Source organism: Sus scrofa, chromosome 3, assembly GCF_000003025.6.
Source record: "Sus scrofa isolate TJ Tabasco breed Duroc chromosome 3, Sscrofa11.1, whole genome shotgun sequence".
Taxonomy (NCBI): Eukaryota; Metazoa; Chordata; class Mammalia; order Artiodactyla; family Suidae; genus Sus; species Sus scrofa.
Window position 1 is genome coordinate 108,136,218 of NC_010445.4, and position 68,158 is coordinate 108,204,375.

At 46.2% G+C, this 68,158-nt stretch overlaps 1 protein-coding gene across 1 annotated transcript; it reads left to right on the forward strand.

Moving 5' to 3' along the window:
* On the forward strand, window positions 15,836–55,174 carry CAPN14 (calpain 14). The gene is made up of 22 exons (XM_021088409.1): window positions 15,836–15,931; window positions 24,841–25,196; window positions 27,810–27,879; window positions 28,972–29,090; window positions 29,226–29,362; window positions 29,768–29,942; window positions 30,522–30,587; window positions 32,583–32,668; window positions 35,387–35,461; window positions 36,479–36,642; window positions 37,632–37,795; window positions 38,279–38,467; window positions 40,904–41,091; window positions 43,203–43,239; window positions 43,732–43,792; window positions 45,449–45,505; window positions 48,112–48,176; window positions 49,409–49,477; window positions 50,370–50,448; window positions 51,013–51,129; window positions 51,461–51,516; window positions 53,804–55,174. Exons 2-22 carry the CDS (start codon window positions 24,972–24,974, stop codon window positions 53,828–53,830), a joined length of 2,226 nt encoding a protein of 741 aa, XP_020944068.1. The 5' UTR covers window positions 15,836–15,931; window positions 24,841–24,971; the 3' UTR covers window positions 53,831–55,174.

Consider the following 68,158-nt stretch of genomic DNA (forward strand, 5'->3'; position numbering starts at 1 on the left):
GCTCCCATATACTCCTTTTCCGCAGATGAAGTAACCAAGTAGGCTGACTGCTAATGCCATAGCGATTGGGGGAGGGGCTGGAGAAGCAAAGGAGGCTGGAGGCCAAGAGAAAACTATTAGGAAACTATTAAAAAAATTTAAGAGTTGGGGTAATCAGAATGGGGAAAAGGTCCTGGTTGAGAGAGTTTTTTGGCGGGTGTGTGGCATAGAATTGACAGATCTTGGTAAGCAATAATAAGGGTAAGACAGGGTCTAGGATAATTCTGAATTTCCTACATAGGGAACAAGATGGTTGGAGGCACTGGTCCACCAGTTAGGGAAATCAGGAAGGGAGCAGACTTAGCTCTGAAGTCTAAAATATGTGGTCAAGGTGCCAGAGGGAACCCCAAGTGGAGGAGCATGGTGAGCTGCAAAGATTCAGGTGGAGATTGTCAGAGGTGGGTGCTGGCTAGAATCTCCTTGAACCTCAGAGTTGATCACTTCTTAACCTCTCTGGACCTCTGCACCTCAGTGTTTATGTTGGCACTGGCATATGAGCATAAGACAACTTTCTTCATATTTAACAACTCTTGTGTGTGCCTTGGGAATGGAGCAGTCAGAACAGATGTCTGCCTTCCTAGTGAAGCAGGACCTAAGGTCCTTTTCTGGGTAGAGATACAAAAGAGAATGAAAGGATAATAAAACCCACAAAAGAGCATTCAAAATATTTAATTAATGCCTGTACATTAATAAGGACAAATTCCAACAGAAAAAAATGTGCAAAAGACACAAAAACTTCTTTTTGGAAAGAGGCTGTGAGCATGTCCTATAAATATAAGAAAAGGCGTTAAACCTCACTAGTAGTGCCTAGAAGTTGGAGAGGCCTGGGTCTGTCCAGGGGGAGAAGCCAGCATGGCCAGGGTGCTGGGAGGAAGTCAGAGGGTTCCTTTGTGGAAACACTTCAATATCTTAGTAACTAGTATGGCCATGATGTTGTGTACCGCTAAATGCTAGCCCTGAATATCTAATTTATTGACTGCATGCCGACACATCTAACTCTAGCACTCAATCATGAAGAGCTGGGAAATCTATCTTAAAAAAAAAAGAATCAAGGAATAATGCAGCATTGTTATATACCGGCAATAAAGATTTATAAAAGGGAATTTTGTTAAAAAAATTCCATTTACCAAAAAAAAAAAAACAACCTAGAAATAAATATGACAAAAATGTGCAAGATTTTTAGTTGAAAGATGATAAAACTTAATGGAAAGACATTTAAAAAGTTCTAAATAAATGGGAGAGACACACCATGTTCAATTATGGAAAGTTTTTGTGTTACAAAGATGTGAATTCTTTACAGCATAATTTCTAGATTCAAGAATTGATAGAATTTAAATTAAAATCTGAACAGGTTTTCCATGGAAGTTAACAAGGAGATTCTAAAATGTATATAGGACAATAAATAGTCCAAGAATAGCTAAGGTATATCCCACAAGAAGAAAGGAGAGGAGAGGGAGGAACTGGAGAAAGGGGAGGAGAGGAGAAAAAAAAGACAATAATGGAGTTCCTGTCGTGGCACAGCGGAAACCAATCCGACTGGGAACCATGAGGTTGCCGGTTCGATCCCTGGCCTCGCCCAGTGGGTTAAGGATCCAGCGTTGGTGTGAGCTGTGGTGTAGGTTGCAGACATGGCTCGGATCGGGCGTTGCTGTGGCTGTGGCTGTGGCGTAGGCCAGCGGCTGCAGATGTGATTAGACCTCTAGCCTGGGAATCTCCATATGATGCAGGAGCAGCCCTAAAAAGACAAAAAAAGACCAAAAAAAAAAAAAAAAAAAAGGCAATAACAACAGCAGTAGCAACAACCAGGTGAAGGGAACTTGCTCTTGTGGTCGTCATTATCAAGTTGCAGTGCTTAAGGTGTTGAGGTTTTAGCACAGAGAGAGATCAAGAAAACAGCGGCCCCAGTAAAATAGCCAAGAAACCTGGCTGGAAACCAGGAAACCTGATACCGACAGAAGTTGCAATCAAGATCACATATGTATTACTACAAAGTCAGCAAGAATTCCTTCAACAAGACATCAAAAGTACAAATTGCAAATGAAAAGATTAACACATTTGGCGATCTTAAACACAAGTCAGTATTAACTAAAGGTACAAAAGAGAGTGAAAAGATATTTGCAATACATAAAAGCAACCAAAGAGCATCCAAAAGATATAATTGGATCTTATACATCTAATTATCATTATACAGCTAATTATCAGATGTATAATGACTGTACATCTATAAGAAAAAGACCAACATTCCAACAGAAAAATATATTGGCAAAAGGCGAAAAAATTCCTTTTACAAAGTGGCTGCATGACTCCTATCCTGGGAATGCAAGGAAAGATGTTGAACCTCCTTGGTTGTGAGAGAACTGCCAAACCACAATTAGCTAGCACTTCACACCCACCAAAATGGCCCAAAGGAAAAATGTTGGAAGCTATCAAGTGGTGGTGAGAATGTGGAGCAACGCCGATTGGCATAAACGTTTTAGGAAACCACGAGGTGTTGCCTGGAGAGGCTTAAGTGTGTGTGCCCTCCCCACACCATTGTACCCCAAAGCCTGTGCAGGAGGAGATAAGTATGATAGTAGCGTTGTTTGTAACAGCAAAATATCATAAACAACATAGCTTTCTTCACCAAGAAAGTGGATAAATTCATATAGCAAAGTGTTCCTATAGTAAAATAAAGTTCCAATAATAAAATAAATACTGTGCAAGTGAGAAAATGAGGGAACGAGATCTGATGCCCAAACACAGTGCTGAGTAAATAAAGACTGAGGTAGCCTATGAGGCAGAGCATAATAACCATTGCCTTTCTGAAGTTTTTTTTTTTTTTTTAATGACACTTTAGTGCTTTTTTTTTAACCTTTTATTTATTTATTTTTTCTACTGTACAGCATGGTGACCCAGTTACACATACGTGTATGCATTCTTTTTTCTCCCATTATCATGCTGCATCATGAGTGACTAGCCATAGTTCCCAGTGCTACACAGCAGGATCTCATTGCTTATCCCTTCCAAAGGCAATAGTCTGCATCTATTAACCCCAAGCTCCCAATCCATCCCACTCCCTCCCCCTTGGCAACCACAAGTGTGTTCTCCAAGTCCATGAGTTTCTTTTCTGTGGAAAGGTTCATTTGTACGTATATTAGATTCCAGATATCAGTGATTTCATGTGATATTTGTCTTCCTCTTTTCTGCTTTTCCAAAGTTTTAAATCATGCAAGAAACTCTCCCTGCTGTTCATGATGCGAGAAGTTTTTAAAAAGTAAGGGAATAGAAAACAATCAGCACAGCAGTGTCCTCTGGGATCTAGGAAGGGAAATGGGTACACAGGCGGCTTCAACTGTATTTGTAGCATTTTATTTCTCAAATTTGGAAATGAGTACTTGGATATTTATTATTCTCCTTATCCTTTAGAAAAAAATATCTGGTCCTTGGATATATAAAATTAGATTTTTTTTTCATAGTAATGTTTCAAGACAAACCCTTTCTTCCTTCCTTCCTACATTCCTTCCTTCTTTCTCTCTCTCTCTTTCTTTCCCTTCTTTTTCTTTCTTTTTACGGTCTCACCTGTGGAAATTCCCTGGGCACGGGTCGAATTGGAACTGCAGCTGCAGCCCAGCAGCCTATGCTACAGCCATAGCAACACAGGATCTGAACCACATCTGCGACCTACGCTGCAGCTTGTAGCAATGCCGGCTCCTTAATCCACTGAGTGAGCCTGGGAATTAAACGCACATCCTCACAGAGACACTATTGGGTCCTTAACCTGCTGAGCCACAGTGGGAACTCCAGAACAAATTCTTTATATCTGGCTTCTTAATCACAAGTTTTCTTTTATTAAACGCACTTTAAAATAATATAATGAACCCCTAGAGAACCCATTATCCAATTCAAGAACTGGAAAAATTGGCAGTACTTTGCATCTATCTATGTGTTCACCCCTTATCCTGTCCCCCGCCTTGCCACCCCCAGAGCCAGCCACTATCTGGAATTTATTCCCTTGGTTTTTAAATATAATAATCATTAATATCATTGATATTGTTTAGGTTTTGTGCTTTGGAATTTTATAAAAAAGAGTATCCTGCTGTGCATAGTCCCCTGGCACTTAGTTTTTCTCCTTCTTAGCATTCTGTCGGCAGCATTTGTTTTCAGCCCCCTCTGGCTCCTAGGAGACTCTCTCCCATAGGTACCTCTCCTAAGCCCAGTGCATGGCTCCCATATTCTGTTACCCTGGGGGTTCCCAGGCAGACAACCTGTAGTAGAGAGAGTCCCTGTCCCCCCACGTCCTTACTGAGCTTGGAAAAGTGGCTTCGCTCTCCCAGCCTCAGCTCCATTGTCAGAGTATTTTTTTCAGGATGAATGGAGACAATGCATGTCACATGCTCAGTGAGGGCTTGGTCTATTGAAAGCGCTAATGTACATTGTTAGCTCTTAATATAATAATGGCTGTTATTTTTATCCACGACTCGGGCACTGCCCCGTGGTGATCTGGACCTATCAAATAAGCTAGCACATCATTTAGTCAGTGAGTAACTCTTTTTGATTCACTTGTATCTTAACTGGACAGCTTGTTGGCTCCAAGAAATGCGATTGGTAACAGTGGAATTTGTGACATTTTGCTATAGGCCCTGGCGAATGACACTATGAAATTGGGCTTTTTCCTTCTCTTCCCCTTTGTCTTCCCTTTCTCGCTGAGCCCACCAAAGTCTGACCAGAAGTAGAGGGAGAAGAAGATGGAAACTGCTGTGGCAATCTGGAATATAACAAAACAAAACAAACTCGAGCCCTGGCTCTAACCTGGGGAGGGCAGAGAAGTCAGAATGGCAGTTCAAGTGGGGCTCAGTGTCCACAAACAACCCTAGCATGCCTTGGGCCCTCCTGGGGTTTACCCATTTTGTTGAACTCTGTGGAAAGGGAAAGTGTATCAGCTCAGCCACTTCCTCTGGTTGAGAATTAGGCTAAGCACTTTAACTTCTTTTTCTGACAATGTCTGCTTCTGTGAAACCAGGCCTAAGAATGACACTTCACAATGCTGTTGTGGGGATAAACTGACACAGTGTAGGTCAATGACAGTTTTATAATCTCTAGGGAAATAGCAACCTACCTATATCTATAATTTTATACATATACATATATCTCTAGATTAGATATATGTATCCAATACATATCTAGATTAGATGGATATATATGTATCCATATATATCTAGATTAGATAGATGGATAGAGATATGTATATATACGAAACTATAGATATAGGTAGGTAGATATTTACATATTTAAATATAGTATACAAATATATTTACATGTTTACATACAGAATACATATATTTACATATAGTAAAATCTACACATTTACATAAGTATACCTATATATTTACATATTTACATACAGTAATTTACTTCCCCTTTGAATGAATGAAAACTGAAGGCATAGAAGGAAAGGGAAGTCTGGAATAAAAATAAGGAGATTAGGAAATTGTTCTCAGGGTGTTCATAAACAGAAAAGGAGATGAAGTAATAGCTTTAGTCCAGTTATCCCATTGTCCCCGAGCAGCTTTCCCCATCTATCCCATTACTGCCACAACTACTCGATTGCTGGGACATGTGTCCCTCATACATAGCGGCTCTCATGGGCAGGAAAATAGTTTGATCCCTACCTGTATCAGGATGAATTCACCTGAAAAGTCCAGCATTGCAAGGAGCAAAGCCCACACCTTGGGAAGCAGTGGCGAAAGCCTGGTTTTATTATCTGCTTGATGAACCCCTACAGCTCAGTTTTCTCTCTGAGAACCTCGTCTCCAAAGGCAGGACCCTTGTAATTTATAAGATGTGAGCTATAGTGAGGAAATCTTCCCTCATCACCCTTATTATCAGTCTCTACTTTCATAGCACTTATGTTTCCAGAGGGTGGGCATTGCCCTGCAGCATCTGGTCCTCAGAGCAATCCTGAAGGTCACACACAGAGAGGCTGAAAGCTTTGCCCACATAGGCATCCCTGTGGAGTTCGCTATCATCCTCCTCCTTTCCCTCAAGCCACAAATGAGGTGAGGCAGCTTACAAAGATCTCCCAAATTCACAAAAATATTTTAAGCCTTGAGGCTGTAAATAGGAGGGGAATGGGCAGGTGGCTGGTGCCCATGTCAGGGAAGAGGAGCTCACCCAGTGCTCCTTACAGGTGAGCAGCACGTGGGGCTCGAGCTTCCTGATGAAAGCAAAACCAGAAGCAAGGACTTGGTTCCAAGCCCAGATAGAGCCATTTGTCCCTGAAAGCAGGATCTTGATTATCCCACTTAACCACCTCTCTTGGGTAATAAAAATGTCAAAACAGTGAAACGTCAAAAAGCAGAGGAATCCAGAGAGACCCTAGAATCTGTACAAGTCCTGAGCATCTTTCCTAGGTGATAAATTTTGCCTGTCTTCCCACTAGGGGAGCTAGAGGAAGCTTCTTGAGCAAGAAGGCTGAGATTTCATCTGCTAAAATCCAACTAGATGCAAACTATTGCATTTGGAGTGGATAAGCAATGAGATCCTGCTGTATAGCACAGGAAACTACATCCAATCACTTATGATAGAACATGATGGAGGATAATGTGAGAAAAAGAATGTATATATGTGTATAACTGGGACACTTTGCTGTACATCTGAAATTGACAGAGCATATACATCAACTATAGTAAAAAATGTTAAAGAATCCAACTAGAGGTTCTCATATTAAGTGAAGTAAGTCAGATAAAGACAAACACCATATGATATCACTTATATGCGAAGTCTAAAATAGGGCACAGACGAACTTAGAAGGTGTTCCCCTCCTCAGGAATTGGAGTAGTTGCTCAAAATTATCCTGTAGTTCGAAACTACAATGTCATTTACCATTGCATCAAAGAGAATAAAATACCTATGGATAAACCTACCTAGAGGCCCAATACGTGTACTCTGAAAACTGTAAGACAGTGGTGGAGGAAATCGAAGATTGTTTCCTTAGTTTCTCTTCCTGATCTTTCATTGCTAGTGTATAAGAATGCAAGAGATTTCTGTGTATTAATTTTGTATCCTGCAACTTTACAGAATTCATTGATGAGCTCTGATAGTTTTCTGGTGGCATCTTTATGATTTTCTATGTATAGTATGCAAACATGTCATCTGAAGACAATGAAAGTTTTACTTCTCCTTTTTCCATTTGGATTCTCTTTATTTCTTTTTCTTCTCTGATTGTTGTGGCCAGGACTTCTAAAACTATGTTGAATAAAAATGGTGAGAGTTGAGGAACTGAAATTTTAATAGTTGTATTTGGAGGGCTGTTCCCTGCAAAGGCCAAAAATATAGGACGACAGTCTGCTACTGTGATATTACTCACTTGTAAGATTTTGGTTACCATCTGTAGGCCAACAGTTCTAAACATCTCTATCTCCAGTCTGAGCCTCCCCTGGATATCCTGTAGACAGCTCAGGCATTAAGATTTTTCCAGGAGTTAAGACCTCTCAGTAAGCATTAAATGCAATCATTAAGAAAAAAAAAAAAAAAAAAAAAAAAAAAGGCGTTCCCGTCGTGGCGCAGTGGTTAACGAATCCGACTAGGAACCATGAGGTTGCGGGTTTGCTCCCTGGCCTTGCTCAGTGGGTTAAGGATCCAGCATTGCTGTGAGCTGTGGTGTAGGTTGCAGACTCGGCTCGGATCCTACGTTGCTGTGGCTCTGGAGTAGGCCTGCGGCTACAGCTCCAATTCGACCCCTAGCCTGGGAAACTCCATGTGCCGTGGGAGCAGCCCTAGAAAAGACAAATAAATAAAATAAAATAAAAAAATAATAATAATTCTAATTATTATTTTAACACAACTTACTGGGTGCTTATTATGAACCAGCCACCGGGTAAAAAGTTTTGCATTCAGAACAAAATGAATAGTTGAATTTTCCCACCAATCTTACCAAGTATATATTATCCCTATTTTGTAGATGATAAAATTGAGAGGTAAGTGTCTCAAGGTTTTCTAGCCAGTAAGTGGTTGGAGTCGGGTTTAAACCCCAGGTTTCTCTGGTTTTAAGTGTAAGCCCCTCCTAGGACACAAACTCCAAAACTCCAGAGAGGGCAGATATAGGTAAAACACATCATGCATTAGGAGACTCAGACTTGAGGGTAACCAGATGACTAATGTTTTCAAAACTGCTGCCTTATTTCCCAAAGCCCAGACTCTCAGGCTTATCTGAGATTAGGTTCTTCAGGTAAAAGGATGTTTGATCTTTCATGTTTTGAAAGGTACACACAGACTGTAGGAGGGAACTATATTTCAGCATAAATCTCTGCCAATGTTCTGTTGAAAACTTTAGCCCACACATTCCATAAAAGCATGTTGTTTTCTGGATATAGAGAAACCCTGATTTTAAGAGAATGCAAGGTTGAGGATGGCTGGTAGACATAATTGTCAAGAGGATTTCCTTTGGTTGGAGACCCAGAAGCCTTGGTACTAGAGACAATGCTTTAGTCGATTGAGCAGAGCGAAACTCTCAGGAATGGAATTACTATACTGGCAACTCTTCTGGAGTCATCACCCTGGCTGGGCAGCTGATGGCTTTGGAACTTTTTTTACCTCCTCTCTTGGATTTTCTGGGCATTGGGCATCATGTCTTAGGCATTTTTGTACTCTGAGATTAGTCATGGTTTATTCACCATCTGAGTGTTTTTCCTGACAGAAATCTTGCCACCGCCTCTTAGAAGGAAAGATGGAAACCACACACTGTTCTCCCCAGCAGTCAATTTTCCCTTCCATCAGCATCATAATGGCAAACAAACGTTCTGCCAATAAAGATAGTCAGGGTCACAAGTCAAAGAAAACCCACACCAACAGAGAAGTAGAGATAAAACTGTGAGATACTCAGGAGAAAATGTCAGGAACAAAGTAAAGTTCAGGAAGGATGGTACTTTGGACCTTCAATAGTTGTATATCGATTTGGACAACCTTAACAATGCCAAGCATACAATTAAGAATAGAGGCAGGAAATAAGACATGTACACTCTGAGACTTTGAAAGAAAAAAGTCTAGACAACATTTTTACCTGTCAGGGAACCAGACCAGGAGCTAAAAAAGAAACAAAAAAGCCAATTATACTGTAGACCTTTTTGTTTTGTTTGTTTTTTCTCTTTGGATCATCTTTGTTTGGAAGAATAATCCATAGCATCACTGTATGCTTTTGGGGGGGGGGTTCCAGAAAGGTCCATCATGCCAAGAGAATCTTCCCTAGGGGCTTATTGTCAATAGATGAAATTCTGTGTTTCAAGGTCCATGTTTTGTAGTTGAATCATTGGCACTTGACAGTTAAACCATCATCAGTTATGAGCATCTTTTCATGAAATAGGTAATCAGATTCTGTCCAATGGTCATGGAAAAGAGCATGTTTTTAAAAAAGTGGCCAGAGTACTAGATGGATGGATGTTTCTTGAACTTGCTAGAGAAATGCCAAAGTGCACTGCCCATCCAACTGAAATGCTGTGTACCATGTATGATAATATACATCCTAGATATACGTGTCTCCGGTATTACCCCAGTGTGTCTCCACATGCTCCACAGACCTGCTCCCCTGGGCCAATATTAGGTCGGAGGAGGTGGAGTGGAGGAGACAATAACCATAATGAAGGGATATGGAGGGGGCTCCTGCTCCAACTCCATTTAACACCCATCTACCCCAAGTTTAGCGACCAATTCTACCCAAAGACTGGGGAAATATCTAGGGCCCGATTTAGATATTTTATGGGCCTTTGACTCTGTTTCAGCATTGCTACTCTTTTCTTGTCTTCTTCTCTATGATAAGCAATTGCCTTACATCCTAAACCACAAAGAGCTCCTTGTCCCAGACCTTCTTCCCTATGAGATAGAAGTCAGCTGGGAGTTCCCGTCATGGCGCAGTGGTTAAGGAATCCGACTAGGAACCATGAGGTTTCGGGTTCGATCCCTGCCCTTGCTCAGTGGGTTAACGATCCGGCGTTGCCGTGAGCTGTGGTGTAGGTTGCAGACGCGGCTCAGATCCCGCGTTGCTGTGGCTCTGGCGTAGGCCGGTGGCTACGGCTCCGATTCAGCCCCTAGCCTGGGAACCTCCATATGCCGCTGGAGCGGCCCAAGAAATAGCAACAATAACAACAACAACAACAACAACAAAAGACAAAAGACAAAAAAAAAAAAAAAAAAAGAAGTCAGCCTTACATCTGCAGCCCTTCTAGGAATCCAGCTGCGCTCTGTAGCCAGGTCATCAGAGCTGTTTTGGACCCTCTCTGATGCTGCCTGCCTATCTGGGACTGGACCTTGGTGTATATCTGCACTGTTTCACCCTCATTCAACCCAGATCATCCTGCCCTGATACCTGCCCTGATTCCCTTGGTCTGCACGACTCTCCCAAGCCCTTCCCAGATATGGCACACTCGGATCGTTTGAATTCATTCAGGTTATGGGTTAGGAATAAATGTCCTTGAAATTCTAATTAACTCTTTGACAACTTAGGGAAACAGTCCCCTGCTGAAAAAATACCTTGTCTGTTTTTATTTCCAAACTTTATAGTGAGTTTCTTAAAGAATATTTTCCTATGATATTCTGAAAATATTCTGAGTGTGAAGAAATTAATAACTTGGGGCTTAGAATTTACCTTGGAATTTTGGAGATGACTTTTAATTTATGAGCTAGCCCACAAAGCCTCTTCTTATTATCTGGGTTTTTGGATAAATTACTAATGCTTCAAAGTTATATAGGAAACCACCAGTTTTTCCTTTTCCATTCTGCCATTCATAAACCAAATCCCTTCTCTTTTCCTTGTTGGATCCTAATTTTAAAGATATATAACCAACTGAACAAAGGTCAAGTGGGGAAGAAGCATAAGATAATAGTAGAACCTGTCAATTTATTTTATGAAGCTTTGATGCTGCCACAACCACTAGGACCTTAAATCCCTGTCTGTAGGGCTGCCAGAAGTAACCCTTGCCAGAACTATAATATATCATGATTTTCTTGTTTTACCCTTATAGTCTATGAAAAAGGGAGTCGAAGCAGGGATTGATTAGCTCTTAACCACAAGTGTTTAGTAGCTTTTCCCATTTATAATTGTGTTGAACACATTAACAATTTTCCTTTTTTTTGGTTTTAGGGCCACACCCATGGCATATGGGAGTTCCCAGGCTAGGGGTTGAATCAGAGCTGCAGCTTCCAACCACAGCCACAACCACAGCAATGCCAGATCCAAGCCACATCTATGACCTACACCACAACTCACGGCAACACCAGATCCTTAACCCACTGAATGAGGCCAGGGATCGAACCTTCATAGATACTAGTTGGGCTCATTACCACTGAGCCATGATGCGAACTCCTTCCTTGTGTGTTTTTAATGTGAGTTTAATTAAATAACATAAATGACCCAGGTGAGTAAGAATGAACACTTTTGAACAGGTATTTACTATACTGGGCCCCTTAACTTATTCCCCCCAGAACTTTTCACTAATTTCACTGCCTAAGATTCTAAGAATCAAGGATTCATTTGGGTGAGAGGTTTTCTATTTTCAAAAAATGCAAATACCTATGTTACCATAAGGTTTTGTGAGCCATTCACACGTTAGTGAGAACTAGTTCAATCAGATTGCTTTACGGTGCTCTAAAAGTTTGGAGGAAAAGGAAGAAGATACTTTAGAGAATGCAGTTAAGTCTTTGGGAAGGTGGAGCTTGTATTCCTTGACAGAAGAGTACCAGGAAGTGGGGGTTACTCATACCAGGAAGTAGGGTAAGAAGAGACACACTTGCCCTCCTTTGAACGTTTGCGCAAGGCAGATCCCAAACAGAGTTGTAGAATGTCATAACAGAAAGCCAAGAGGTGACGGAACACAACTTTGTTGTTTTATTTTTTAAAAAACGCTTTCACTTGTATTAGCACTGATAAGAATAATTCCATTCTTCAGTCTTTTAAATCTTACTCCATCATCATTTTCTTTCTTTCTTTTTTTTTTTTTTAAAGATTTTTATTTTTTCCATTGGAGTTGATTTAACTTTGCTGTTTTATATACATGATTGGGTCCCAGAGAGAGGTGGAGGCTTACCCAGCTTCCCATAGCCAGCGTAGAACCAAGACCTGAATCATATTTCTTTTTTTATTTTTTATTTAAAAAGTTTTTTTTATTACTCAAATGAATTCATCACATCTGTAGTTGTATAATGATCATAACAATCCAATTTCACAGGATTTCCATCCCACGGAAATTGGAGCTTACACCTCCAATGCTCTGCTGCACAGCACAGGCAAGGAAGCACTTCCCTCCTCCCTCAGATTTGCCTCTAGGACCTGGAAACTCCAGGAGTTTCCATAGGCCACCAAAACCCTCCTGGGAACGTTCCTGCTCCTCAAGGCTTGTTCCACAGGAAAGCAAATTCATGATTTGAAGTTGACAAATTTGTCAACCCCTCTGGGTCCATAGTCCACTTCTGGGTCTGGGACTGGCTGCTGTGTGGAGGTAGAAGGACTCTTCCCCAGTTGGACCAGACTTCACTACCTTCTTCTAAGGAACATAAGTATGTCCTGGGTGAGAATGGAAGCCAGGAGTGGGGGCGGGGGAGGGGTCACAGGGCCTCTGAAATACCAAAATCATACACACCACTGGTGTGAGAGGCCAGTGATCCTCCCTGGCTGTTTCCTTCACTCAGGACCATAATTCTCAAGAGTTGTCAAAGGAGGAACTAGCCACTGGGCCTCACCCTCTGCATCTGGTGGGGGTGGGCTCTGTTCATCCTCTGCACAATTTATGATAAGCCTGATGAAGACTGTCATGAAAGCAGCTGTGACATAGTGTTGCCCAGCACTGCACAGGTATGGTGTGATGTACCCAAGGAGGGGTCAGCCCATGCTGAGTCCCCGGAGCAATGGGGGGTATAAGAGGGAAGGTGAGGGGATGAAAATGAAAATGTTATGTCTGGGAGACAGCTTGGAGGTCAAGGATAAGAGCAGTCTGCTCCACATGTGTAGATGGAACTCTGCCTTTGTTATAAAACATTTTCACATACCTGACTTGATGGGAGCCTTAAGTTGGAGATGAACTGATTTTTCTGAAAGGAAAATTGACCTTTCCTTAACCAAACAGGATTTTATTCCTCAGTCTTTTGATTCGCAAAGTCACTGCTCTTGTCACCCATGACACCTTCAGACCAAATAGCATAAGTAGGGGTGGCTGTTTAAATAGGAGGCGAGGCCAAGGGTTCAAAGAGCTTTGAACTCAGGAGGAAAGCTTTGGATTTGACTCAACAGTAACAGAGAGAGAGAGAGTTCCTTTCTCTTTTTTCATCCTTCTTTCCAAAAATTTTATTATACTTGAGTTACAATGTTCTGTCCATTTCTCCTATATGGCAAAGTGACCCAGTCATACACATATATACATTCTTTTTCTCTTATTGTCTTCTATCATGTTCTATCCCAAGTGATTGGATATAGTTCCCTGTGATGTACAGTAGGACCTCATTGCTTATGCATTCTAAATGTAAGAGTTTGCATCTACTTCCAGTCCATCACATTCCCTCCCCCTCCCCCTTTGCAACCACAAGTCTGTACACTATATCTGGGAGTCTGTTTCTGTATTGTAGGTAGGTTCATTTGCGCCCTATTTTAGACTCCACATGTAAGTGGTATCGTATAGTATTGTCTTTCTCTCTCTGACTTACTTAGCATGAGAATCTCCAGCTGCATCCATGCTGCTGCAAATGGCATTATTTTGCTCTTTATGGCTGAGTAGTATTTCATTGTTCATATGTACCACTTCTTAATCCATTCATCTGTTGATGGACAGTTGGTGTGTTTCCATGTCTTGGTTATTGTGAATAATGCTACAGTGAACATAGGGGTTGCACGTATCTTTTTGAATGAAAGTTTTGTCCAGATATATGCCCAGGAGTAGGAGGGCTGAATCATATGATAGTTCTATGTTTAGTTTTCTGAGGAACTTCCACATTGTTTTCCACAGTGGTTGAACCAGTTTCCATTTCCAACAGTGTAGGCGTTCACTTGTCTCCACATGCTTTTTAGCATTTGTTATTCGTGGACTTGTTAATGATGGCCATTCTGACTGGTGTGAGGTGGTACCTCATTGTAATTTTGATTTGCATTGAAAGACAGTTTCTTGATCAATATGATGAAAAGTTAGTGGAATATGGCATCCCTGGGACTTAGTCACATTGCTGCTTACTAGCTGTAGTTATCTTGGTCAAGTTACTGCTCTGGGCCTCAGTTTCTCCTTTAGGGGGATGGTAATAGTACTACCTTTCTATGATGTAAAGATTGAGAGATTCCACATGCAGTGTATCTAGCATTATACCTGGCATGTCAGTTGGTTATTGCCTTAATCTGCTGAGGCTTCAGACTGCCATGACAATATACTATAGTCTAGATGGCTTAAACAACAGAATTCATTTGCTTATGGTTCTGGAGGTCCCCAATCAAGGTCTTTAATGAGAGCTCTCTTCCTGGCTTATAGTTGTCTGGCTTCTTCTTCTTCTTCTTCTTCTTTTTTTTTTTTTTTCAAGGCCACATCCATCGCATATGGGTGTTCCAAGGCTAAGGGTCAAATCGGAGCTACAACTGCCAGCCTACTCCACAGCCTCAGCAATACAGGATCCAAGCTGTGTCTGTGACCTACACCACAGCTCATGGCAACACTGAATCCCTGACCCACTGAGCGAGGCCAGGGATTGAACCCGAGACCTCGTGGATACTAGTTGGATTTGCTTCCACTTAACCACTATGGGAACTCCCAGCTGGCTGCCTTCTCAGTGCATCCTTATATGGCCTTTCCTTGGTACACAATGAGAGAGAGGGAGAGAGAGAAAGGACATCTAGTGTCTCTTTGTATAAGCACACTAATCCTATTGGATCAGGGCCTCGTGATTATAAACTCATTTCTTTCCTTACTCCAAATACAGACACTGTGGGATTAGGGCTTCAACATACGATTTTGGGGAAAGACACAAAATTCACTTCCTAATAGCCATTATTGTCAGTACCCTTTCCTTTATCAGCACTAATAAAATGAGTAAGGTGACAGTTGCACAAAAAGGTGGAGGGGTGAGAGGTTAGAGTCAGGGCAGATGGCCACTGCAGAGAAGCAGGTAGGAAGGGAGAGGTGGGAGGAATTCCAGAGGTGAAGGGCTCTTAATTCCCCTGGCCGGTATTGAGCACCCACTGGGTGCCAGCCATCGCTCTAGGTCCTAGGGATCCAAGGTGTGCTGGCGGGGAGTCAGACAAGTTAGAACTGACTTAATCGCTGTCATAAGAATCTGTGCAAGTGGTGGTGGGAACTCAGGAGAAACCTTCACAACAGAGCAACCGCATGAGTGCCAGGAAGTGTTTTGAGGGAGAAGGAGCCAGTCTGAAATGTAAGGCAACAGTCAGTAGCGGTCAATGTATCTTGCTTTGCATGGTCAAAGACACGAAGACCAAATGGGCAGAAAAGTGGGATTTGGGAAGGGAAGGAAGAGCTCAATTGCACGAAGGAGTCACAAAGTTCCCCTCAGCAGGAACTATCCTTGGGAGCTGCATCAAACTCTGAAGACCACAAAAGAAAATACGTCATGTCACCAAATACCTTCCCTAGGTCGGAAGTGAGAATGTGACTAACCCTCTCTTCTTTTCAACGCATTACTGGAACATGTTCTTTTTTGTTGTTATAAGAAAATAATCACCCGTGTAGAATACCATCATAGCCCTGGGCACTCCTCTCTGCCAGGGAACACAGAGTGGGGAGGAGCCAAAGCTCTGGGGGGCGGGAACTCAGACTCTCAGTCCAAGACCTGTGCCTAGAAAGGACTGTATATAAAGAGTGGCCTTGGGCAGTTAGGTCTGACTGCTTTGGGATTAGAGCCTGTCCAGCTGCTCAAGGAAGCAAGATTTCCTGTGCAGGTAGGTTTCTTTAGCTCCAAGGGTGGGTCCAGCTTAGCCCAGAGCCCCTAGAGGCCTCTGCAGGGTCTGGGTTCAGAGATGAGAGAAAGGGAGCTGCTTCTCCTGGTATGAATTTTTCAGGAAAGAGTCCTGGAGTCTGGAGATCTGAATTTTGTTCTTGGCTTTGCATTTGCTCGGCAATGTAGTCTTAGAGCAGTAGAGTGCTGCCATTTGGTCTTAGTCTTACTCAAATAAGGGCATCTTTGGACCTGGGTGATTTCTGGGGTTGCTCCAGCTCTGATGTCCATCAAGAATTGTATTGCTAGAGTATTGATGCTTCTAGGGGTTGCCATTTCCCAGGGCTCAGGCCCTTCTAGAGGTCTTTTGGAAGGGGGGTGGTGGGGGCCTGGGGCCTTGTGGGTCCCTGATGTTCTGGGATGCGGGCTGCTCTCTGGGTGCTAATGGACAGCAAGGCTTGTTTGACCTCCTCTGTGAAATCGTATGGGAAGAAACCCCACGGCAGTGCTCACCCTCTGTAAGAGTGAAATGGCCCCTCACGTGAAGCTGTCAGTGGAGTGCTAAGGCGCAGCCTTTATTTAGACAAGAAGTCTAGAAATTACCATGTTTGCTGGCCTCTGAGCATTGGAAAAAGTCACTCACCGAGGCTCTGGATGGCTCAGGAGGAAGGGTGTCAGCTCTCAGCTCAGCGGGCAGGTCTGTCCTATGAAGGCAGAGGGAGATATTATTTGTGTGGGTGGGACGCAGACTTGACATGCGTTAAACATTTTTGTTCTAGAAATGCAAGATCCAGTCTGAAGAAGCTTGGGGGGCTGAACTGTGACCCTAACCTTGAGCCAGCAAAGTGGACCTCTGTTTCTGGGCCTGGGGAGGTCCTCAGACCTGGCAAGGTGGTAGCACCTCTCTGGCTTTCTAGAGAGAGGGTTCTTGCATGGGCTGGGTGCAGCCCGTTACCCAGAGTGAGCCTCACAGGAAAGAGAAGAGAGCCCTCTGGCTTGGGCTGTGCTGTCCTCAAGGGTGGAAATTCAGATTCCTCCTGCACCCCTGCCACTGAGGGCCCATGGGGAGGCATCCATAAAGACTCATTGAAGATGAGTTGAACTGATGACTTTTCAATCTCCCTTGAAAATCTCTCCACTGACCATCATAGAACCCATTTAACTGTTCGTGGCATCACTGGTTTGGGGATAAATCTCTCCATCCCAAGTGTAACCACTATGCTGATTTCTAACACACAGATCCATTGTGCCTTTTGGGGGCAAGTTGTATATGTGGAATCATAAAGTTTCCATGTCTGGATTTTTATACTCAGGCCTATGTGAATTTCTTCTGTCTGGTAGCCTGTAGTTCTCTGTTCATTCTCAACGCTCTATTGCATTCTGCTGTGTGAATGTGCCCCAGTATTATTTTTCCATGTCCTTGGCCTTATGGATGGTTCCCAATTCAGCACTATTTTGAATAATGCTCTTATGAATATCCTTATACACATTTATGGTGCATAAACATAAGCATTACTGTTGGGTAACACCCAGGAATTGCCATGACAGGATGTATATACGCTTGCCTTTCATATTGACTACCAAAAACTTTTCCTAAAAGATGTTTCTGAATAACTTCCTTTTTCCAAAGTGTTGCCTGAGTTTCTAACTGCATGGCTTGATTTTCTGGCATAGAGTAAATTACAGCCTGAGATGCGAGGCCATCTGTTCCTGGAGTCCAGGACCAAGGTTTCAGGGGGCAGCAAGTGCTTTTACCTGGCATGACCCTCCACAGGTCACGCACGAGGTTGTAACAGAATCAGGATTGTTCTTTCATGGCTTCCCCTTCTCCCTCTAACTGTCACACATGCTCAGAGGTCCTTAGAAAACCTTTCTGGAGGAATGAAAAATTCTGTGCGTCAGTGAGGCAACTTAGCTGTGAGGAGAAGCTAAAATGTGCTGGGAGGCCAGAAAAGGCTCTGGAGAGAAGGGAAACTTGAGCTGAGCTTTGAAAATGGATGTAATTTGAACCAGAGAGGGCAAGACACATCTTGTGTTTGTGTGCAAGCGGAAGGCATGCTGGGATAGACCCAGGGGTGTGCACTGCGGGTTATTGACCCAGAAAGGGCCACAAACACTGAGAACCTGACTGTTTGGGTTTGAGGCCACACTCTGTGTGGATTGGGGAAGAAACTGAACTACCTCTGTTTAAAGAATGCCATTCAAAGCCTGTGACTCTAAGATGATGCAAAGACTCCTGAGAAATGAGGAACTCATTTATGTCTGTTTTCAAACTCTTTCACATTCAGATGTGTTTTGAAATGTCTCGAAAGGAGGAAAATCAAAGTGGTTGGTCCTTTAAAAGTGTGGACGGTGGTGGCAAAGTCAGAGCAGGGAATGACTCTAAGATGAGGATGCTGCTGTGGGCTGGGAACTGTGAAGGCAGAAGCAGGGGAGAGGGGAATAGAATGGCCCTGCGAGGTTCCAGTCCAAGTGTCCATAGGAAAGTAAAGAAGAAGATGTGCCAAAAAGATGCCCCAGGGTTCGCTGCAGTCAGGCTGAGCAGCCGAAACCTCCCTCGACACAGGGGTGCTGGCAGAGCTGACTGCTATGTTCCTTCTAGCCCGATGTTTGGTTCATCGGCAAAGAGTGGCATTAGAGTCTGGCTTCCACATGGGCCAGTGAGTGTTCATAAGCCTATGGAGAGTCATGTGGCAACTTAAGGTGCACACTCACATTCTGATGGGTGTCTGCATTTCTACAAAGATCTGTGACTGTATAGTGTCTCGTGGAGTCAGAGGGAAGATGGGGCAAGTGGGAGTGGGTGGTGAGCCCCACCAGCCAAGTTCTTCTATCTCTAAATAGGCAAGCAATCACCCCCGAGCCTCCCCCGCCCAGCATTACCAGTGAAGGCAGGGCCTTCCTGCCTCTTCTCCCTCCACCAGTCTCCTTCCCAGGTGCGCGGATGGAGACTCCTTTTCTCCTTGAAGTCTGGCCTTGATTTTACCTTATTCCTTGGGGCACTGTTTCTTAAATCCCACATAACCCCCATCCCCCCGGAAGGAGCCCTAAAGCAAGACTGGGTGAGGAGGGAGTGTTCTCTCTCTCTCTCTCTCTTTTTTTTTTTTTTTTTTTTTTTTGTCTTTTTGCCATTTCTTGGGCCGTTTCCCAAGGCATATGGAAGTTCCCAGACTAGGGGTCGAATCGGAACTGTAGCCGCTGGCCTACACCAGAGCCACAGCAACGCGGGATCTGAGCCGTGTCTGCAACCTACACGACAGCTCAGGGCAACACCGGATCCTTAACCCACTGAGCAAGGCCAGGGATTGAACCCGAGGAGGTAGTACTCTTAAAGAGGCCCCTGAAGGCAAGTCCCAACCTAAATTAGTTCCAGGGGTGCGATCAGAACAACAGAAGAGCAACCAGATGGGTGACAGCTCACAAAAGATTTTCCTGTCCTTTTCTCCTTTCAGCGTCACATCAGGAGGGGTGGGGAGGGCAGGCTTTACCATTCTTTACATTTTACAAATGAAGCAACATTCCATCCATTCATTCATTCAGGCAGTCAGTCATCAAACATTTATCAACCATCTGCTTATTCATAATACAATGCTGGGCTGTGTGGATCCAGGAAAAAAAATTACTATTCTTGCCTTTAATAGCTCATAGGCCACGTTCTTCATTGTTTCCTGAAAGTCAGTGTCTTAGGGTCTTCTCTTAAAAGCTCACTCTAAATGCAGACAGATATCCAAATGGTAAAAACTTTCAAGACCCTCTCCAATCATTAATTTTGTAAAACCATTTCCCCTTTTATGAACAGGTCATGATCTGTACGTAGAGATATGGGTTTTCCTATTTATAATCAGTGCCCACAAAACCACCTGAAAATGACTCAAGGATGTCTGATGTCATCACCTCTAAAAAATTACATTAGAGACCAGACTTTAGCAAAGGGAAATGGCAAGCCACATCTTTAAGTCTTTAAGGACATGAATGTAATTCTGAATGTCAAGTCTGTAAAAACAAACGAACAAACAACAACAATAAAAACAATGAGTCAATTAGGGATAAAATTCTGTCTCATTAAGATAAGTTCTCAGTGATTGATTCAATTAACCACATTTTATTCTATGAATCCTCCTTGGAGCTCCCCTGCTGTGCTTAACACAGTGCAGCAATGATGCCCCTGTGTTAGATAGTGCTTTAGAAGCAGACATTTCTATAAAAGGCAAAGCTGTAAATATTTTTACTTGTGGACCATATGACCTCTGCCCCAGTTACTCAACTCTGTTGTAATGTATGTGGCAGCAGCAGTAAGTGGGGCTGTGTTTCAATAAAACTTTATTTACAAAAAAACAATGGTGGGCTGGATTTGGCCCATGGACCATAGTTTGCCAACCCCTACTTTAGAGTTTTCTCAAGCCACTTGACATTGTTGTCTCTTCAAGTCCTGAGAGTAGGCACAGAACATGTCATCTCTATTTGATGTGGAAAGCAGCCAGCTCGAAGACAGTAAGGGGTCCGCTCATGGCCACATGGGGAAGAGGTGGCAAGCCCAGCTGCCTCTGAGGTTTTCTAATACCAAATCTGAACACTGTCCTATGCCTGTTACACAAAAGAAGTATAGGGCTGCCCAAGATACATAAGGCAGGGCTGATTATTCCTCTTGTTCTTTTGTTCCAACTGTCAGGGGCATAGAATTGATCATTTGTTCAATCCAATGCTTTTTGTCATGTAGACAGAGCCATTGTGCAAGGAGCCTAGGTTTCTATTCCAATTTTACCTCTGACAATTCAGTAGATTATGGCAAGGTGCCAGAGCTCTCTGGAAATTAATCATCCCACAGGAGGATTCTACAGATCCACAGTACCTGTGAGCAGGGATGTGGTTTTTATTCCTTTTGGTTCATTTTCAGAGCCTTGACTCTACCCTTATTGGTGGGTCAAGAGCCAAGAGTATATGTCCAGCATGGCACTGTGTCTAGCACCCAGCAGGTTCTCAGTAAATATCTGAATGGACTGAATATCAGGGTAGGGACTGAAGGCATGGAATAAACCCAGTTTCTCACCTGGTGATGCTCCTCCATGTTGACCAACCAGTCAACATTCAAAGGCCATGAGCACCAGTGATACCCCTCCCCATAAAGCTCTCCCTTGCCTCGACATCTGTAAAGAAGGCAAGTGTAGGCAATATTGAAAAAAAAATGAAGACTGGGGCTCTGATTATTGCTTTGCTGAGTGCAAATGAATCCTGGGCTGAAGAACATGATGGAGGAGGCTAACTCCCCTTGGAGAGCCAAGGAAACACTCAGGTACAGGCAGCATGACTTTCGGCTTCATACACTAACATCTCTGCCCAAGTTAGCCATCTCCTATCCATTGGCATCATCTTGTTTTACGGGCCTGCTCCAACACCGCTTACTTACAGTAGTTCAAGTGCATTTCCAAATATGACCAAGACCCATCTGGCCCTTGGCAAGGAGCTGGCACAATCTGGGAATGAGCCAGTTTCTTCCACAGCTTGTATCACACAAAAGACATGCAAGAACTTCCAAATGGCCACATCGGGGTCTAGGCTCTCCTTAAGGTGACTTAGGAATCCTTTAAAGTAAGATACACGTGTCTGTGGCTGCATTCTGAAATTTGGAGGTGAGAGGATCTTATGATGGGCATGTTGTCTTCTGAGCCCCATAAGGCCACCAAAGTTTGTGCTGAGATGCAATGCTTTGGAATCTGAGTGTTACTCAGAGCTCGGTAAGGAGGGCATGACCCTGGTTCAGGTTCTGAAGCCAAGAGACCCAGTACCATTTATCACGTTGCAAACAGTGAAGGGTAGCTATTTAGGCTTGAAGGGTAAAAACATGAGACCTTGCCTTCATGTGGCCTCAGATTTACAAATGTACATGTAGTGGAAGAAATTTGTTGAAGAGGAAGTGGCCTGGAGGAAGCTTTGCCTGATAGTCCATATCAGGAAGAAAAACTCAGGGGAACATGCAGACCAGACTAACAGCTTTTGGATCCCTCTAACCCAGGTAAGGACAGGGCTAGGTCGGTCTTCCCCCAGGAAGTGTACAGCCACTTGTGACAAATAGAAACAGCCTGAAATCAGTGCGTCTTAAGCTCAGAGAGAGGTAAGAGTGTAACATGAACAGCATTCCAGTGTTAATCACTGTAGGGGAGAAAATACCAGTATCAAGCAGGGGAGGTTTCAGGGCATGAATCACTCAGAGCAGAGCCCACAATGGGTCCCAGGACAATGCCATTCTATGAACTCATTACTAGCAGTACATGGCCAACGAAGTATTAAACAATTGCAGTGTTCAGAAACCTTCATAGCAATTGACCAAATAATTTTATTTCTCTTTAACCTGAAGGGTTTTTTTTCCCAAAAGGAAGGCATGTATTTTATATATCCTTTAAAATTTTATTTTTCTATTAATTCATTTTCATTATATTGCTGTAACAAATTGGAAATGAAAGAATGCAGGCCCTTCACTAGTGATAATTTGAGATGCACCAATTAGAAGGCAGTAGGCAGTTCTACAGGGTAGACAGTAGGTCGGAAGATAGGATGAGGGGGCCTTGAAGGCCAGGCATTCAGGGGAGGCTTCCTAGGGGAGGGATCAAGTTGGACTTTGGAGGATGAGCAAGATTTTGACAAATGAAGAGGGCCTTCGGGTCATTTCTAGAGTCTTCATCGAATACTTGTACTTCATATCAACCTTCTTTTTTAGGCTGCTTTTAGTACTGCGACATTCTGTTCCAAGTACTATATTTTACACACATGGGAGTTCCTGGCATTGAGGACTGACCACTCTAATGAGAGTCAGAGCCCCGGGCTCTGGATCAGGCTCTGATTCAGTTTCCTCACATAGCACTTAAAAGATCATTTAGGAAGCAAGCTAAATGTCCATTGACAGAGTGGATAGAGAAGATGTGGTACATACGCACAACGGAATATTACTCAGCCATAAAAAGGAATGAAACAATGGCATTTGCAGCAACATGGATGGAGCTAGAAATTATCTTACTAAGTGAATTTAGTCAGACACTGAGACACCAACATCATACGCTATCACTTATATGTGGAATCTAAAAAAAGGATACAATGGACTTATTTGCAGAACAGATACTGACTCACAGGCTTTGAAAAACTTATTATCACCAAAGGAGAAAGGTTGGGTGAGGGGGCGGATAGGCTGGGGGTTTGGGATGGAAATGCTACAAAATCAGGTTGTGGTGATCATTGTACAACTATAAGTGTAATAGAATTCATTGAGTTAAAAAGATCATTTAACACCCCTGCCTCCCCCCCACTAGACTGTAAGAACCAGGAGGGCAGAGCAGACTCTGGAGAATGATGCCTAACTCAAGCCTGGCAGGTGACCGATTATCAATACATATTTTATTAAATGAATGGATGAATGGGTTTCAGTTTTAACATTTAAAATTGAATTGGGCTATAAAACATTGGTGATTTTCAAATCATAAATTGAGAAACTGCAAAGATGCATTGGGGTCCAACCTGCAAACTCAAGCTTCCACCCTTGAGTTTCTGTAGGATTTCATTTGAAGAAGGAACTCACTGCTAAAATAATTTTGGAAATTACTAAACCAGATGTTTTCCAAGGCTTATTCTAGCTGTGACTTTTTCTGACTTTAGGTAGATAATGCAAGTAATAGAGGCCATAAAGTCATTGGCTTAACCAATCACAACTGCATAAAAATAGATGCAAGAGATCTATGGATATGCTGGAATATTGGGGTGGGTGGAGCCCATGGCTTACGGAGCTCTTAATATGAAGCTCATGCGTGAACTTCAAAAGAGGGACCCACTGACCCCCTAAAATATATGTATAAATATATATATGTAAATTTAACATATATATCATATATAACAAATATATAATAAAAATTACATATATATTGTGTGTATATATATATAATTTTACATGTCATTGAGTTATCAGTAGAGAGTGTGCTAGGGTTACATGAAACACACATCCATGCAGTACTTGACACAAAGAACATTACAGATTTTGGCCACTACCATGACTTAAGTAAGCAAATGATTTATATTCTCATGTAAGAAGATACCTAGAGGCAAACCACTGAAGGCTGGTGCATTTGTTCAAAGAAGTCCTTGAGATCCTGACTCCTAGCATGCAGCTTTTCCCTAATGGTATCAAAACAGCTGCTCCCTCTCCAGGCATCACATCTGCTTTCCAGAAAGGGAGAAAGTCAAAAATAGTGCCAACTGAAGCTGTTTTTTTAAATTAAGAAAGTCATGGCTTTTCCAAAAGCCCCACTGAGTAGACATCCACCTACATCTCACTGGCCAGCACTAGACTGTGTGGCTGCCTTGTCCAAGAAGAAGGCTGGGGCAATCAAGTTTTGTAGCTGGGCAATCAAAACTGGGATTCTATTAATAAGAAGAAAGGATGGATGGGTAGGAACTGAAAAATCTCAGCATTTGACACAACATGTGTGTGATTTTTTTTTTTCACATTGCCAAAAATGTATTCAAAGTAGTTTGAAGAGAATGTAGAAAGGGAAAAGGAAGTGACAGAGTTTTGCAGGGAAGAAGGAGGAGGACATTGGAGTAGGAGGAAGGATGAGTGTAAGCTCAGAGGCCCTGGAGGAAGCTCAGAAGGTGCAGCCACAGCCGCCCACAACAGGCACCAGACCCCCAAGCCCAATGAACCAACCTCACACTCCTGCTCCTCTCCTCCCTGTGTCCCCCCTTAAGTGGGGCCCTGTGACACTAGCACCGTCAGGGGCCGCGGGACTTAGCCCTGAGGCTGGGGAGACCCTCCTTTGACACCGGTCTCCCTGTGCGAGCCAGACCCCCCACCAGGAGCCCCAGCACTTAAGTGAAGGTTCCAGGACCCCACTCTCTAGGTTAAGGATCTAACCAAGTGCTTCCTTCTCACAGCTCCTTTCTCCTCCTCCCCGCGGGCTTGGCAAAGTCTCAACAGGAAGTGAGGAGCCCAAGCATCCTCCGCTCATCTTTCCAGGCGCAACAGAGACCATCCCGGAGGCCCTGGGGTCCGCAGGGTCCTGGCCATGCTGCTGTGGTCTTCTCTAGGCGGCTGCTGGAAGCTGGGGTGCGAGGACTGGATGCAGAGCTCTTCGCAGCTCCCCAAACAGGACTACGAGGCCCTGCAGGAAAGATGCCTGATAGACGGCTGCCTCTTTGAGGACCAGAGCTTCCCGGCCACCCTGCGCTCCATCGGGCGCGGGCCCCTGCTGCGGAAGCTGCCGGAGCGTGTGTACTGGAGGCGGCCTCCGGTAAGGGGAGGGGGCATCGGGACAACAGCGCGCAGTGTGTCAACCCAGACCCTCTCTCCAGGGCTCAGGATCCTATTCACCGCCATTGATCCCCATGTGAAGGGCCCTGGGTCAGTCCCCACATTCCCATTTCCCAGAGGAACCCAGGGCTGATCCTGAGAGCCGTCTAAGATGTAAGCACTCCCTCAGGCCCCGCCCAGAAGTGCAGAGCAGCTGCTGCCAGAAACATGTCAAGGTGCTGCTCAGCCTCACCTGTCTCACCAATGCCCGAGACAAAGTGTCTTCACTCCTCTGTCCCCCACATCAGGCTCCTGAAACATGTAAATGAAGGAGCTATTTGTAAAAATGGATAAAAATTGAAGGAGCTATCACTTTACAAAGGAGTCTTCACTTTATCAGATGCATCGAGTCCCTTAAAAGGCAACTTTTTAATTTAATTTAATATTTTATTTTTGTCTTTTTAGGCCTGCACCTGCGGCATATGAAGTTCCCAGGCTAGGGGTTGAATTGGAGCTGCAGCTGCCAGCCTACGCCACAGCTACAGCAATGCCAGATGGGAGCCGCATCTGTGCCACAGCTCATGGCAACGCCCAGATCCCTAACCCACTGAGTGAGGCCAGGGATCGAACTCTTGTCCTCATGGATACTGGTTGAGTTCTTTACCCCTGAGCCATGACAGGAACTCCAAAAGGCAACTTCTTAATGTGTCAGAGGCAATCCAGCTCCCTCCACTCCAACTGGGTTGACATGCAATACTTCCAGAATACAGCCAGAAAACAAAATGAAGTCAGCCTGTGCTACAGATTCTCCCCTCTTCCGTTCCCTATTCAGCCATCACTATCGGAGCCCACAGCCCCAGACTTAATAAGTCCCTGCTGTGTATAAGATGCCCCAGCGAGCTTCCTAAATTAGAGGACAGCCAGGATTCTCCTTCTCCCAGAGAATCTTGGGGATTGCTGACATAGTCTGTCTCACACCTGACATTGGGGAACCAGTGCAAAGATGGAGGGATTTAGGGCTTGCTGTGGAGCAGAGACTGCCCACACTTACCACCTCACCCCAGCCTGCATCTCAACAGGAAAGTCAGAGAGGCTGTTAAAATTGGGATCAGGGTGGGAAGAAGGAGCAGGGGGAGAATAAGGAGAATGGGAATATCTCTAGGAAAAATGAGACCCATGCAAAAACAAAACAAAACAAAACACAGGAGTTTCCATTTTTAACAGACACTCCATTTTTTTTTTTTGCTGAAATATAGTTGATTTACAATGTTGTGTTAGTTGCAGGTGTATAGTTATATATGTATATACATATATATACATGTATATGTTCTTTTTCAGATTCTTTTCCAATATAGGTTATTATAATGTATTGAATATTGTTCCCTGTGCTGTACAGTAGATCCTTGTTGTTTGTCTATTTTTTTATAAAATTGTGTGTATCTTTTAATCCCAGACTCCTAATTTATCCCTCCCTTTCCCTTTGGTGACTATAAGATTGCTTTCTATGTCTGAATCTGTTTTTTTTAGATTCCACAAATAGGTGATATAGTATGGTATTTGTCTTTCTCTGCCTGATTTACTTCACTTAGTAAGATCATCCCTAGGTCCCTCTGTGTTGCTGCAAATGACATTATTTCATTCTTTTTAATGGCTGAGTAATATTCTATTGTATACACATACCACATCTTCCTTATCCAGTCATCTGTTGATAGACATTTAGGTTGCTTCCATGTCTTGGCTATTGTAAATAGTGCTGCTATGACATTAGGGTGCATGTATCTTTTTGAATTATAGTTTTCTCTGGATATATGCTCAGGAGTGGGGTTGCTGGATCAGATGGTAATTCTATTTTAAGGTTTTTTTTTTTTTTTTTTTTGTCTTTTTAGGGCCGCACCTGCAGTATATAGAGGTTCCCAGGCTAGGGGTCTAATTGGAACTGTTCCTGCTGGCCGCAGCACAGCCATGCCAGATCCGAGCCACATCTGCAACCTACACCACAGCTCACAGCAACGCTGGATCCTTAACCCACTGAGTGAGGCCAGGGATCGAACCTGCAACCTCATAGTTCCTAGTTAGATTCCTTTCCATTGAGCCACAATGGGAACTCCTATTTTAAGTTTTTTAAAGAAAACTCCATGCCGTTTTCCATAGTGGCTGCACCAGTTTACATTCCCATCAACAGTGTAGGAGGGTTCCCTTTTCTTCACACCCTCGCCAACATTTATTATTTGTACACTCTTTAATAATGGCCATTCTGGCTGGTGTGAGCTGATACCTCACTGTAGTTTTGATTTGCATTTTCTAATCTTTAGCAACATTGAGCATCAAGAAAAGGCATTTTTGGTTCAAGTGCTACTTCTCAATATCTACACAGAGTTCTCCAGAGTGCTGCCTTACATAAGCTGCAAGAAGAAACTGGAAATAGAGTAGGCCAAATCTCTTTGCCTGGATTTTCTGGGACAGCCCTGATTTCACTTATATTCTGTATTTATGCTCCCAGAAGCCAAGTGTTGGAATATGGGAAACTATGCAAATGTGTGTATATATATATGTATATTTGCTCCAGGAGCTTTTATGTTCTTGATTAGAAGGTCAGTTCCGTCTGTTCCCACAGGAGCTGCACAGCAATCCCCAGTTCTATTCCGCCAAGGCCAAAAGGCTGGATCTGTGCCAGGGATTGGTAGGTAAGTCTGCCCATTCCCCGAGACACATGCTCGGCACCTGCACGCCTGGCCCAGTCAAAGCAGAGTGGGGTGGGGAAGAGGAGGACTGAGAGATCCTAATGGAGAAATGGCTACCCTGAACTTCACCTTGACATGATGTCCTTGGCTGGAAAATGATAACAGTCCTTTGGGTTGTTATCATTTTGGGAGGTGTGGGAATGCCACACCTTGCCTAACTATCATCCTCGTTACCAACTTACAGATCTAAGTTTCATGTTGGGAAAATGTGCTCACTCTGCTTTAGTCCCTGGAACAATTCCTTCTTGCACACCAGTCACTAGATGCCCCAGAATCCAAGAAGATCTATGCTCAACCCAGCTTTCTTTTTAGAAGAATAGAAAAAAACCCTTGGCCAGGAGGGAAGGCACATGTGTAGCGATATTGTCACCAGTGTCATTTCACAGACAGAGAAATGGAGTCCAGAGGGCTGAGGCTTTTTTCAGAACATAAATCAATTACAGAAGCAGGACTTAGAAAAGTTTGGTTGTGTCTGGGCCCAGGTTCCTGCTCTTGGGGCATTTGGGAAGCTAAAAGCTAGTCCAGGAATACAGTTCAGTTCTTGGTGTCAAATGCAGATTCCAGACAATATTCCCCACCCCCTACTCTGCTCACCTACCATATTCCACCCTGCTTCCTCCCTGCATATAAGAGAAATGACTGGTCCCAATTGCTATCCTCTCTGGGCTTGCAGCCTAGTTTAGGAGAAGGTAATTATATAGCATTATAATATATTTGATTTACAATCTTGTGCCAATTTCTGTGGTGCAGCAAAGTGATCCAGTCATTCATATACATACATTCCCTTTCTTAGATTATCTTCCATCGTAGTCTGTCCCAAGAGACTGGATATAGCTCTCTGTGCTATATAGCAGGACCACATTGCTTAGCCATTCTAAGTGTGATAGTTTGCATCCACTAACCCCACACTCCCAATCCATCCCACTGACCGGGCATTTCTTTCACGCAGTAAGTCCTCTGTAGGTTCCCTTTGACACTGGTGGTCTGTGCAAGCCTGAATGGTACATCCTTGAGGATGTGTGCTCTCTGTCTCAGGTGACTGCTGGTTCTTGGCGGCTTTGCAAGCTCTGACTTTGCACCAGGATATCCTGAGTCGCGTTGTTCCCCTGAATCAGAGTTTCACTGAGAAGTATGCTGGCATCTTCCGGTTCTGGGTGAGTGTCCTCCTGGTGCTCCATCCTGGAGCTGGCCGTAGGAAAGAGGGTTCTGGGAGAGTCGTGTCTTTGTCCCCCAGGCTGACCATCCTCCACAGTAGTCTCCACTCACCAGCGGGCACTCTCTCCTTCCAGTTCTGGCACTTTGGGAAGTGGATTCCGGTGGTGGTAGATGACCGACTGCCCGTGAATGAGGCTGGCCAGCTGGTCTTTGTCTCTTCCACCTACAAGAACTTGTTCTGGGGAGCTCTTCTGGAAAAGGCCTATGCTAAGTAAGATGACACTGGGGAACTTTCCCCCTTCCTTGCTAGCCCTCCCTTCCTCTGTCTCTCTGTCTCCCTCTCATCAATGTTGAGGGAGGGCAAGGGGAGGCAGGTCGAGTTTATCAGCTGAGATCCTGAGGCACATGCCTGTAAATCTAGAACTGACCCATCCAGGGTCTCCTGTGTAAAGGGTACCCCACTGGCACCAGCGTTCCAGAATCTTGCCTTTCCCTAATGGATGGAGTTGCTGAACAGGGATAGAAACTCCGAGTATATATTTCCTTTTTTGTCCCTGGGATGGAAGGAAGGAAGAGCAGATACGTGACCCAGGCATAACCAAGTAGGGGGGGTCATGAGGCGTGTTTGGACCATCCCACCCTTGCCTTATCCCACACTGATTCCTTCCCTGGGTAGGCTCTCTGGCTCCTATGAAGACTTACAGCGCGGACAGGTATCTGAAGCCCTTGTGGACTTCACTGGAGGGGTGACAATGACCATCAACCTTGTGGAAGCCCCTTGCAACCTCTGGGACATTCTAACCCGAGCCATCTACAGCAGGACCCTGATTGGCTGCCAGACCCACGCAGGGGTGAGACGGGGCTGTGCCCTGGCAGGATGGCCTCCTCCCCTGGGCCCGGGTGTGGGCCCCCAGATTCCACCAACTCCCAAGCCCAGAGTCCTGATGTTCAAACCATAAGAGCACAGCTGAGTCCCTGGGGCAGGCGAGAGCACAGTAGAATATAGATGTTGCGCAGAAGGGATCTAACCATCCTCAAGTGTCAGCCACAGGCAAGGCAACTGACCAGCACCACTAGTCTCCACTAATTTCATGAGGCATAAGAACCCAGAACTAGAGTAGGAAGCCCTCAGTTCAGCCCCGCCTCCGCTACCCACCATCATGTCATCTCACATGACTTAGTGGCTCTGAGTCTGAGTTGCCCTCTGGAAAGTGGGGTGATGATAATCACTACAGGGTGGCATCCTGACTCCTTGAAAGGCTCAAAGGTGATTGTGGGTGCTCAAGAGCTTTGAAAACTGTAAGCAAACAGCATGGGTCTCTCCCACCCCTCCCTCCCCATAAACCCTGGGCTCCAGCCAAATGCGTCCCCTTGGACTCCTAACAAGCTGTACACAGCAGAAGACTGACAAAAGCTCTCTGTCTCTGCAGAAGGAGAGGGTGCTGGAGAATGGGCTGGTGGACGGCCATGCCTACACTCTGACAGGCATCAGGAAGGTGGGTGGAGCCAGGCCCCTCTGTCTCCCTTCACCCTCTCCCCTCTTCCCTGGGGGGCTTCTCACCAAGGCCTTCCTCCATCATGGTGAATGTTAGCATCTGAGCCCAGTCTAGGGCCTGAATTCTCCAGTGAACCTGCCAAAGCAGGTGGTGGGCTCCCTGGACCTCTGTGCCTTTTTTCTGGGGTGAAGTGGTGGGTCCAGCCTTTGGCCTGCCCACTGCACCTCCCAGCCTCTTACCCTGGGGCAGCCCCAGCCAATCAGCCATCTAGCCCTGCTGTACCTCACATCCCTTCTTTGAGCTTCACTTTGCCCTGGGCTGCCAGTGATAGTTTTCTCTCTGGGTTTTCCCTCCAGATTCTTGCTTCTTTCCCAAGTGCTCCTTTCAGAAGCCTCCCAGTTTCCTTCCATTGCTATCCATCTTTTGAGTTCTACTAAGCATTGGGAGAAAGATGAAGCAGACAGGAACCCTGCCTACCAAGAGCTTACAGTCAAGTATGGAGACAAACCATATAAATTGATAGGGAAGCAAAGGAGAAACTGAAAGAAGAAAGCAATGATGAATGGCTTTAGGGGTTTAGAGGTAGGAGAGAAGACATTTATGTGTATGGGCTAGAGGAAAGCAGAAGAGACTTAATAGAGGAGGCGACATTGAGTTGGCCACTGAAGGATGGGTAGATTTGTGCGAGGATGCAAGGGCATTTCTGATGGAGGGGGATGAAGGAACAAAGTATGGAAATAAGGAATCGACAGGTTGAATTTATTTTTTCTTTTTACAGCCACACCTGCAGCATGTGGAAGTTCCCAGGCTAGAGCTCAAATGGAAGCTGCAGCTGCCGGCCTACACTACAGCAACGTGGGATCTGGGCCACATCTGTGGCTGTGGCAACGCTGGATCCTTAACCCATTGAGTGAGGCCAGGGATCAGACCTGCATCCTTACAGACACTATGTCGGGTTCTTAACCTGCTGAGCCACGGCAGGAACTCTGACAGGTTGAATTTTAAAGAACCTGCTATTCTTTAGAGAGTGTGACTTCCCCAAAGTCCTCCAAGTCCCTTTACCTCTGCTTCAGATTTTTTCAACTCCATTCACACCTGACTTCTTCTTCCTCCTAGATCTGCATGGATCAAGTTTGTGTGTGTGCCACGAACTTTTAATTTATTTTCAGATTTAGGTTAACAAAATTTATATTTTAAGATATTTATAATTTTATATTTATTCACCAAGTTATTTAGCAAAATTTAACCCTTGCTATGTGATAAATACTGTCCTAAATGCTTTATTGATGTTATTAACTCACTTAGTCTTCACAACAGTCCTATAAGTAGATTTATTAGTGTCCTAGGGCTGGTATAGCAAATTGCTACAAATTGAGACAAGGCAAGAAAAAAGAATCTTTGTTCAGAGGTTTTTTTTTTGTTTTTGTTTTTTTTAAAGGCTAGAAGTCTGAAATCAAGGTGTCTTTAATGCCAACTCCCTCCAGTGGCTCTAGGGGAGAATCCTTGCGCATTCTGGCTCAAGGTGGCTCCCAGTATTCTCTAGCTTGGAATGCATAGCTCTGGTCTTTGCCTCCATCTTCACACACCCTTCTGCTCTGTGTCTCTCCCCTTCTCTTCTTTTGTAAGGACCCACCTGAATCCAGGGTGATTCCAGCTCAAGCTTAATGTATCTGCAGAGACCCTTTTTACAAATAGAATCACACTGACAGCTTCTAGGTAAACATATGTTTGGAGGGAAGCATCCATTCAACTCATGGCAGTAGAGTGACTATGAGCAGAATTTATAGATCAGGAAATAGATGCAGAGAGGTAACTAACTTGCCCTAGGTATCACAGCTAGTAAGCAGCAGAATCATTTTCTCCTCTCCCAACTCCAAGGGCCTTTGATTTTTCATTTCAAGGTCTCATCTGCAGGCATGAATCTTGCCCAGATATCTGCAACATTTGCAGCTGGCACTCAGCCCAGCTGCCCCAACTGGTTCTTGTTTTATGCAGGTGACCTCCAAACATGGACCTGAGTATCTAGTCAAGCTGAGGAACCCCTGGGGGAAGGTGGAGTGGAAAGGTGACTGGAGTGACAGGTGAACTTCTGGGACTAGCTGGGAGGGGTGAGGACGGAGTATGTGAAGCCTGCAAAGGAGGGTGCCATTGGTACACAAATTCAGATCATGCGTTTGGTCTCAGGCTGAATCAGGAAAGCTTTCAGACGGTGAAGGTCAATCGCTCACATTGACAATTATTAATTTTTATTATAGTAGAGTTGATTTACAATGTTGTGTTTGTTTCAGATGTACAGCAAAGTGATTCATATATGTGTGTATAAATATATTTTTCCCTCACATTTTTGAGATGCTTAAATATATAGATCCTTTTTATTCATTATAATCATTGAAGCTAATGTTTATGGCAAGCTTGCCAGCATTGTGCTAACGTTTTGAATTTGTGTAATCTTGTCTAATCCTCCAAACAATGCTGTTTTAAGGTAGGTAGATTTATTCCCACTTGCTGATGAAGACATTGATGTTTAGATTGAGTGCATTCCTTAAGGTCTCACAGCATGACTCAAGCCAAGTCTTTGGCAACTAGTCCAGCATTCTTTCCAGTCAGTGCACTCTTGGGCTTGTTGAGTCAGAGGTACAGACAGATCTGGGTCGGTCTCTACATTCTAGTTCCACTTAATGACCTCTGGGCATTCTGATCGGCTGCCTACCTTTAGAGTATTTCTGCCTAGAGTTGACCCTAGAGGGATGTGGGCTTCTTAAGCTACAGACAAAAACAGACCAAGTGTTATAGTCCTTCTCCCTCTGGCGATGAAGACTTATAATTCTTCACTCCATATAACACTTTAGAGAAGCCTAAACGTTTTCGCATATGCATGATCACTTCATCATTTTTATAGATGAAAACAATGATGGCTCAGAAAAATAAGTGGAATTTTACTCCTGATAGAATGTTCTGCCTTCTCTTTATTATCCATTAATAAAGAGAATTGTCAAAGGGACTGGGTCTATGTGGAAAAATGGCATCCAGATATTTATATAAATTTTAAAGTGTTACATAAATATAGCATCATAACGTGGTTGGTAGTGGTTTGTTTAAGAGAACAAGTTCTTGCCTTTGAGAAAGATGACATTAGTTGTATGATTCTAGGCAAATGTCTTAATTTCTTTGAGCTAGACGTGTGTTATGGATTAAATAAAACGATGGGCTTTATTCTGATCTGCTTTTAGTCTCATCCAGAGTAGTTTCCTTTTTACATATTATATTTTTAAACTCTAGAGATACCATTTGAGAATATCATCCACTTTTCTCTTCATCATGTCCATAGTTCCCTTTATATCCTTGAGAATGTAGAGCATATTTACAATAGGTGTTTTAATGCCCTTATCTGATAAGCCCATCACATCTCTCTTATTTCTAGGTCTGTTTTTCTTCCTGGTCGTGGATTATTTTTTCCGCTTTTTCATATGGCTAGTAATTTTTTTTTTTTATTGGCTGCTGGATATTGTACATTTAGTTGCTTAGGGATTATTTTGATACTTTGAAGTTTTCTTTTAGGACAGATCTAGAAAAACCTTCATTTTGGGGATAATTTTACCCCATTACCAAGGTACAGAGCCTTTGGGCTCTACTAAAGGCCTTTTGACTCTGGCAGGTGGGAATTCAAATACCTGGCATCTGTTCTGGGACTTGTTCTGTGTAGAGTCCAGCGTTGCGGGGTTTCACTTTATATATTATATGCACAGATTTTATTTCAGCCAAAGACTAAATGACATTTAGTCATGTGTGACTAACCATTATGACATTCTCTGGCACTCCTTCTCCGTGTACCCGCCAGTCCAGGCTGTTTACCCAGCAAATTCTAGCTGTCTTATCTTCCCTGAACTTCTGACTCTGTTTCTTCCACTCGGCAGGACTGCTGGGTTCTTTTGGGGTCCACTTCCCTACCAGGGAATTCGTTTCAGACAGAGTTCTAGGCCATGTTAGGGCTCATTTTATTTGCTTCCCTCTTCTTGAGGTCACAGTTCTATGCTGCCTGCTGTCTAGTGTCCGACAACTGTTGTTTCTTATATTGTGTTCCATTTTTAGTTATTTATAGTGGGGAAGTGATACGAGAAAGCGTTACTCCTTTATGGCCAGAAACAGAGGTTCAAAATGATGGGCTGTGAGAAAAAAGCAACAGCAGCATAGGTTCCAGTGCTAGCTCTGACATTTAATACCCTGTGACTTCAAACAAGTGACCTAGGAGTTCCTGTCATGCCTTAGTGGTAACAAACCTGGCCAATATGCATGAGGACACGGGTTCAATTCCTGGCCTCACTCAGTGGGGTAAGGATCCTGCATTGCCATGAGCTGTGGTGTAGGTCACAGACGCGGCTCGGATCTGGTGTTGCTGTGGCTGTGGAGTAGCCAGCAGCTGCAGCTCCAATTCAACCCCTAGCCTGGGAACTTTCATGTGCTACAGGTGCGGCCCTAAAAAAAATAAAGCAAACAAGCAACCTAATCTCTTTCAACCTCAGTTTCCTAATCTCTGATATGGCAGGGAAATTCCTACTTTGTAAAGTTGTCATTAGCCTTCAATGAAATTCAATGTCAAGAGCCCAACCCGCAGCTTGGCTCAGAGTAAGTGAGGAATTAATGTCACGTGTTGCTTTTCTAATAAAGGATGTAAGATTTAGTTCCCTGCAAGCAGTAGGAAAATGAGAATAAGTAACACTATAGAGCATTTACTGCAGAATTTCTTGCATGCCCTTCGCAATCCTTTCCTTCCCCAAGAAAACATTGTTTTTCTGTTTCAGCTCAAGTACATGGGAACTACTGAGCCCCAAGGAGAGGATTCTGCTGCTAAGAAAAGAGAATGATGGCGAATTCTGGTATTTGACTCAGGGACTTGAGACAGGTGCCCTGGCTTATGTTAAGATATCCATCCAGCAAATATTTATGGGGTGCCTCATGACAGCCAGGCATCTCTTATACAGATATCAACAAGATCCTTTAGGGGCTCACAGGCTAGCAGGGCAATCAAACAGCCAAAGTTTCTGTGATGGGAGTGGTGACCCCTGGCATGGAGCTCAGAGGACTCACAAAACTGAGCGTGGGCATGGCTTCCACTCTGTTTCGTGAGCCCACTGAGCTCATACCAAACTATGATCCACCACACCTGTGCCCTTAAGAGCAAAGCTACTACTTCTACCTGCTTAAAGCTTCACATCCCTTTTTATAAGCTGCTGCCAGATGCCCTGAGCTGATGCTGCTTCTCGGTGTCTGACCTGAGACCTACCTGTTCTCCCTTCCCCTCTGCTGTTCACCCTTTTTATGAACTTCCACACTGTCCCTCAGGCCCCTCTTCTCTCCCTACCCATCCTTTTCAGACGACTGGGCCCTCTCCCTCTTGAAGTGGTCACTGAACTTAAGAGCCTTGCACCTGCCCCTATTTCTGTGTTACAGATAGTAAACCGAGCCTCAGCTGCTAAGACAGCATGCCTCCGGTCACAAGGTTAGCCTGCAGGAGCAAAGATTTTTATCCATCAATGATTAGGAACTGATATGCACAATTCTTATTGAACATTTGTAGATCAACTGACTAGATACAAATGCCTCAGTTCCGCTTTATCACTGCCATCAGTGGAACGAGAACATTCCCACAGGCAGCCTGTAGGGTGGGGCTTCTCAGTAGCACCACCTCCCACGATGGACCCTCACGCTGGTCCAGCCAGCCCCACTCTCATGGGTCCAAAGCCAGCTCAGCTCTGCCCAAGGGCGTGAAGGATGAGGCCCTGGGTCCAAGAAAGGGCTGGGATGCTCAGTGCTTAATTGCAGCCTCTGTTCTGGTCCTGATGATTAAGTGTCATCTCCTTCCTCTCTGCATTGTTCCTTCTTCCTCTGCACAGGATGACACTGCGGGACTTTAAAACACATTTCACACTTCTAGTCATCTGTAAACTGAGCCCAGGCCTGCTGAGTCAGGAGGTGGGCCAGACCTGGTTGTACACCATGCTGGAGGGGAGATGGGAGAAAGGAACCACAGCCGGTGGCCAGATGAGGTCACCTCGAGGTGAGTGTGTGCACAGGAGCCAGGATCTCTTGGATCTAAAGTGGCAGCTTCTCCAGGCAGTGGTGTTGGCTGCGGACAGAGCCCAGGGCGCATGGCTGAGGGTGAGGAGGCTCTACTGGCTGAGCTGCGTGCTCTGGCCCTGGGCTGTGTCCACCAGGAAAACGAGGTGTCTTTGTCTTAATTTACACAAAGGCATAGAATTCTCAGTCAAGCTGCCTACCTCTTGGGGTTGCATCTTTCCAGAAGGTTCCCTTTCCTAGTGAGCACCAGGAGGCCACAGGTGCACATGCATAGTAGGAGGAGGGGTTACATCTTTCTGTGGATTTAGGACAAGGCCATTGATATGCTGATGTAACCACCCTATAATAGGCAGGATGGAAATAGCTTTTATATGATAAATATCAGGCCCTCCTTACCTAGAGTTTGGTAGAGAAATAAAGTCAAGGATTCCCAGGTCATCAGGTACAGGAGATGAGTGGTTTGGTGGAGATGGAGAGGTTTGGGGCCTGCGTCCCTTTTCTACCAAGGAGGTACTGAACCATCTCTTTGGGAAAAAAGACCTGGGGCTGTGATCTCAGCAGGGCCCAGGGTGGCCTTAGCTCTGGCTTCCTCTCCCCCACAGTGTACCCCCAAAGACTGAAGCTGCCCAGAAGCTAAGACTTGGTTAGTGTTAAAAGGCACCTCCCTGGGGACTACAGTATAGCCAATTAACACAGCCGCTGAGCCAGGGGCACAAAGTCTATGCCAGGCAGTGTCCTGGGCGAGAGAGTTACAATGGAGAGTAACTCTCGGTCTGTGTGTCGGTCGAAGAACCTGCAGTGGAGGAGGTGGTTGGGAGGGAACAGAGCTGAGGTGGGAGAGACCCTGGTTCCATCAGGGGGACTTTGGCTGGGAATCCCTGGGCAGTGCCTTGGATCTGCGCTCCTCTCTGGGGTTTGCCGCATGGGATGCTAGGGGATCCTGTCTTGCCTTGCTGTGTTCTGCCCCAGACATGTTTTGGAAGAACCCACAGTTCCTGCTGTCGGTCTGGAGGCCCCAAGAGTGCAGGAGGCTGCATATGCCCTGCAGTGTGCTTGTATCCCTGCTCCAGAAGCCCCGGCACAGGCACCGGAACCGGAAGCCTTACCTTGCCATTGGCTTCTACCTCTTCAGGGTAGGTGGGCTTCTCATGAGCTCTGATCCTTTTCTCCTGGTTCCTGTCCTCTTTACTCTCTGTGCCCGTCTACTCACATCCTTCTCTGTCTACCATGCGTGCAAATCCTGGCTCTGTCCCTTGGGAACGTGTGATCTAGGACAAGCCACCTCCTTGCATTTGTACATCAGTTTCTCCATCTGTACAATGGGAACAATGATATTTATGCAAAAATGGAGTCGAATGCCTCCCATTGTGCCTGGCGCCCAGTTGGTACGATCAATTCTGCTCTCCTCCACCCCACCCAAAAATCCAGGTTGCCTTCCCTCACCCTCTTCCAGAATTTCTGATGATGGATAAAAATGTCGCTGACTAGAGCAGCAAGTCTTGTGGAAGGGAAATGGACCTCTGGCTAGAGTCTTCTTAAATATCAGCCTCCGTTAGCATTTGTGCTGGTGAAAGAGCTGTGTTCATTGCTAATACAGCCTCTCTTTTGTTTTTCAGATGAACCAGGTGAGTTCCACACTTGACTGGCTGGCCCTGGTTGGGAGCAATGTCCCTGTGTCCGGGTTCACTGGCACTGCAGCAGCCTTACGTCAGGAGCTGTGGGAAGGGCTGACGGTAATGCCGACTGCCTGTGTGTGTGCCGGTAGAGAGCATCTGCTGTTCTTTTTCATCCAAGGACCCCCCAAAGTCCTTATGCCTCCATAGGGAGGACTGTGCCTGATGCAGAACCAATACATTTTAGAATTTATTAAATCCCTACATAAATACCTACAGCTAATATCGAGGACTGTCACAGCCTAGGAAGAATGATGAATCACAACCTTGCCTGAATTATGAATTTTATGTTACAAAATAGATCTATAACAGATGGGACAGCAGGAGCCCATGCAGCCCACCTCCTAAGGGGACAAGGGACAAAGGCTTGGGAAAATGAAACAGAAACACAGGCAGAGGACAAAAACAGCTCTGGCTTTCAGCTGCACTGGCAGCCTGGAGGGGTCTGTTAAGAAGGTCTGAGCTGGAGTTCCCATTGCCGCTCAGCAGGTTAAGAACCTGCCTAGTATCCATGAAGATGCAGGTTTGATCCCTGACCCTGCTCAGTGGTTTAAAGATCCAGCGTTGCCATGAGCTGTGGTGTGGGTCACAGATGCAGCTCAGATCTGGTGTTGCTGTGGCTGTGGCATAGGCCAGCAGCTACAGCTTCAATTTGACCCCTTGCCTGGGAACTGCCATATGCCACAGGTGCAGCCCCCCCCCCCAAAAAAAATGCCTGAACATTCCAGCCTTTGAAGGGTGACAGCTATTATTTTGTGTCCCAAAGAAAAGAGGAGTGAAAAACTTAATTTTTTCAGATTGGACTGAATCAAGCAAAAGAATTTTTATAAAGAAACCATTTTGCATTAGGTATCTTGGGTTGGTTTTGTTTTTCCTCTTGAGGGAACACTGGGCATTCCCGAAATTGCTTATTAATTTAAAAAGAAAAAGTAATTTCTATCGTGCCTATTCCTAATAGAATTCGGGTCAACTTACAATAAAAAGTATAAACATAACAAAACTATGAACCAGTTACAGAATTCAAAAGGCGAGAAAAAAGTTATAAATGGGCGAGGGGTAGGAAAGCAGTTGATTTTACCAGGAACACTAAACCTGGAACAGCAACTACGGCTGATTATAAAATTTAATTCTGAGATTCCTGGCAGCCAGGGCAAAGACAGTAATGAAATGATTCTCTAGTTCTCACTGTGTCAGTGAAGAAAGCATGGGAGTTCCTGTTGTGGTGCAGCAGAAATGAACCCGACTAGTATCTAAGAGGATACAGGTTTGATCCCTGGCCTCGCTCAGTGGGTTAAGGATTCAACGTTGCTGTGAGTTGTGGTGTAGGTCGCAGACGTGGCTCAGATCTGGCATTGCTGTGACTGGTGTAGGCCAGCAGCTGTAGCTCCAATTTGAATGCTAGTCCTAAAGAGCAAAGCAAAAAAAAAAAAAAAAAGGAAGCAAGCAAGCATGTATCATCAGGAGCTATCTTTTGTTTCCCCAGCCCTGGGTGGAATCTGCAGAATGTCTTTATGGGGTGGGTAATATCTCTATCAACAGCTGTATGCACCCCAGCAGGGACCTTCCCTCCCCCACAGCCCTGCCTGAGAGCAAAGGGGAGAGGAAGCAAAAGAGAAAAATAGGACCAGTGGGAAAAATAAAAGAGAGAAGGAATAAAAAGACAAAACACCAGCCCGGGCTCTATTTGGCTCTACCGAACCCTTGGCCAGTCCTCCTCCTCTTGGATGAGGCTGTTTTCACCGAGATGGTGTGGCATGTCCAGGTGACCTGTATGGAGCTACCAAGAGGTAAGGAAGGGGGTGGCTGCTCTGCATCTGTGACCATAAGCACGCTGTAGGCAACCGTGAGAGTGTATCACATACACGGAGGCAGTGTCGGGAAAGATAAAGAACATGGGCCTTAGAGCTTGGCTGCCCTGAATCCCAATCCTGGCTGAGACCAGAGTCAGGATGGCCTGACTTGCCTGAGCCTCAGTCCCTCAGCGGGAACATGGAAAGTGCAGACACATGCTACGCCATCTCATTCTGTATGTGACTTTTTTTTTTTGCCTTTTTGTCTCTTTTAGGGCCACCTCCGTGGCATATGGATGTTCCCAGGCTAGGGGTTGAATTGGAGCTCTAGCCGCTGGCCTGTGCCACAGCCACAGCCGCGTGGGATCCAAGCCACATCTGTGACCTACATCACAACTCAGGCAACACCAGATCCTTAACCCACTGAGCGAGGCCAGGGATCGAACCTGCATCCTTATGGATGCTAGTTGCATTCGTTACCCGCTGAGCCATGATGGGAACTCCTGACTTTTTAATGCAAAGTCAAATCAACTGATGTATCTATTCAGTCTCAGGTGGGGTTCCACCAAAGGTGCCCTCTCTGCACGTGTTCTGGTGGTTTCTCTCCACTCCTCACCCTTCCTCTCATGCTCCATTGGGCCAGGTTGGATTTGGCAAGTCGGAGGCCCCCTTAGTCCCAGCTCCTGGCCAAGGGCCCAGGCCTGGCCGCAAGCTCTGCGTGATCCACTCAACTGCTGCCCTCTGCCCACCCCCTCCCCCAGAGCTATGACAACCAGAGGAGGTGCCCCCTGAATTCTTCTGGGAAAATGCTCCCCTGAATTGGCCTGAGAAGTTTCTCACAGAGAAGGAAGTGAGTCGGGAGCTGTGGCTGGAGCCAGGCACGTACCTCATCGTGCCCTGCACGTCTGAGCCCCGCCAGGAGTCGGAGTTCGTCCTCAGAGTCTTCTCCAGGAGTCACGTCTTTTAGTAAGGCCCAGCCTTCTCCCAGAGGCAGGGGTCCCCAGGGGCCAGGGGACGGGAGGAGGGTGAGGTGGAGGTGGCGGGGGGCGGGGGGGGTCTCTGTGGCCGACACAGGAGAGAGACAGGGTGAGCGGGAGAGCAGGGCTGCTCTCTGCGTGTGGAGACAGGCTTCCTCCTCCCCCCTCTCCTCCTCACGAATGAACACTTTGCTAAGCAGAGAAGAAACTACAGCAGGGAGTTCCCGTGGGGGTGCAGTGGAAATGAATTCTTGTTATACTGTGCCCAGGGCAAGCCTGCATCTGCACAGGGAGTGAGAAGAACAGCAGGGAGGAGCATCTGAGCTAAACTTCCATGGTCCTGGGGGAAGCAGGGGTGGCTTCAGGGAGGCGGTGATTCCTAAGAGATGCACAGCCGTGGTTCAGTTGAGAGAGGATGTCATCAACCATCAGGGTCAGACAAATCCATGTGCACACATCCCAGCCAAACTTACTACAGGCCTGCCTGGGGGATAGCACAGGTTTCGTTCCAGACCACTGCAAAGGTGCAAACACTGTGTTAAAGCGAGTCGCAGAAATGTGTTGGTTTTGCAGTGCATGTGAGAATTACGTTTAGGAGTTCCTGTGGTGGGTCAGCAGTAACGAACCGAACTAGGATCCATGAGGACTCGGGTTCCATCCCTGGCCTCGCTCAGTGCGTTAAGGATCTGGCGTCGCCATGAGCTGTGGTGTAGGTCGTAGGTGTGGCTTGGATCTGGCATTGCTGTGGCTGTGGTGTAGGCCGGCAGCGGCAGCTCTGATTCAGGCCCTAGCTTGGGATCTTCCATATGCTGCCAGCGCAGCCCTAAAAAAAGAGGAAAAAAAAAAAAAAAGAATTATGTTGACACTCTATTGTAGTCTATTACATCTAAAAAACCAATGTGTCTCCCTTAACTAAAAAACGCTCACCACCATTGGCGCCTTCAGCAATTAGCATCTTTTTTTTATAGTAACATCACTGATGGCAGATTAGCAAAACAAACATAATACGAAAAAAGTTTGAAATATTGCAAGAATTACCACAGAGAGACACAAAGTGAGCAAATGTTGGAAAAACGGTGCTGATACACTTGCTTGATGCAGAGTTCACAAACCTTCAGTTTTTTGTTTTTGTTTTTTGCTTTTTTTAGGGCTGCACTAGCGGCACATGGAAGTTCCCAGGCTAGAGGTTAAATCAGAGCCCCATTGCCAGTTTATACCACAGCCACAGCAACGCCGGATCTGAGCCATGTCTGTGACCTACACCACAGCTCACAGCAATGCTAGATCCCCAACCCACTGAGCGAGGCCAGGGATTGACCCATGGATACTAGGTTCGTTTCTGTTGCACCACAATAGGAACTTCACAAACCTTCAGTTTTTAAAACATGAATAAATTGAAGCACAGGAAGGGCGGTAGGCCTGCATTTTGTCTGTGATTATTTTGACATGACAGCCCCCCAGTGCTTAGAATCCAGTTCTTTTTCCTTCATGTTTTGGGTATAGGTAGTTTGACTTGATCCCAGGCCTCATGGCCTTGTCAGATGGCTAAGTCTTATTATAATTATTATAGTTGATTTACAATGTTCTGTCAATTTCTGCTGTACAGCAAAGTGACCCAATTTATATATATATATATACATATACACATTCTTTTTCTCACATTATCCTCCATCGTGTTCCATCACAAGTGATTGGACTGAGTCTCTCTCTCTCTTTTTTTTTTTTTTTTTGTCTTTTTAGAGCTGTACCCACAGCGTATGGAGTTCCCAGGCTAGGGGTCAATTGGAGCTGTAGCCACTGGCCTACACCACAGCCACAGCGATGCCAGATCTGAGTTGTGTCTGTGACCTACACCATAGCTCACAGAACGCGGATCCTTAACCCATTGAGCGAGGCCAGGGCTCGAACCTGTGTCCTCATGGATGCTAGTCAGATTCGTTTCCACTGAGCCATGACGGGAACTCCTGGAGCTGAGTCTTAACATATAAACAAGAGTCATTAGATGAGGGTGGGGAGGAAAGGGCATGGGGAGGGGGTACATTGGTCAAAAGATTCCCACAACGACCCCCAAGGAAGTAAGTCTGTCTTTCTCCCCCTCAGTGAAATTGGCAGCAGTTCGAGTGTCGTCTTCTCTAAGGTGAGTTATCAGGTGGAATTCCACAGGACAGGGCCTGTTTGCAAAGCCAGGGTGATGAGTTTGTTCAGGGATCGGGAGAAGGTCCACAGATATCCCACAGAGCCTAGTCTGTGTCACACATAACTGCATTATCTACTGTACCCCCAGAACACCCAGGTCCTGCTGTTTTTGCCCCAAGAGAACTACCCTTATCGTCAGGTCCTTGGCCTTGAAGGCTCAGAGCCCTGGGTGTGTGACTTGCACTCTCCATGTTCTTCTGTTTCTCTCTGCCTGATGTCTCTTCTGCCCTTTTCACAGTTTGCTACTCCCCCAAAGCCAGGGAGGATTGGAGAAACGAGGGATGTGTATGAATGCTGCAGTAGAAAATTTAAGACAGCGCTCAAGGTGCAACTCAGAGATTTCAGAGGCCCGGGAGCCCTGAGCTGTTAGTGTGTGCACGAGAGTCCATTCATCCTGGGGAATGACCACATTTTTCTGTGTTTGCTCCTATAGGAAATTGTAGACCCAAATGAAGGGCAGGATGAATTCTTCACCAAAGTCTTTGAAAAGGTAAGTTGACCAGAGTGGGGAGCAAGGAGATGTGGACACGGTGGAGCACGCAGTTCCAGGAGGGTGGGTTTGCATCTGCCTGACTCTGGGTATAAATTGGGATTTAAGGCTCCCTAGTCCCCTAACTGCCACTTTCTTTTAAAGCCCTGGAGTCTTTAGACAAATGAGTAAAGCCATTGTTTCCACAAGGCTCCTGTAAAATGTCTATCTGTCCTTGGAAGCCACACCGATCATTGTAGGAGAAACAAGTTTAACATTTAATCCCCGAGAAAATGCAATATGGCAGAGGTGAGAATCAGTGTTGGGAGTAGGGGGTGGAGAGTGACAAAGATGAGCCCTGGGAGTCTGGGGAGGGAGCCCCAGGGAGGAGACCCCGTGGGGGGGGTCACCTGAGGGACATGAGACTGGTAAGAGGGCGTTGGGGAGGAAGACGGCTATACACCTGGTCCCTTTGAGTTCTTGCTTTGGGCTGACCCAGATCTGAGCACAGCAGGAGGTCAGTGTGTGAGTGAAGGGCTCTGGTGGCCATCCCATCGTCCCCAACATGCAGACACTGAATCTATTTAGGAACGGAGCAAGAAATCTGGGTCTGGCATCTGAGTGATGTCATTAAAATTGAAGAACAGGAACCCCATGTGTTAGTTTAATTCACATGCTGCCTGCACTCCCATCTTCTCTCATTTTCATCACTGGTATTTTGCTAGATGTTGTCATGAGAATCTTACATACATTGTTTATGAAAGTGTTCCTCCGTAACAGGGTTTTCCAGACATTTTCTTCTGTAGTCCTTTTATCAAATGAAATCTCATAGAGAATCCTAAAGCATATAAAACAGATAAATAGGAACAGACAACATACCCATTTTATAAGGTCAAATTGATGGTACTTATAGTTCATATATATTTTTTATTTTATTTATTTATTTATTTTTGTCATGAATATATTTTAAAGTTAAATATTCATGTACAGAGTTTCTTTTGAGCTCTAAAATTGAAATCTGACTCTTGGCTAAGGATGTTTTATTAAGACTCAAAATGAAACCAATTGCTGAACTTTTGAAGCATGTCAATAGAAGCCAGTTTGAGAATCATTTCTACTAGTCTCCCTCTTAAGGGTCCTGCCCTGGAGTTCTCATTGTGGCTTAGCAGGTTAAGAACCCAACTAGTACCCGTGAGGATGCAGGTTTGATCCCTGGCCTCACTTGCTGAGTTAAGGATCCGGCATTGCTCCAAGCTGTGGTGTAGGTTGCAGATGTGGCTCAGAGCCAGCGTTACTGTGGCTGTGGCTGTGGTGTAGGCTGGCAACTACAGCTTCAATTCGACCCCTAACCTGAGAACTTCCATATGCAGCAGGTGCAGCCCTGAAAATAAAAAAGGAGAAAGAAAAGAGAAAAAAGAGTCCGTCTCTGCTGGGGTGCTCTGAACTTGGCACCCAGTTAGACTGTTGTAGAAGTTCTAGGAAATCCTGGGTTTAATATATGTCTAATTACAATCCTTATGAGCAAGATAATGGTGTCACTAATTCTGTCCAGAAATGGTGCATAAGCTGTGCTGAGCGGATGTGGGAGAGGCCTTTCCTGGCCCCTGTTAGCTGGGGCCTCTCTGCATCTCATGAGCCTCAGTAATGATGATTTTCTCCTGCCTCTCTGTTTCCGCTCCAGTATCCGAAATAAATGCGATCCAACTGCAGAAGATCCTGAACCGCATGCCCTGGTCAGGTGGGTATTTCAGAGTCATCCTATAAGACTCAGGAGACAAAACTCTTCTGAACTCTGGATGTTTCCCTTTCTCCTGGTGGCACATATGAATGCCTGCCCACAGTTCCCCCCCTCCCCTGGGCGCCGTGTCTTACACCAGGCTGGGTCATGTGGTCTGACAAAGAGGGAGAGGAGTTTATGCATCCTATGGATACTAGTTGGGTTCGTTACCACTGAGCCACAGTGGGGACTCTTGCAGCTTGGAAAGCAACTTTTTTTTTTTTTTTTTTTTTTTTTTGCTTAGTCAGGTGTGCAAAGATATATGGCAGTGAAAATGAAGATTTCTGCTTGTTGGCTCGTTTGAGAAGAATAGCTGAGTGTTTCTTTCTTGGCGTATAAAGTGCATGTAGAAGAAAGGCACTCATTTCCTCAAGCTGATAAATATGAAATATTGACTAGCTGACCAGGGAGCTCTCTGATGAACTCATTTAAATTGATCAACCTACAAAAATCTCATAGGAGGGTGCCCATCATATAAGAGAACTGCAAGTGGCTAGCGTGGATGCCTTTGTGGGGAGCCTGGGATCAATGATCAGTGAAGCTTACAGCTCATGTGAACTATTTTATATGTATATTTTGAGTGAGAAGAACCTGATTTCCCGGGCAAGAGAATGAACCTCAAAATGAGTAAAACAGTGAAAGGGTATTTGCTACCTGAAATATGGCTTTGCTTCTCCTTTATATGAAGCCAAGGCTTCAAACCCACACAGACTCAGAAATTGTGTAATTTCCAGACAGTTTTTCAAAGCCAACTCGGGTATCATAAAAGAGCAGGAAGGGAAGATTCTAGAAACTGTAGAATATGAGATGTGTCCCCTCCTCACCCCTCCTCAAAAAACACATTCTGGGGAAATTATCTGGAAGAGATGGCTATTGCACTTCCATGGTTTTAAAGGCCTTCATCACAAGTGTGCAAAGTGACTTTGAAAGAATGGAAGGACAGATTACTTTTGTTTATTCCCCTGAGAGGGTTTCTGGTTGATCTACCTTAGACTTTGGCAAAATATCTGGTAAAGTTTCCCATCATAAATGATGAAAATGTGAGTTGGAAGTAGCAATATGATTCACAAGTGTTATCATCCAACCCAAGAGTTTATAAATATGAAACCAGAGGGATAATTCTATGTTATGGATTGGAGTTGATACTTTTAGATATTAAGGTGAAAGTCTCTGTCTTCTGCCCTTGGTTCCCCTTCACTTTCTCATCGCTTATCAGTGGCTTGGAAGAAGACATGGCACGCAAGCTTATCAGGTCTGCAGATGCCACGGAGCTGGGAGGAACAATGCATGTGATAGACAACGGAATTGAAATTCAGAATGTTCACCACAAGCTGTGCCCAAGCCCAAAAGATGAAATGTAGTCAGGATGATAATTTAAAACTGCCAGTTGATTATTTTTTAAAAATTGGTTTCCCAAGTTCCTTACAGAAGAGACCTCCTCGTTGCAGCAGTCCATTGGAAAGATATCTGGTTAATTTAGTTGACCTCCAGCTTCACATGTGCTAATGGTTTCAAGTTTCTGCCTAAATAAGCTCATCCAGTTCAGGCGGTATTGAATGGAGACATTCAGATATGTGCTTTTGAAATTGTGTTCCAAGAAATATTAGAAACCCAAGTTTTAGTAAGTGTTCAATGACATAAAAGGGGTTAGGTCCTGTGGTCAATGGTGCTTGGGAAATTCTGCATTAAACAAAATTGCAATGTGGCTGCTCTGCACTTATTATGGGCTGAGGTTCTCAGTAGTGGGAAGAAGGATCTGTAGATAGCAAGTATTTCAAATGTATTTGAACTCAAAACTGTCTCTACCAAACATCTCCCTGGGAAGCTAATTTGGGAGTGCAGACTGAAAATTTTGGAAGTGACAGACCCCTGTACTCTGTGTCATGCAGTTGCATTGTGGGAGGGCACCCCAGTCTTGGTGCCACATTTCAGAAGATGCTGGCAAAGCATGGTGTGTAGAAGAGGGAGGTGGGGGTTGAGAAACCAAAGCATCGGGAACAGTTGGAGAAATGTTTAGATGTTTAGAGTGGAGGGAGAAGTCCAAGAGGGGACAAGAACCTGTTTATGCTTTTCTGAAGGTGGAACAAGGACTGGTGAGCAAATTTTACAGGAGTTTCCTTTGGAATTTCTAACTTGGCGCCAACCATCCATGTGAAAAGCTGAGCTCCCGTAACAGACAGGACATCCATCAGGATGGCTGAGGATGTCTCCCAGTGTGGGTGGGAGCTTGAACAAGTTTGTTTTCAGACTGGGAAGTTCATGACTCTGTGGTCCTCCACGCCCCCCATGCCTCCCCCCCCCCCCCGCCCCAGCACAAAGGGCCATGTTTGTCTAACTCACTGTCTAAGCAAAACCAGAATGTTCTCTGCAGGGTTGTACTGTGTTCCTTGGGGGAAGGAATCCTTCTCTCTCTGTCTCCACGGCTCTTCCCACCCCCAGCGTGAACAGTGGTCTTGGGAACCTTTGACAGGCCTGGACAGCACTGGACAGCACTGCCTCTCCTTGTTCAGAAAAGGGCCATGCAGTCCCCAGCCCAGCCCCACACAAAATCTTTCTTTTCCTTACAGGCCTTGGGAGCAAACCACCTCTCTTCAGCCTCGAAGCCTGCCAGGGGATCCTGGCCCTACTGGATGTATCTTTTTAGGTTTGGGGGAGGATGGATTCTGCTGTTTGAGAGCTTTGCCCTTAAGCCAGGCTGCCTGGGGTTGAATCCCAGCGCTCTGACTTACTGTGATATTAAAACCTATTTTATTGGATTAGTTTGCAAATGCAAATTAGAAAACCCATGGAAGGGACTTAGGACAGAACTGTCATTGAGTAAGTGATCCATATTATTATCTATAACAATAAGCTTTTTTCCTGACAATGAGGATGAGGGTGGTGGTTAATAACAGCTCTCCGGTTACAAGAAGCTTTTACAAGAGCCTCAGGGTCCTGAGTTTTCCATCCAGTGATGGGGCAGTGACTGTCTCTATGTATAGATCAGGAAATGAGAGCTCAGGAAATTCAGTGATGTGCTGAGAACTTAGCTTTTCTCGTTCTCCACCCTGTGATTTTTCTAGCAAACCCTCTGCCTTCCTAAATTGCCGGCGTAATCTGAATTTAATAATCCACGCTACAGAGAGGCATACAGAATGGATGGCGTGAGGGGAACTGCCCGGATAAACAATGTTTGCAGAAGCTTTGCGAGGACAGGTGTGGAGGTGTTGGGACAGATGCTGACCTTGTCATCAGCTATATGAACTTGGACAAGATCATACTCGCTGAGCCCACATTTCATTGTCCATAACAGGGGGAATTAATATCTATGCCACCCAGCAGGTGAAATGAAGTATATAGCTCAGTACCAGGCCCACCCTCAGGGCTCAGAGAGGTGGCATGTGGTGGTATTTTTGACCCAGTCTCTCTGATGCAGGGGTACTTGAACATGGTCTATAGACCAACCATTAAGCCTTTAGCTTTTCATAAAGTGACTAAATATAACGGGCATCCTCAGCCACCCTGCACCTGCTGACTCCTTCCACACGTTGGTTTTGCCGACAATGAAAGAGTTACTGTTTTTATTTAAATTGCATCCAGTGGCCATGTCAGGATACCCTGCCTCATAAATGGTAGCTGTTGTCATGACCATCATCACCGCCATCCTCTCCTCCCAGCGCTGCTGTGTTCCAGGTCATTCTGTCCTCTCCTGGCCAGGGCGAGGGAACCGTGGGCTGGACGGAGCAGCCGGGGGAGGCCAACTGGGGATGTGTGACGTTGAATGGGGCCGTCCCAGGTTGCATGCTGCTCTGTGAAGGGCCCATCACTGCCTCTAGAGGTGTGGGTGAAACTCCCCTGGTGGCCATGACCTTAACCCTGCATCAGCTTAATGCATCTGGCACCGTGAGTATCCAGGAATTCAGGCACCTGTGGAAACAGCTGATGTTCTATCAGGTAAGAACAAGTGTTCACACTGCCTCCCATGGGATGGAGTAGAATTGCAATTCTGCAAAGCTGTCTAAGTTACTTCTCTCCCTTTCAGCCCTTTCTACCCAACCACTTACTCAACTTAGCTAATGGCCTTTTAGTGATTCCTCTTTCTCTCCTGGCCTGTTGCCATAGACTTCTGAGCATCCAAAGCACACAGCTGATCATGTTGCTTCCTTACTACAAGCTTTTTGAGACTCCCCGTGGCCTTCCGATCAAGGCATGGCATTTAGAGTCCTTCATAAATCCGTTCCCTCCTATTTTCCAAGCATTACTCACAATTCTCCTGAGTCATAAAGTTGGAAGCCCTTCAGAATTTGGATAATACGATTGGATTAAACCCATTTACCCATACCTGGGCTGTCCATCCCCTGGGATAGAAAGACCACCCCCTCTCACAAGCATTAAGGGGGACTGGGAGAAGGGGTGGGACCCTGGCATGACCGCCGCCCCCCCTTCTTATCCAGTAGCCAACCTGCAGGTGGAGCCTCATGCTCAGTAGAATTCCTGTTGTGCAGGAATTCCTGTTGTGGCTCAGCAGTAATGAACCTGACTAGTATCCATGAGGAAGAGGGTTCGATCCCTGGCCTTGCTCGATGGGTTAAGGATCCAGTGATGCTGTGAGCTGTGGTGTAGGTCACAGACACAGATCGGTTCTGGTGTTTCTGTGTTGTGGCATTAGCTGGCAGCTACAGCTCAGATTTGACTCCTAGCCTGGGAACTTCCCTATTCTGCAGGTGTGGCCTTAAAAAGATAAAAAAAAAAAAAGTCTGGCAGCTTTGACACTGGGGCTTGAGGGACCCTTAGGCAGAGCCTGGAAATGCCTGGCTTCCTTAGCCTTTGTGTGGGTTCTTTACAGAAGGTTTTCCATAAGCAAGACACTCACCGGTCAGGATCCCTGAACTGGGCCCAGCTGCAAGCTGCCATGAGGGAGGCAGGTAGGCGTGGAGGTGCGGTGGGGGTAGGGGGGAGCTGGTGCTGTGGGGCGGATACAGAGGCCCCAAAATGAGGATCTGCAAACAACTAAAATATTTATAATGATCGCTCTAATCACAGCTAACATTTATTGAGGGTTGGCACATCCACACTTCCATTTAATCTTCGCCAACACCCTGTTATAATCCCCACCTTATAGAGGAAGAAATTGGAGCTCAGAGAAGGTAAGCAACTTACCTGGGGCTTAAATCCAGGACTCCCAGGCTCCAAAGCAGATGCCCTTGACCACTAAGCAGGCTGTCTCCTGCCTTGAAGGACAGTAACCCACTTGATAGAAAGATCCTCATGCTGGTTGCCTAGGGGACGGGGATGGAGACTGGAGATAAAATAAAATTAATATGCTAAGTAATTAAACAGTTCATGGCGAAGCCTGTAAAAAAAAAAAATATCCCATGCTCTTAGGATTCAGGTCTCAGAAGCACAGGAACAGATTAGGAGCCTCAGGTGGGAGGGGACCTGGGTGCAAGGTCCCCAGCACCCACGGTGGGAGCCTGTGTCCAATGCAGGAATCGTGCTCAGTGGCAACATCAGCCAGCTGATGCTCATCCGCTACGGCGGCCCTGACCTCCAGATGGACTTCGTCAGCTTTGTCCACTTGATGCTGCGTGTGGAGAACATGGAGGGTGAGCTGGCTGGGAGGGAGTGGATTGCCCCCTTGTCCTCAGTTCCAGCGGATGCTGGCCAGGCGCCTGGGAACCCTGGATGCATCTACGGCACCTAATTTCTGCCCAACCTATTCCAGAGCTAAGGGTGGAGGCGGCTTGTTTAGAATAAGTGGGCCACATGTGGTTGCCCAGAGGTCGAAACTGGCTTCCCTGGTGAGGGGATTTATGGGAGGAACTGGTCCCTAATGTTTCCAGCTCACACACACACACACACACACACACACACACACACACACCACACACCCCCACACACATGTCAGCTGCCTTCCCTTCTGCTGCATTTTCACAGGTGTCTTCCAAAACTTGACCCAAGATGGCAGAGGGATATACCTCCGGAAGCCAGAGGTAAGACCTTCTCCACGAGGTTGACGCGTCGTCTTCGGGGCAGTGGCCACTGCGGGTCCAGGGTCTGATGAAGGAGGAGGGTCCTGGGGGCCCTTTGTTCCGCTGCGTTGAGGAGGCAGCACTGTCTTCATTGCACTCTTTTAGTCACACATCAAATGTTTCCAGGCCCCGCTGGGTGCCAGCCACCTGTGAAGGGGACAGGAAGCCGACTCTGTGTACCCAAGAGCTGTGATCATGCTGTGCGGTGTGACAGCAGTCCTTGTTTAGTTCTGCAGTCCTGTGGCGGGGTTGGGGAGGGGGCAGGCAGTCCACGGGTCTCAGCTGGCTCACGCAGCGATGGGCCAGCTGAGCTTTGCTGGGGCCCCTTCCCTGAGGATGCTCTGGCCAGGCCTGCCCTTCTCAGCACAATGGCAGAAGCACAGGGGAGCTGCTTAAACACACAAGGTCTCTGACACCAGGGCTCCCATCTGGCAAACGTTGCCTCGCAACTGATTCTCCTGTCCAAGGCAAGCCACACGGCCAAGGCCACCTCCTCTCTGTCATGGGAGGAACCTTATCGTCACTTGCAGAGGGCGTGCACACAGAGAGGAGTGGAGACCTGGGCCAGCAATGAGCTCAGACCATCATAGGAGCACTGGTCTAGATAGAACCTTCCACAAAGACCTTTCAGGAGGAGGTAACCTCGAAGTTGTCACCTCCAAGATGAGAAAAAGTCAGCCAGGCAGAGTAGAGAGTAGAAAAGGCCCCCCCCTGGAGGGAACAGTATATGCACTTCGGGCTGGAATGTAGCAGGTATGGAAACCAGCTCAAGAGGAGTCTGAGGAGGTCATATCAGATCAGGTAAGACGTGCAGGCCGTAAATAAACTTCCTTTCCCATGTGGCAGGGATTCTAGCCTTGTCTCTGTGCCCTCCTCCTGAATCTCTGACAAAGCCCTGCACACAGTAGGCGTTGACTAGCTACTGCTACACAGTAAGTGTTTGTTGAATGAACGAGGTGATAGGCTGAGGAGAAAACAACGCTGAGTCTGACACCGATGGTCTTCCCTGACCATCCAGGCTGCATGGACTTGTTGAGCACCTGCTATGGGCAGGTGGGGTGCCAGGTGGTGTTCGCTGCGCAGACATTGGACCCTGGAGTTGAACGACGCACCCTTTCTTTCTAAAACACGTCCTCTGTTTGGGCTGCTTAGAAAGGACTAGGAAGAGCTGGGTTTCTTCTGTGACCTCAGATGTCCATTTTATCGACTACCCTTCTGAGATATAGGGACCCTCAGCATGTTCTACCCTCAGTCCCTCCCGTATTTGAGTGGGAAGGTGGGATGCAGCCAGAGGGGCAATGGTGGGAATCTTTGGAGCTCCTTCCCAGGGTCACCTTCTGATCCCAAGTAATCCTTCCACAGCAGCAGACTCAGAGCTGAGAGAGCAGGACATCAATGTGGCCATTGACACAGGACAGCCCACTGCCTGAGTCCAAGCTGTGCTAGCATGGAAGAGAACTGGATTGAGAGCCAGACTGAAGCCTTAGCACTCCTTGTTACCACATGTGGGGCTGTCAGCAAATCACGTTACGTCTCTGGGCCTCCATGTCCCTATGGGTGAAGTGAGCCAGCTGGGCGAGGTGGTCTCTAAGATCCTCTCCTGCTCTGACCACCCCTGGTTCCTTGAGGAAATCCTCAAGGCCGTCCAAGGAGGTCTACAGGGAGTGGCAGCCAATTTGTCAGAATTTCACTCTGGGGTTTTCTCTGACACCACTGATAACTTCATCAACATCATCTTCATCCTCACCAGCCATCAGCGTCACCATTTTTATGTCATTTCCCCTGTATGAGATAGAGGGACTGCTCATCACACCCACATAAAACGTCCGACAAATGGGCCCATAAATGTGAACGTGTGGAATCTGTTCTAGTGGATTTCTGCTACCCAGTCAGTCCACGTACCTGCACAGTGTTGTTCTGAAGAGGCCAAATTGAATTCATGGGGGAAAATTGCATTGAGAATTGAATATGGAATCAGCTGTATCTTGGCTATCATCATTCACGGGCACCGTGAGAAGTCAAGGTTGATTATATTTCAGGTTGATTTATACTTACTCCCAGATGGCGTGGTCCCTCTGGTTAAATCATCCATTACTGTCCTGTCGCTATGGCTTCCTAGGAGTGAGGGGGAGGAGGCCCCAAGTCCTGTGTCAGGCTCTAGGACCTGGTGACTGAGACATGGAGCACCTTTAACTGAATGCCGGGGATGGGTCTGAGGAGACCAGAATTTGCTTCCCCTTTATTTCAGTGGCTGATGATGAGTCTATACTCCTGAGAAGGCTGGAGGCTCATCGGCCCTCACCGAGGACTCCACATACTGCCCAAGGGTGGCCTTGGGCTGAGACCAGTCATACTCAACTCACCTATAGTTCTTCAGGACCACATCTCCCGCCATCACCTTCTCATCTGCAGAGCCTTCTCTTCTGCAGATCTCCCCTTTGGATGGCCAGCCTGCAGAAAGGGAAGGAAGGTCATAAAGACTGATTGCCTCGGACTTGTGACGACCGGCTCTCTTTCCTTGTGACCACAGTTTTGTCACAAGCAGAGATGTGGCCTAAGCAATTTGACTCTGGGGTTTGTGTGCTTACCTTCATGCAATACCGCCTCCATGGGTGTCCAACTTCAATGACCTTGGACATGCCAAGTGTCACCCCATTTAGGCTTATGGTCTAGGTTTCAAGATCTGAAGATGGAATGATGTGTTCGTAGACATCTGTACCCACATCTATAAATTGGTTTAGGCATAGGTTTAATTTTAACTGTCTGGGGAGTGGAATGGGGATAGATTGAGCTTCCAAGAATACAGAAAATAGAATTGGTAGATCCAGTTGGGATGGGCTGGCTCTGTCATCTGAGGCACTGGGTGATCTTCTGCTAACAATAATCCCCAGGTGATTGGGTCTGAGGGGGGGTTTCCAGTGGATTTAAAACATTAGACTTCTTAAGGGCTTTCTGTATATGTTGGGTGTCCATCTGTTTACCTGACCTATGGACTATCAGATCTACATCAAAGAAGAGCAGCAAATTCATGCTACATCATAGAGCTAATCAGTGATGGTTGGTATATCTGATTCTTTAAACAACATTGATACCTCATTTTCTTGGCATCCCTACCAACCCAGAGCCAATGTAGGAAGCCAGAACCTGCACAGTGCATTTTACCCGTAAGTTAGCAACCCAGAGCCATTCGTTAAAATTCTATTTATTATTAATTTACAAATGACTCTAACAAACATGACTATCTGGTTTCCAGGTCTACAGCAGACTAGAGGAGGCTGGATGAGGGGATAAAAGGGTGTCCATTGGCAGAACTAAAGGGAAGTCAACAGCCTGGTGGATGGACAGTGTAGCAGAAGGCGGGAGCGCTTTCAGAGCATGGCTCAAGGAAGTAGAAAAGCAATTTATTTAGAAAAACCGTTATTTATTCTAAATGACAGAATGTAAAATGGTTGGTCATAAAGTGCCATACATGCTAATATCTGAGATACTGATTTTGTAAATTATGATCATAACATTGTTAGTCTTTGAAAGCTTTTCATGTCTATTTATTATCAGTGTCTCTGCCTTTAGACTCTGCCATGTAAATATTTGGTTTAATTAAATAGTTATTTCTTTCCTCTGTGAAGACAGCTTTGCAGATTTGGGGGGTGACGGTACCATTTTCCCATTCATGATACTTGAATCCCAGTGTGATGGTTTTGCTTGGTGTAGATGGGATCTACACCCAAGTTAATGACCTAGATTTGGTGTCGTGATCATTTTGCAGTGTATACAGATATCAAATCATCATGTTGTAAACCTGAAAAAAAGGCCGACAGAGCACACCCTCCCCCCATTTGGCTTCTTGGCTGTGGTCTGAGCTGCTCTCCTGTCACTCATGTGTTGTGTTACCCTCACTGCCCTGAGTTTAAGTATCACTGTGGCAACTCACAGATGCCCTGTGCCCTGCCGGCCCCTGCCCCCACCGATTCCCTCTGTGCCCCCCCAAGCTGAGCACTGGAGATGGGGGACATGTCTCCTCTCCATCTTCTGTCACTCCAGGACAGAAGTGATGGGGGGGGGGCAAGTAAAGATCTAGGACAGGACAGACTGTTCAAGGGTCAAGATGAAGTCATGCTGAAAGTCTGAGTGGTAGGAACCAGCGATTTCCAGAAGTCCAAAGCCAAAAGCTTATCATGACCAAGACAGGTGGGAAGTGTGCATTCCAGAAGCCCAGCAACAGAGGAGCAAGGAGTCGGCCCTCAGGTGCCAAGGCAGGTGAGGTCATGGAGTCCAGAAGTTTGTCCAGAGGTCCAGCTCAAGCAGGCAGAGCATGCTGGGGGTGTGTGTGGGGGGGCGGTGTCCTAAGCTTTCAAGTCTCAGGGAAAAAGGACTCTGAGAAAAATAAAGGGACAGTGCAAGAGAGGATTAAAATACCTGCCCCTTCTTTATCCATGGTTTTCCTTTTCCCCTTCTCTCATGTTTGGTATAAAAACTCAGTCACCGAAGAAAACCTTCCAGATTCCAGTTAAGGCCCAGGGCTTGGCAGTCAGCATCTGACTGTTCTGCTCTCCTGCTGTTGTCACGCTGGGTTAGAGAAATGACTTTAGCCTCCAGGATTTTCCAAGCTGATGTTTCCCCAATGAAATATACGTTATTTATTTATAATGGAAAAAATTGAGCTTTGTGGGTCATGGGTTGGTGAAAGGGGGCCAGCTCTGCCTGGCTTTGTGGAGGAACAAGCTGTGTGTCCAGCTCTTGGGGAGCTCTGGAGCCCTCTGGGGTCACCATCCTTAGAGGCTGGTCCTGGGGACTGAGGGCCACAAAATCCAACAGGAAGGAAAGTGGAGAAGTTGGGCAGGAACATTCTAGCTGTGTGACACTGGCCCTCAGGTGACTCATTTGTAAAATAGACCCCAAATGTCTACATCAGTGGGTCATTATGAAGATTAAATAATGCTGGTGTGCTGCAGGCACTCGGTAAATGAAGCTTCTCTTTTTTCCCTCGGGCAATACAGTATTTTTTACAACTATTGTTATTTCTTTTGCTTTTGTTTTTAAAATGCCATCACTCATAATGACTGCTCTTCTGAAAGGCCTGAGATGTCATACTCCATTTTGACTTTCCTCTTCCTCCTCCGTATCCCCTCTCTGAACGTGTCAACACTGCGTTGAAGTGTGGCCTCAGGAGGGGTGCCTCAGGGTCCAGTGCCAGGGACCCAGCTCCAGGGACTTTGGCAAAAGGATTCATCTTGTTATTAAAGCTCCTCTTAAGTCAGAAAGGGACTCTGCCCTCTGCTTACCTTGAACCTCAGAAGCAGGAGAAAGTTTACTCATTAGAGCCCCAGGTTGTCCACCAGAGGTTTTCTGGACCACAGACAAAGCACCTTCTGGAGACTGTGCTGACCAGCCGTTGCTTCAGACACTTCTGGGCAATTTAGACATGACCTAGAATTGACCTGACACTAGCAGTGAGAAGGCATGGCAACCACACAGGCATGACAAGGATGCAGTTACTCTCCATTAGACCCATGTCCTAGCCATGATGCTCTATGCTGATTGGCTTAGCTGGTTAACTCAGCCAGTTTGCACATGGTTCTGATGCCGCCCTGGTGTGGTGAGGCCAGCTGGGCAGTGAGAGTTCATCTCATCCACCTGCACAACTAGCCAGCCCTTCAAACATTCACCTGCCTGTCAGAAGATGTGTGTCAACCTCCTGCAATGCATCAGGCACTGTTCTAGGCACTGGGGACACCGTCACATCTCCCGGGGGCCACAGCTGACTGACAGGTGGTCTGAGGTGCCCTGTGATGGGGGTGCACAGAGTGCCGTGGAAACCTGGGGGACAGGTGCCCAGGCCAACCTGAGAGGGTCAGGAAGCTTCCCAGGAGGTGATGCTTAACCACCTTAAAGGATAAAGGCACTAGATAAGACAATGAAGCGAGAACAATGAAGTTCCAGATAGAGGGTCCTGGACCAGGGGAAAAGAGATGCAGAAGCAGGGAATGGAATGAAGTGTTTGGAGAACAATGAGGTTCCAGATAGAGGGTCCTGGACCAGGGGAAAAAAGATGCAGAAGCAGGGAAGGGAATGAAGTGTTTAGAGAACACATGGTCCCCAAGGAGGAGCAGAGCTTAGCAGAGTGAGCAAGAGAGCAAGGTTGCACAGGTGGAGTGGGTGAGGGGCCCGTTCTTGAGGGGCACAAGCTATAGCCAAGGCCTTCAAGCTTCATCATGAGATGCTCATGCCCTTCCTCCCACCTGTCATCAGCAGGGTGCAGGCGGGGAACTCAAGAGTCTGAAGAACTGAGTTCAAATCCCTGCCTTCGCTCAAGGGACCTGGATCAAGTAACTTTACCTTTCTGAGTCTCTATAGCTTCATGGAAAGGCCCATGAGAACTGTCTTAACCTCACAGGGTGAGTTTCATGGGACAGAATATGAATGTGTCTGGCGTTTGGCTGTGAACTTAAAAGATGTGAACTCAACCTGGTTTCTTCCTTTCCACACTGAGGGTGTACTGAAGCTGTGCCGGCACCAGATGGCGCTCTGGCCCCACACAAAGACTCCTTTCAGCGCTCAGGACTGCAGGTGACAGTTTCAGCCCCCAGCCTGGGAAACCCAGGCTGATTTATGGTCCTGCGAACCTGACTCTGCTCAAAAGACCATTTTCAGCCCCACATGGACTCACCCTCATTTTCCTGTTCCTTTTCTGCTTAGGTTTTCGCTGATGCACTGTATTTGATTTTAGACAGCTTGTTTGTTTCTGAAAAAAGCAAAACTCTGTCATTAAGCCCTTGTTTCAAATACATCTCTTTGATGTGGTACCCAGTGCACTCACCCTGTACCCCAGCGCCTGGCTTCGGGCCTCATTTGGTATTTATTGTATGAATGAATGACTTTTGAAGGCATTCAGATGACTCCTGTCATTTAAAAAGTCAACATCTATTTGAGTTTTTCACTGAAAATATTAGTAGGTAAGGTTTGCTTAGGGACATATGACTTTCCTCTCACAGGGTCCCTGTGATGTTGCAGAAGGTACAGTTTGACTCTGATGTCAAGCGCTGTGCCCTGACCAAGGGCCACTTCCAACCACCTCTGAAAATCTCATTGGGCTCTCTCTGAAGACATTCTTCATATTTTGACCGTCCAGGGCCTGGGGCATCCTTTTCTCTTACACATTCAGAATTCCTGCTCCCAGGGGGCTTAGCCAGTTGAATGAAGTTCCAGAAACTTTTGCTTTCAAGGTGCTGGTGGCCATGCAGGCTCTGTGAGCAGTGGCAGAGGGTGGGGCCTGGGCCTGAAGCCTGGCTGTTTAGTCCTTATCTCCATCCTAAGCCTCCACTCCTACAGCTTCTCCTGCTCACAGAGGAAAATGAGGCCAGAGTCCTGCAGCCCAAGCAGGCAGGGTGGGTGGTGGAAGGAGCAGGCCTCACTTTGGCAGGGAGTCTGGGTGTTTTTGGTTCTCCTGAAATGCTGTCCCTGGGGCCTTAGATGGGTTCCCTAACTCCTCAGTTCAACTATTTACAAAATTATGTGTGTCATCGGAGGAGGCTGGACTGTATAACTTCTACATCTGCCTCTGGCTAGAGATAAATGTGCCAAGAGCATAGGGTTGGGCTTAAAAAAAAAAGATGCCTGCTTGAGTTAAGCTCCACCATTTGCTAGTGTAAGTTGCCAGTGTATCTGTGCGCTGGAGGATGGCGTGGTGACATGTGATCACGTAGGTGAGATGCTCAGCACAGAGCCAGGCCTCTGCTGTGCGTGGTTTGCTGTGGACCCCTAGCAGGGCCTGTCTCCACTTCCAGTGGCCCCAGGATTCCACTAGGGAAGAAGCTCAGTGGTTTCTGAACCAGGGTAAAGCACTGGCCCTTGGCGCTGGTACCTGCAACCCAAGATACGGTTCTGCCGGAGAACATTGACTTCAGGACTTTTACACAAAGGACTCGTTTCCCACTCATTTTCATTTTGGCCAAATGAAAGGATCAAATCGATCTTTGTCTTTGTTTTGACTTCCCACTGGCCTCACAGCAAGCCTCCCCCAAGAGGGAGGTCACCAGCTTGACTTTCTACTCACCCAGCTAGGGGACCGATTTGGTCATCAGCCCTTACAAGAGAGGCAGCCCTCCCGAGGCTGAGGCAGCTTGGGGCTTGGGCAGAGGGGGTGGGCCAGGCTGCAGCCCCGGACGGCCCCTCTGCTCTCTCACCCTCCTCAGGCCGCAGGCAAGGCTGGGCTGGTGCAAACCCTCCCACCTATTCTGCATGGTTCAGGGTTCCCTGGTACAGCTTGGATGGTTGACTTAGAATATTCTTTCCCTGGTCTTTGGCTTCCTTTGACTGCTGGAGCATTCATCCTGGCTGGGTTTAATGCCAGGAGGGCCGGGGTATCCTCAGGGTGCAGAAACATTTCCCCTAAAGCTGCCCCTGCCCCTGGGTGGGGAGGAGCTTCTGGAGGAGGGAGCTGCAGAGAGTCCTCCTGTGAATTCTAATAGATGTGAGCAGAGTTAGCTGCTTATCTGCATTTCTAGGGGTTAGAATGGGACCAGATGGCTTTGCCAATGGGTGGCTGATGGAAGACTGGGTGCCTCAGGGTCCTGCCCAGAAAGGGGCCCGGGAGATTGTTGCAGGAACCTGCTTGTTGCTGCCTGAGTGCTTGCGTGTCCGACACCCAGGCTTCCAGAACCGGTTTCCTCAGAGCAGGCTCTGCTGGGCTGTGAGTCTCAGGAGCTGAGGGGAGAGGTCTGAATTCTGCAAGTTCTGCTGTGAAAGGTGAGGTCCTTAAGGGAGTGAGAAAGACCCAGAGGTCAGCTGGGGGCTGGAAAATGGGCAACACACTTGATCAGAAGCCAGAAGACATGAACCTATGTCTCCTCTGCCACCAACTGGGTGTGAGGTTGTGTGGCCTTAGGAAAGTCACTGAACGTCTCCGAGTATCTGTGCGGTCATCTTCTGGTTTGGACGGTGACCCCTGCCTCCCAGGATGGTGGCAAAGATTAAATAAGATTGTGAGAGTGAGAGGGCTTTGCAAATCCCAAAGTGGGGGTTTGTAGTGGGGGTTGCTCTTCTGGTGGCTGGACCTGGAGTCGTGTGCATTTGCTGGATTATCTGAAAATATTTGATCCTGCTCTAGAAAATAGAAACAATCAAATAAGGAGGAGAGATAAAACTAAATGTAGAAGCACATGGGTCCAGAGACATGTTAGACATAGATAAGAAGAGTGAACCGTGGTGTGAACACTGATAGGAAGGGATGGAGGAGCTGAGTAGGCTCTGAATATTCATGACTCACACTAAATATACATGAGGCACGTGAAGCATCAAATATTCAGGATACATCAAACATACACGAGCCCCCGAGGCACCCAGTCTTCCATTAGCTGCCCATTGGTGACACCCATCTGGTCCCATTCTAGCCCCTAGAGATGCAGATAAGCAGCCAAAGCTTTCAGCTGACTAATTGCTGAGCTGCAGCTGTGCCCCCGGCCCTGCCCCCACCCCCTTCTCGCTGATAGAGCACCTGTGTTGGTCGGGCCCAGAACCTTCTGTCTTTTGGGTTCCTGCTCCAGCCTCAATTCCGGAGCTTATGACCACACCATCATCGGGAAAGGCTGATGCGGCCGAGGAACAGGACACACGAGTTTTCAGAGCCCGAAATTCAGTGGTGTGGTCCTTCCATGGTATTCTAAGTGTGTTCACTGCCCCCTCTTCCCCGCCTTGCTTTTTGCTGTGTTTTCATGGATTCAATCAACCATGTGATCTGAGGCTCTTGCTTTGGTCTGCCCGCTCTTCTGTTTGGTGACTCTGGGGCAGAGCTGGAGGCCACCCTTGAAGCAAGGTAATTCCCCAAGGACACCTGGGGCCAGAATGGGGGGCAGGGTGTGCTGGGGGCAGACTGTGTGCTTCCAACCCTCTAGGTCAGCTGCTGAGATGCAGTGTCTATGTGCCTGGTGGATGCAGGGGGCCCCTCAGGACCCCCCTTCCCCAGCAGCCCTCGTCAGGTGGGCCAGCTCTCACACAGAGTGTGATGGGGACAGGGGCAGCTTGGGGACAGGCAGGGGTGTGGAGGAGGCCTCCCCAGACCCTGCGGTCCTGCCCAGTCCTCTTGGCTCAGGGGGTCCTGAGGAAGGTGTTCTGTTCATCCACCTTGTGAGAAGCAGAAGCAAATGGGGGGCACTCGGTGAACAAGGCAAGGCATCCCCTACCCCATCTGCTCAGACTCACACCAGCAAGACCAGCCCTCTGGGTGGGGGCATTACAACCCCCTTTTTACTATCGTGGAAAGTTACATTCAGGGAGGTATTGGACCAGGGCTTCCTTTCCAGGGTTGGTCCTTGTGGAGAAAAGCATCTTACTGTACGGATATCAGTCTGGGTCCAATCAGGTAAATTGAACAGGGATGGTTCACATACTTTTAAACTATGACAGGTCTTGGAGTCATGAGAGATGGGGGAGTGAGAAGTAAAGAGAGGGCTAAATAATGTGACAATAGCAGATATAAGGGTCACCCCTATCCCTAAGTCTGAGACGGGGGAACCAAGAAAGAGCCCCCCACTCCCCACCCAGCGCTGATCCAAGCCTTCGCAGAGAGGGCATGGCTGTGGTTCCTGCCTGGCCAAGAAGGCACTGTGGCATCATTATGGCAGGCCTGCTGGGGATCTCAACTCTGGAACTTGCTCAAGATCTACCCTCCAGAACCTGCTGGAAATCTGCCCTGCGGGGTGCCAGGGAAAGCTGGTGACAGACAGGTTGTCTCACCGGAGCACAGGGAGCATCAGCCCTAGAAAGACAGGGCAGGACGTGGTGGGCAGCCCCTCACCCCCCATCCCGGGTGCAGAGCTGAGCTGAGCATGAATCGTTCTTCCTAAGCCAGAAGCGTCCTCGGCCTTCCTAAGACAGGGGAAAACCCAGACTTACAGCAGGATGCTCAGATGCTTCTGATCCTAACAGTCCACATTTGGGAAGTTTTCCCTCCACCCCATGTCTGTATCCTACCAGCCAAAGACGGTCTCTGAGGAGCCAATTCTCACGGTTTCTCATCATTTCTTGGATATGCTCAGAACCCTCCATAATGCCTTTGCAACTTTATATGTCCTAGATCAGAAGTAATTAGGTGCTTTTTTAGACAAATAAAGTGTGTTGGAAGTCCCCTTATTAAGAGGCAGCAGGAGGCTGAGGGAGAGAAGAGGCAACTTTCAGGCTGGGCCTCTGGGGGGCTGTAGTGTAACTGGACCTTCCCAGCTCAAGACTCAGCTTGGTCAGAAACCCCAGGTCAGAGCCCAGAAGCAACCAGTTTCTGGGCAACTGGGTCCCCACGGCCATGCTCATGTCCAGTGACCAGATGCTTGTCTGCCCTTCAAGAGGCACCGCCTCTGGGAACCTGGCAAAGCAAACAAATCATTCGATGTCTAAACAGCCTTAAAGCCCAGGGAGTGAGATGAGCCTGGGCTGCTGCAGCACAGGACTTCCTAGTGATTAAATATTTGTGCTGCCAGATGCGCCCTCTCCTCGTCCCCCTGGACCGTGCTGTGCAGAGCGGTGAGCTCTGCCTTCTGACGGCGCCCTCATCAGCTGTCAATTACTTCCATCCATCTGTTTGGATGACATCATCTTCGTCTGAGCACATGGAGCGTTCCTGGCAGGCCGCGTTGTCCACATTTACAGATCATTTTATGTTGATTGCATTTTTGAGTGGCTGCTTCCCCATGTGTGCGGGAGAGCCCGTCATCTACCAGCGCAAATACTCCCGGTCACTCCTGCAGCCCGACTTCCACAGGGGGGAAGAGTTCCTTTTAGACAGTTTATCCCTATCAGGAGTGTGGGTCTGATCAAAGAGATTCTCTGTGATCTCCCTTGCCCTTAAAGCACCACATGGGTCGATTTATTTAACTAATAGCTGCTGTCGTTAATGTTACTGGGGGCCCATGGGAGCTTATAGAAATATCTTTGAGGCCAAAACCAATAGAAAATATGCAGGGGCCTCAAGCAAGGCCTACCTTTGAGTTAAGAGTTTGGGATTTTGAAACTGAAAGTTTTTCCACCCCTTACAAATAGTATTTTTTTTTTTTGAAAGGTGAGCAAACAATTAAATGTTGTTCATAGGCATTTAGAAATTAATTTTTAGAAAAAACAAAGGCCTTAAAGATAAACTCCAGGTCTTTATCTCCAAGTGTGATGTTCTGTCTCAGAACCTCACATTTATGAAGTTTCCTTTGGGGACTATCTGGGTGTTCCCTGCCCCTCGGTCTCCTAATGCTGGACAGGGCTCTCACTATTACAGCCCATTCATGAGGAAACTAGTTTTAAAGGAGCTCAGTTTTGCTGCAAAACTGAGGTTTTTTATGATTTACTTGGTTTAAAGAGTCGATTCTGGGCTCTGCGTAATTGACATGCCATAGGGGACCTGCTACCTCTTAGTGTGTGTGACCAGTGGGCCCTCCAATCAGATCGCCTGGGGTTTCGATCACATGGCTTGCAGGGTCCCATCGATCATCTGCTTCGTTTTATCAGAGGGCTCTTTCAGGGCACGGCGTGTTCTTCCAGTTACAGATGATTTTCTGCTGGTTGCGCATTAGAGTGGCTGCTTCTCTGGGTGTGCAATTCACCACTTACATCTGAAATTCTGGGGTCAAGACATGAAAATCCAAGTTTTCACAAGACTTACATTTTCACCAAAAAAAAAAAAAAATCACTAAAATGATTCTGATGTATGCCAAGATCTGATGTGTTTCAGAACCTACTAAATTCACTTTGTCAGATTTCGTTTACCCCATGCCACCTCTCTAGGATGGGACTCCAGAGACAGATTTCAAGGACATAGCAGACTCAGGCAAGGTACCCATCCACTGGGCAGTGGCTGCACCAACCTCTTGGCATAAAGGAAGATGCTGAGTGGTTTGCACATTTCTGCATCCTGCCTCCTGTGCCACTTCTCCGGAGCTCCCCAACTAAAGGGATCTGAAGATGCTGAATCTGACCTGTTGGCAGCACGTGCACCTTGCTGAGAAGGGGATGAAGGGAGCGTTTGGCTTCCTGGTGCTGGCATACACATGTTAATTGTAGGGTCTTCACCTGCTTTGGTAGATAAATCGCAAACATTTCCATGGATAACTGAGTCTATCATGCAAATTGGTTTCCATCTGTTGGTCTGTTGAGAGTCATGTTCCAGAATTACAACAGTTATTTACTTATGGGCACATCAGCTTTCTTACCACCTTCTCTGTTTGAGTGAGGCCTCCAGTTGCTGCAGGAGCCCATGTGTCTGGAAGGGCTGGAGGCTCTGCCTTTGTGGGCCTGTGGTCTGACTTTGTAGGTCCAGGAGCAGAGAAGAATCCAAATACCATTGGCCAATGAGAGGAGACAAGGCTACGTCTTGGCTTTTTTGCACCACTAAGTCTAGGACACAGCTGGTCGAGAAAATAAGTCCCATGGAACAAATGGAAGAATATTTAGTTCTGCTTAGGATTGCTCCAGTGAGTATTCAGCAACGTAGGGTCTGGTGTGGCCTGAGAATCCTGAGGTGGCTTCCTGGAGAGGATCTTACCCTGGGCTTGAGAAGATGGGATGGATTCCAGGTGAGCCTCAGGTAGGAAGGCTGGGCCCAGAGCTGAGGCTGGAGGAAAGGCCTAATGAAGCATGACCCTGGGCGGGCGCAGGGAGGTGGGCCTTCCGGCTTGTGTGCAGCCACGGCTCTCTGGCCCAAGTCACATCAGGTTCGTTTACTTAGCTGCTGACAACAGTGAGGGAGGGAGGAGGAGCTCTGGACTGGGGAGCTGTGGCAGGACAAATTCCAGTGGATGGCCTAGGTGACAACACCAGGAAAGATGAGCTTGGAAGAGGAGGCAGGATGAGAAGGCAATGGAAGTTCTAGAATTCCAGGGAGGTAAATGGACATGATTGTAGGAATTTTGATCTACAGTGAAATGACAGACAGTGTTGGAGGATGAATCTGATGTGTGGTGCTGGGGAGAGGGGGAGGGAGGGTGCCTTGGGGACAGTAGTCGTCCTTTTCTGAATCTTCTGTCTCTCATCTCCCAAATATCTTTTTCACCTTGATTTTTTGAAATTGAACCCAAAAAGAATATCATCCATATTTTTATTTTCCATCCTTCAGAGATAAGGAAAATGAGACCAAGAAAAAGTGTGTCACCAGACCTTTGATCTTTTTTACTAGTAAGTCACAGAGTGTGGGTTCTCTTGGGACATGGTTGGTCACCGTTAGTTATAATTAATAACAATATTGATACCATAAGCAATTCATTCCCTACCTTCAGTGCTGCCCAGAGTCCTTGATAGAACACAGTCCTTTATCTTCAAACAGCTTCCATTCCAACAGGGAAGAATTCAAAATTTTTATCAGGCCAGGGCTGAGGAGAGTTAGTGGGTCCCAAGCTGAAGAGCCCTCTTTATTTACATGCTGCCATCTTGGTGGGAAAGGATCCAAAATTTGAAGGGCTGGGTATCCCCAAAGTATGAGCTAGACAAAGAGGCTGCTAACAGATAAACTAAACTTTGAACTGGATGCACTAAATAGAGTCTTTCCCCCTCACTATCTAGTAGATAGAGGGCAGGATTGAGAAGGAGAGGATTGTGAGAAAGGTACGATCAGCTATAGAAAAATAAAGGAGTAGTTCTTGCTCTGCCAGCAGTTGTAAAGTCAGTAACTTTGCAGCCTGATCCCATGAGCACAGGGAGTCTTCTAGAAGGAGTGATTTGTATGTTATTCCTTGGTACATTTATTCCATGAGTATTTGTTGAGCACCTATGTCATGCCAATAACTGTGCAAGGCTGGGTGCTCAGTGATAACTAGATCTAGGTCTTATTGTCCATATTTCCAGTTAGAATTAACACCAGCATGGTATTCTGATGAGGGGTAAGTATAAAGGGTTATGTAAGCCCAAGGAGGGTCCATAGTCCAGAATCAGGAAAAGCTCTCAGGCAGAGGTGCTATCTTCTTACTACATTCCGACCACACTGTTCTTCCTGCAGTTGCAAATTCCTCCCCACTCCTGGCATTTTACTCTCTGTTCCCTCAGGATTGAATGCTGTTCCCTCTCCTTTTGACTGTCTCTCACTCATCTTCAAGTCTTGGCATAAACACCACTTTCTCAGAGGGGCTTCCTCTGACCTCATTCTCCCCAAATCGCAATGATGTTTCCCCTGTTATTTTTCTTTTCTACCTTCCCCATTCCACTACAACACAAATATATTTGTATCTATGTGGATCTTTAAATAACTGTTTATTGTTCTCACCAGCATGTAAGCTTCTGAAGGTAGATTTTCTTCTGTGTCTGCCACACAGAGGACACTCAGTATTTAATATTGGTGGGACACATGAATGAAACTACCCAACAAGGATAAGCCAAGAAGCCCTCTGGACCTCAGTTTCTTCATCTGCAAAATGGGATTTATGTACTTGCTTCAGAGGGTTTCTGGAGTGTGGTGGCCTGAGCAATGGCCCCACAGATTTTCCCACCCTAATCCTTGGAATCTGTGATTATGTGACCTTACATGGCAAAAGGGACTTTGCAGGTATGATTAAAGTAAGGACCTTGAGATGGAGGGATTACCTTGGATTATCCAGATGTGTCCAATGGAATTAGGGGGGTCCTTATAAGAGGGAGGCGGACATCAGAGGGACAGAAGATGATGTGGTAACAGAACAGAGAGAGACCTGAAGATGTTATGTGACTGTCCTTGAAGTTACAAGAAGGGGTCACAGACCAAGGACTACAAACTGGAAGAAGCAAGAAGCAGATTCTCCCCCAGAGCCTTCACAAGGAAAGCTTCCCCCCACCCATCCCCACCCCCTGCACACACACCCACCACCCTCCAGCCTTGCTGACACCCTGATTTAGCCCTGTAAGACTCATTTTGGACTCCTGACTTCAGAGCTGTAATAATGCTTCAGTGGAAAATAATGTTATTTTAAGCCTCTAAATGTGTAGTGATTTGTTACAGCAGCAATAGGAAACTAATACATGTAGGGGTCCAATAAGATCGTCTGTAGGAAGACTCTTGGAAAAACACAAAGCCAGAAATCATTATTAGCTTATGACAACTCACCCCTTGTTTATTCCATTTCTATGCCTTGCTATGTAAGTTCCAGCTACTATAATGAGGAAAGATGTTTGAATAATAGCCCTACACTCCAAGGAAGGGTATTTTTTCATAGTTTATAATTGCCATAGAGCTTGAAAATCTTCCAGGTCTTATAGTTCTTAATTATGCTCTCATGCATATGTATCAATTATCCAATGCTCCTACCTAGCTTGTTACTGCAAAGATATTTTAAAATATATATATTTGGAACAGTTTCCTCTGCATGCATCTCCCTCTGAAAATATCTTAGGAAATATTTCACTTCCACTGCAATAATCTGCTCCAGTTAGAACACGCTTGCCAATCTTTCCCTGCATGACGAAATTAAAACCTCCTCTGTCATCTGCTGCAGCCTTGAGCTTGCTTATTCTACCTGGCAACTCTCTTCTCATACCGCCCAGGGCTTCGTTGCAGATTTGGTTCTCTGGGTTTGTGTCTGCTTTGCTGGGTATGGTCTGCAATCTGGGAAGGACCAGGGAGTGCCAGATCCAGGAGGTCATATTAAAATGGCAGTGGAGGGGGAAGACG

Bases quoted from the DNA above. Each gene is read 5' to 3' on its own strand.
- CAPN14 (XM_021088409.1), top strand. From the start codon at position 24,972: ATGCTGCTGTGGTCTTCTCTAGGCGGCTGCTGGAAGCTGGGGTGCGAG. The intron at 35,462-36,478 runs GTATTTGACTCA...TCCTCTGCACAG, and splicing joins GAGAATGATGGCGAATTCTG to GATGACACTGCGGGACTTTA. The intron at 37,796-38,278 runs GTAGGTGGGCTT...TTTGTTTTTCAG, and splicing joins TTGGCTTCTACCTCTTCAGG to ATGAACCAGGTGAGTTCCAC.